This window comes from Callithrix jacchus, chromosome 1 (assembly GCF_049354715.1).
Source record: "Callithrix jacchus isolate 240 chromosome 1, calJac240_pri, whole genome shotgun sequence".
Lineage (NCBI taxonomy): Eukaryota > Metazoa > Chordata > Mammalia > Primates > Cebidae > Callithrix > Callithrix jacchus.
The window spans coordinates 156,623,573-156,695,661 of record NC_133502.1 but is presented as its reverse complement, the minus strand read 5'-3'; the positions used below and the strand labels follow the sequence as shown (position 1 = coordinate 156,695,661).

Here is a 72,089-nt window from a genome sequence, read left to right as displayed (position 1 = left end):
AATTATCTGTCAGAAAGGTCACATTCCACTGTTTCTACAGGATTGGTCCTTGATGTCTTATTTAGTTTAATTGGTGAGGCCATGTTTTCCTGGATGGCATTGATGCTAGTAGATGTTCTTTAATGTCTGGGCATTGAAAGGTTAGATATTTATTGTAGTTTTCACTGCTTGGGCATATTTGTAGCTATTCATTTTGGAAAGGCTTTTCAGACATGTGAAAGGACTTCAATGTTGTAATCCAAGCTATATCTCCTTCAGGGGATACCCCAAGCCCAGAAACACTGTGGTTATTGCAGACTCATAGAGGTACCACCTTGATAGTCTTGGACAAGATCCGGAAGAATTATCTGGATAACCAGACAGAGACTCTTGTTCCCTTCCCTTACTTTCTCCCAATCAAACAGAATCTCTCTTTGTTCTGAGCCACCTAAAGCTGAGGGTAGAGTGACATAAGCATCCCTGTGGCCACAATAACTATGACTGCACTGGGTGAGACCTGAAATCAGCACAGGGCTAGGTCTCACCCAAGACCTGCTGTAACCACTCCCTGGCTACTGCCTGTGTCCACTCAAGGCCCTGGAGCTCTCAGCAGATGGCAAAGCCAGCTAGGCTTGTGTGTTTCCCTTCAGGGTGGTAAGGTCCCGTAAACCCCAGATGGGTCCAGAAGTACCATCTGGGAAGCAGGAACTAGAGTCAAAAATCTTAGAGGTCTACCTGGTGTTGGCACTCAAACCACACAACAGTCCTTCTACTCTTTCCTCCTCTTTCTAAAAGCAGAAGAGTCTTGCCCATAGCCACTGCCACCCAAGGCCATGAGGAGTACTGCCAGACTACTGCTGATGTTCCCTTAAGGCCAAGGTCTCTAAAGCCAGCTTGTCATGAATGCTACCTGGCCTGGGAATTACCCTTTAGGGCAGTGGGCTCATTTCTGGCCCAGAGTTGATCCAGAAATGCTGTCCAAGAGTCAAGTTCTGGAATCAAGGGCCCCAAGAGCCCACTTGGTGCTCCACTCCCCTGTGGCTATGCTGTTACCTCAGGTGCAAGACAAAGTCCCCTTTACTTTTCCTTCTGCTTTTCTCAAGCTGGAATTTTGCCCTATAGCCACCACTGCTGGTTATGTGCTGAGCCTCATCTGAAGCCACCAAGCTTCAGAGGTTCACCCAAGGTTCTTAAGATAGTGTCTGGGTATTGCTGCTGGCTGTCCAGGGCCCAAAGACTCTTCAGCTAGAAGGGGATAAATGCTTCCAGGACTGGGTCCTATTTTCTTCAAGGTGGCAGATTCCCTTCTGGCCCAGGGTGTGTCTAGAAAGGTCATCTGGGAGCTCGGGCCTGGAATGAGGGTCTCACATCTCTAACTGGTGTCCTGTCCTGCTGTGGGTGGGCTGATATCCTAGATGCAAGTCCTCCTCACTCTTTCTTCTTCTCTTTTCAAGTATAAGGAAGGGGTCTCTTTTGGAGACACAAGCTGTGCAGTCTGGGATTTGGTAAGGGATGATATCAACACTCTGTTGGCTGCCCAAGCTGGTGTCTCTGTATGCCCCATGGCCCCAAGTTCATTGTCTCTGGGCCTGGTTCAGTACTAGGACTCACCAAAGAGTTGCAGTCTTTATGGCCTATACTGCCTTTCAAGTTTACTGGGAGACACAGAGCATAGCCCTTGGTGGTGGGGTTTGCAAAAACCCAAGTTCAGATACCTGGGATCAGTAATTGCCCTGTGTCTAGTGCTAGGGCTGGTTTAAATGCTCCCTCCATAGGTGGGTGTCACTGAGTTAGGTCCAGATTTTCTTTCTGCTCTAACAGGACAATACTGAGTTCCGTGCCTCATAATTGCTGTGTTCTCCATCCCCCAGTGTCCAGAGATACTCTCTGCACCAAGCCAAGGCTGCTGGGGATGGAGGAGGGTTTTCTTCATCTTTTTTTTTTTTTTTAAATATCTTCCATGCCTCTCAGTGATATGAAGTTAAGACTGGGTACTGTGAGTGCTCACCTGATTTTTGGTTCTCATGAAGGTATTTTTTCTATGAAGATTATTTTTACTTGGTATCTTTATAGAAGCGATGATTGGTAGAACTTTCTATTCTATTATCTTGCTCCACCCTCTCTAGCTGCTGTATCTTTCTTCCCTTCCTCCATCCCCATTTTGCCTCTTTTCCATAAGCATTAATTGAATAATTATACTATCCCAGACCTTATGTTTATAAAGTTGTGTCTTGGTGCTTTTGACTCTACATAGTGTCAGGAAGGGTAAGAAATGTCTCCGTTCTTACCAAGTCCAGTCCTTTGCACACTGTGCTAAGAATTAACTAAACTGTTGCTACCAGGTTGTCAGAGCCATATTTCTGTATTAGACGGAAGTTGGTCACCTGTGAATTTCCTTATGACTCAGACCTAGGATGCCCATCTTCAATGAGTTTGAAGAGCTCATGTTCTCTACAGGGAATATAAATAGTATAATAGATCCTTAAGCACACCAGTGAAAATTTCTACCCACAGTCCTTTTTGTGATAGGAATGACTACATGGTGAAAACAGAATCTCCTCAGCTGAAATTAATGAATAATGACTCCTGAAATGAGTAATAAATGAATTCTAATGATTCAGTTGCTTAATTCTTTACATACTTTGGAATTAGGATCTACACATGTCTAAATACAACTGTTTAGCATTATGTGCTAAATTTTGTGACCTTGTAGGCTGTAATTTTTACGGGCATTAATTAGTTGGGAAAATTAGAAATAACATTGAAAGCTCATCTCTTCTTGTTCAGTGTGTTGCAGGGACAAAATCATCTGCAGATAACCAGAAATTCCTGTTTTTTTTCTGTTTGTTTTGCCATTATGCTTGATAGCCGTGTCACTTTGGGTAAGTTAGTTATCTCTCTAATATTTATGTTCCTTATTTATAATCTGGAGAAAGCAACCAACTCCATATGGTTGCTATAAAGGAGTCACTGTTTGTAAAACTGTGAAGGCACACCATGTCCATATATGATAGGTCTTCAATCAATAGTTGTTTTCTTCTCTTCTGTTATGTATATTTGACCAAGCACCTTATAAATGTATGTGTAATAAAATTCTGGGGTCATACTTCCTTTAAAGAATCTGTAAGAGAATCCTGTTTCTTCTGTATTATCTGAATTGTGCATTCAGATGGATTTTAACCTCTTACACCCTCAATCCTCAAATTAAGGCCAGTCAATTTAAGGTGGTGTGAGAGCCTTAGAATCAGGGAAGATTTCATAACTAGATTTAACTGCAGCAAAGAATATTTGGTTCCGTAAATAAGAACTGACAGCTAAAGCAAAGATTAATCTTAATGGCACACATTAACAATGTGCAATTTGAGATTGGCAGTGGAGAATTGTCCCTGAGAACTGACATTAGGCAGCATGGGTCTCGACATGAGAATTCCCAGGGGAAAGCATTCATTCAATACACCCTTTCCATCCCAAAGACATTCGCATACCCAGAGACACACATGGTCAGGGAAAGTAGCATGTTTAGATAAAACCATCGTAGGTACAGACTGTTTCCATTTAATATAATAGTCCTTCAGCAGTAACGACTCCTTTAGACTAACTTAGAAGTGACAGGGAAATTGGATGGAACTTCAAGTAGTTGACTCTAGAAAACAATGAAACAGTGACTAGAAGTCTTAAACCCTAAGGTCCACAAGGACTTGGAGGGTTTGTGACCATATAAAAAGTGACAACAGAAGAGAATCTGGTTTGGTTACTGTGGACTTTGAACAGGCTTGTTTTACAGGATTGTCGTCTTGGGTCTGATTCCAGAGTAAAAATGATACCACTATGATCATCAGCTCCTCTTCATGACCATGGGTGGCAAGGAGCCAAAGAGCTGAAAAACCATGAGATGCCCACATGTTGCCTGTTTCAGGGCTGTTACTTTCTGGACAGGGAAGCAAAACAGGTTTTTGTGCCTCAATTGAGTAGATCCAGTAAGTATTATATTTTTCTTGTCTGATAAGCATTATATATAAAAACTAAATAAGTTATTGGAATGTCTTAGAAAAAGGAATATACAAAAATGTAGTTTTTACATTTCAAAGGATAAAATAGTTATAATTTGGTAAAAAGCTTATTTTATTAACTATATTAACAGCTGAAAGGATAAAAGAACAATTTTAATAACTGGGAAAATGCATTTTCTTTTCTAGGAAATCATGTTTGTAGGATCTGAGAATATGCATTTTCCCAGTTATTGAAGTTGCTCTTCTAATTTTTTATTAAATGAGTAGTAGATTTTTATTGTAGAAGAAATTTTATTTTCGAATACCGCATATTCTATATTGGTATGTCTTTACAGAAAATACAAAAATGTATCAGTAGTTATTGAGTAATCAAGTATTTCCCAGAAGGGCATCATCTTGGGAATCGGTATGAGATGGGATAGTTATTGGTGGAGAGAGAGGGTCAGATTTCCTTTGAGGCTGTGACAAGGGTTTGAGAAATCCACATATGTCACAAGAACTGCCTGTAGAGTGAATAAATATTACATATTGTACATATGTAGTGGATATTGGGAGTAGCACATGAAAATTTCTTTCATTGTAAAATGCTTTCCTCACATTTGAGAAGTTTAGGAGCTACCTCTCTATTCTAAATGTTCACATATGATCTGTCTACTGCCTCATCTGATGTAAACTGCTATGGATCAGAAAGAGGTGCTAATGCACGTTCATAGAACTTTTCCCGGGCCAAATACTAAACTCAGGCTCAGAGGTTCTGTAGTATGCTCAAGGCCATGCAGCTAGTTCGAGATAGGCCAGGTTTAATACCCAGATTGGTCTCATTTTAAAGCCCAAAATATTTGTACTCTACCGTGGTACCTTCCCACTGAGCAGATTGACTGTTTTTGCATCATACTTTCATAGATTCTGTTCCTCTGAGGAAGTGGCAAGAATGTGTGTACATGGGGATGTGGAACTATGACTTTTATGTGTTGATTTGAGCCTCAGTATTCAGCCATTTAATGTAATGACAGAGAGAGAATTAAGTAGTGCTCAGTGCAGAGCAGGAAAAGCAAATGACCCTAAGCCCCTAGAAAAGTGGACAGAACCGTGCCTGGGGAGTCAGGAGGCCTAGCTTCTCATTGCAGTCCTGCTGCTAATCTTCTTTGGGTAAGTCCTACCCTACTCTGACCACTGTTTCCTCATTTATAAAATGAAAATGTAACTCAAGCCCCAGAAACACACCAGATACATTTCTGACTTTCTAATCCAACCATGCAAAGCAGTCAAGCTATGGAACAAAATTAGACTTGGTTCAAGTGTTCATTGTTATCTTCACTGGCTGTATTTCTTGAGGAAACAATTTAATCTAATTTTGTTTTTACCAATTCATTCTCTCCCAAAATCATATTGATGAAGAAATCACAACAAACATTCTTCTCTCACGTACTTTGCCAAGAGGCAAGTTCTGCCGTAAACGCTGTTTCTGCGACTCTAACATCATGTTGACTTCATTGTCAGAAAATAACAATGGGAACATTACAAAAACTTTCTTCACGAATGGAAAGTATTGCAAAATAGCCACAGGAGAAATCATGTTAAGTGAAATGGGTCCCAAGGACAGATTGTAAGTTTATATATATCATTCACCATAGAAATCGTCTCAATGAAACTTTCAACCAGAGGTAGTCGATAAATGAAAAGACTGCATTTTATAAGCAAACTACCTCAGAAGTAGCCTATTAGACAAATTCACACAACAATAGCACAGGAGTTACTGGAACCTCTTGTTACCTGAGGGTAGTGCCTGGAAGGGGCTCTTAGCTTGTGGCCCTCAAAGAAGGGATAAAGGTTGAGGGACCTACCCTGGAGCAACCCCTAACTCCTATCCTACCTGAAGGGTCAGGAAAAAGCCCTGGGCTCTTTTAGCAGTGGACTCTTGAGGATCCTACATAGCAATCTTCATTTTGAATTGTAGAGAAAAAAGGGATTGTGGATATTACTCTTGGAATTATCTGAGAATTAAAAGATTGCTTAGCACTAACAGAGAGGAACCTATTCTTTTGAATCAGAGCACTTTATGGCTGGAAAATAACCCTGATATCATGAGGTTTTGCAAACCATAGGAAAGGGATAAAGGCTTTAAGGGGGAGACTTTCTGACTTGTACAACGAGGAAAAAAAAACCAGGGACAGGATGGCTGGGGGGTGGAAGCAGGGCCAAAAAATGATGCATTTCATGTCACTGTAAGTTCTTGGAGAATAAGAAGAAAAATGAAAGTTTCCATTAGGAACTGACAGCAAAGTCTCCGTTAGGAACTGAGAGATCAAGAGGGAGCCAGAGATCATCACCACCAGAGAGCCAATCAGTAGGAGGCCGGGTAACAAAAAAACTGCTCTTTTTAGGAACCCAACATTGCCTTGAGATAGACAAAAAACAGTCAGGAAGGTGGTCTTGATTTGTATCCTCCCCTTATGCATGCATATAAAGAAGACCTTCCATCTTATAAATAAAATCCAAATTTGATGGCGTTCCTAAGCGTTATGAAACAACTGCTCTATGGCACTTTGAAAAGAGAGGGCAATATGGCTTCAAATGACAACATGTGAATGTGCAGCAGTGAGAGGCGGGGCTGCTCTGTCTAACCCTGCAGCACACTGCCTGGTTGTGTCAGGGAGTCTCCCTCCTAGTGCTGGAAAAGCCACCCTCTGTCAGAACCCTCATTTGTCAGATGAGAGGTCGTTGGTGTTATCTAGTCCATTTATGTTCAAGGGGCCCAATGAGGCTGACCTGTAAGGAGGACGGATAGCCCTCCTAAGATCCCTCACACCTTTCCCTGTACTACCTTCTTGGAAGCCTAGCCCTTTAAACTCATTAGATAGTGATTCTTTGGCTACATCTCTGAACTTCTTCGGGTCAGCCTGGCAGCTCTTTATCCCACATGCAATCCAGGAAAATGGCTTTGACTTGTGTATTAGCCTGTTCTCACGCTGCTAATCATGACATACCTGAGACTGGGTAATTTATAAAGGAAAGTGGTTTAATTGACTCACAGCTCCACAGGGCTGGGGAGGCCTCCGGAAGCTTATAATGGGAGGAGAAGCAAACACATCCTTCCTCACATGGTGGCACCAAGGAGAAGTGCAGAGCAAAGACGGGGAAAGCCCCTTATAAAACTGTCAGATCTGTGAGAACTCACTCACTATCATGAGAATAGGATGGAGGTAACTGCCCTCATGATTCAGTTACCTCCCGCTCGTCCCTCCCATGACACGTGGGGATTATGGGAACTACAATTCAAGATGAGATCTGGGTGGGGATACAGCAAAATCATTTCAACTGGTTTCCGGAGAACCAGGTTCTTGTTCAAGTGGCTTTGTTACTGGCCAACATCCACATTGTTATTTATTTTTGTCAACCATTCTTACCTGATAACAGGCCTTGGTGAATCTGCAAGTGACTCAAATAAAATCACATTCCTTTTTGAGAATGTAGGCTTCAGACAAAGACCAAAGTCTTTAGTAAACTCCTTCTGACAGGTCCTATAGAAGCAAGAGTAAGGGGTTCTCCTCTCTCAGGTGATTAGTAGGCTTCATGTCCTTATCCATGCACACAGCACAGTCCACGCAGAGAGGGAGGCTGCTGAAGAAATGGCCTGCCAGTGGAAGTTGTTTGGAGCCCCAACACCAGCATCTGTCTTCTTTCTCAGATAGCAATGTGGAAAATACCATTTGAGTAGTTGGTGAAGATGGCCCTGGTCCCCCTATGACATGTTTCTCTAGATTCCAAGGCAAAGATTTGTGGAGACTGTGTGTCTTTTATGCAAGCCCTATTCATCCAATGGTGATGTTCTAGGGTCTAACCTCCACTTGTATATCAATGTCGAAATCCCCAAAAATGGGAGAGAGCAAAAGTGTCTCAGGGGCTTTAGGACCCTTAGCTGGAGTTATGCCATCTCTGGTAATTGCACATTTTATTGGGAATGCATCTTTCTTCCAGCTACCATTGGCTCATCTAGCATAATATCTAGCTTTTGTCAGATTCAGGACACCATAATTATAAAAGCTCATGAAGTGAACAAATGTGTGAGAAAAAAAAAACCCACATAGTAAGGATACATCATTTTGGTTTTCTAACTGTCACTGGGAAGAGCCTTGCCATGGCTCTCAGTCCATCAGGCAGATGCAGAGCCCCTGGCCCTGGGCCACTGCACGTGAGCACATCACAGCCTAGAGTGATGCATGCAAAGGTGCTCTGGCCCCACACACTCTGCTGATCCCCAGTGGTCAATTTTGGTGGGAAGTAGAGCAGTGATAGCCCTTTCCCCATGTAGTCTTTCTGAACCATAGTCCTATCAAGTATAAACTGAGTACAATAATAGCTTCTGATGAAGCAGGTTCTTGCTGGGGTGTAGTGAGAATCAAATGAGATAACTGGTTTCATTTCCCACCACGGTGTCTAACTAATTCCATTCTTTATCTGCGTGTCTCTATTTTCCATTTCTGAATTAGAACCAGTCCACATTCGCTCTGAAGTCAATCTCGAAAGCCAAAATCCTCTAATCCAGTGGTCTTCAACTATTTTGGCCCCAAGGACGGGTTTGATGGAAGACAATTTTTCCATGGATGAGGTGGTGGGGTGGGAGGATGGTTTCAGGATGATTCAAGCACATTACATTTATTATGCACTTAATTTCTATTATTATTACATTGTAATCTATAATGAAATAATTATACAAGTCATCATAATGTAGAATCAGTGAGAGCCCTGAGCTTATTTTTCTGCGACTAGATGGTCCCATCTGGGGGTGATGAGACAGTGACAGATCATTAGGCATTAGATTCGCATAAGGAGTGTGTGACCTGGATCCCTTGCATGTACAGTTCACAATAGGGTTTACATTCCTATGAGAATCTAAAGCCCTTGCTGATCTGACAGTAGACAGAGCTCAGGTCCTAATGCAAGTGATGGGGAGTGGCTGTAAAGTACAGAGAAAACTTCGCTTGCTCACCCACTACTCACCCCCTGTTGTGTGACCCAGTTCCTAACAGGCTATGGACCAGTACCCATCCCTTTCCTGGGGTTTGGAGATCCCTGCTCTCATCCTCTTCTCTCTTGGAAAAAACAAATAAACTATACATTTTTTTCACCCATGGAACTGGAGCTCTTTATGAAATGATTGGCTGACCACTCAAACCTTATCTCCCACCTCTCTGTCCCCCCAGGATCCCCACTCCTGCCCCTACTCTTTGGGTCTAGCTATACCAGAGCCTCAAATCAATTGCATTCCCTTGGACACCTCTAACCATTGCTCTCAGCACTGTGAGTCACACTGCACTGCAAAGTGCCACGTCTAGTTCCTCTTCTAGGCTCTGTGCTTCTTGAGGGAAAGAATCAGATCACGTCTTGTTCATATTTAATATAGTGCCCAGTGTATAACCAACACACTTTTGATTAATAAAACATCAAAGCAGACACAGAGGTTGGGGGGAGTTATAAGGATGGCCTGAATATTTTAGAGGGATCTTCTTAGTTTCTTTGAAGATTTCCCACCAAATAAATACATATGATTTCATTTTAGAGGGAAGGATAATTGATTTTTCTCTGTGAACAAGGAAGACACTTCCTTCTTCTTCTTCTTCTTTTTTAATAGCTGTGTGGTGAAACATAAATTACACAGGAAACAGAATGAGAAGACATAAACCTGCTTAATCCAATTATACATTTCCATCAACAGATGGGGTCCCAAGAGAAGGGAGGGTGATTCAGGAGACGGACCATTAGGAAACTTTCTTCTTCACTGTTTATTGGAAAGAAAGAAAAATAGAAAAGGAGAGGAGAAGAAGATAGAGAAGCTCTCATGGGAAGTAAGAATAAATGCTTGTTTGTTACACAACACAAAACTAATCCTGAGAAGAGTGTCCTGTCTTTGGAATGTGAAACAGTGGATACATCAATCATTTTTGAAGACAAATGAAAAGCAAAAAACACCCAAACAAAACAAAACAAAAAAAACAAGTGAAAAAAACACAAAACAGGAACCAACCTTTTAAAAGAAAAGGCGATCTAATTTGGCTGGAAAATGTCATGCTTGAAGCCAGATGCAGACAACACAGAATTCATAATTCTGAAGACCAGGTGCCTAAGGAAGAGCACTGGGGTTGGGGCAACAGAGGAAAAGCTGGTGCACTTTCATTTCATAGACTCCACCTGATTTAGGTCTTAATAGAACAATTCCATAAAGCAAAAGTTTGTTACTTACATTTTGCAAATAAAATGAAGTTCGGAATTGAACTATTTCAAGGTTAAGATTTTTCTTCAGCTGGTTAATTGTAGAATGAAGATTTGATCCCATGTCTACACGACCTCTTCCCCATCTCCTTCACTGTACCATGCTCCTTCTTATAATGAAAGGTAGCCCATTAGACTCTATTCCCCTGGCTGCTGGCTCTAGGCTATTTGCTCAGCTGGTCTTGAACTCCAGGGCAGGACCTCACAGTAACCCTTATTGCAATGCTCAGAATCAGTGTGCATTACTTACCCCAGTAGCCATTGGACCTCTCTCTCTCTCTCTCTCTCTTTCATATAGCCTTGTTTCTCCTTCCAGATTCACTCTAATCTAGTGTCCCCAACCACAGAGGCTGGCTCTGTGGTTCTTACCTGTAAGTCAGGCTGATGGAGTCACCACCACCTGGATTCTTGCCCATCACCATGGCAGGAGGCAGAAAGTGTCCAAGAGGGTCTTAAACTAGCAATTACACTCTCAAGCACAGAAGTGACACCACTCACCATTCATTTGCCAGAGCCAGGCACATGGAAACCCAAGCCCTGGAGATATTTGGTAAACAGCATCAATGACTACTACAGCACTTGTTACCTTATATTTAAACATTTTATATATCTATTATGTTTATTGTCTGTCTCTCCATCCAGGTGCTCTCTGCACACAGATGATGTTGTCTGTGTGGTCACCGATGTATCTTCAGTGCCCAGAACAGTGCCTGGCAAGAGCAGACTGTCAACAGATGGTTTAAAGGGTGAGTAAATATTATCAGTTTTGCCCCTTACTTACTGAGGGGTCTTGGGCAAGTTGTTTTTACTTCCTGAGCCTCCAAGTGTCTTTTTAGAAATGCCAAATGTGGGTGAAGGGGAGGAAGGCAGCAAAACACACTGCCATGTGTGTACCTATGCGACTATCTTGCACGTTCTGCACATGTACCCCAAAACCTAAAATGCAATTAAAAAAAAGGAAATGAGGATAAAGAGACGATTTCTCACAGAACTGTGGTTAGAATTAATGAGATAAGCAGCAGAGTGTCTAGCACAAATACTAGCCCTTAATAAGCTCTGAATAAATATTTGTTTCTTTCAACCTCCTGTGGCCAAATTAGCCTCTGACTTTTAATCCAATTCTCAAGCAAATTTATGTTAAAAAAAAGAGCAACTATGTAGTTTGAATACGTTCTGTAATATTTCTCTTTCCTGCACAGTAGAACAATACTGATGATCCTTCCAGAAATTTTTTTTTCTCAGAATTGCTGGAAAACTCTGTAAATGGAGCAAGCTTTAAAACTCAGGGTGGGGACAGGGCTGGGTACAGCCACCAGCCAAGCCTTTCAAACAGCGTAACAAATGATGTGTGGATGCAACTAGGGAAGATGCACACATTCTTCCCAAGTCTTGCTGAATCATGTTTAGCCCCAGGTGTACTTGCCCTGTTAACAACATTTAGACCAATTTATCAGCTATAAACTTTGCACGAGCAAAAAAAAAAAAAAAAAAAAAAAAAAAAATACAGGCATTATAGACAACAGTATGAAGCTTCCTCAGAAGACTGAAAATGGAATTCCCACACAATCCATTAATCTCACTTGTGGTTGTATGTCCAAAGGAATTAAAATCAGTATGCTGAAGAGATACCTGCCCTTCCATGTTAATTGCAGCATTATTCACAATAGCTGAACTATAGAAGCAACCCAGATGTCCATCATCAGATCAGTGGATATATACAATGGGGTATATATTCACAATGGAATACTACTTAGCCTTAAAAAGGTGAGAAATCCTGTCATTTTTGACAACATGGATGAAGCTGGAGATCATTATGCTAACTAAAATAAGCCAGTCATAGAAGGACAAATGCCACATGATCTCACATATATGTGGGATCTAAAAATGTTGAATTCATAGAAGTAGAGAGTAGAATGATGGTTACCAGAGGGTAGGAAGCCGGGTGGATAGGGAAAGGGAGATGTTGATCACAAGGTACAGCATTTCGGTTAGACAGGAGGAATAAACTTTAGTCTATAGCTAATAAAGTCTTGCGTATTTCCAAATCGCAAAAATATTTTAAATGTTTCCAACCTCTCTAATATATATCAAAACATCACACTATAACTCGTACCTAAATACAATTATGATGTATTAATTTAAATGAAACTAAATTAATTTTAATAACCTAATTTTTCTCCTTCCAAACATAAACAAGAAGGATTTGTTGGCAACAAGGGATGTTCAAACCAATTAAGTAAAGGATTTGATCCTCTCTGCCACTTCCTCAGTGGTCTATGTGGTGTGGCCAACTGCACACTCACTTCATGTTTCAAGTTCACAGAAGCCTGAAGAGTTTCTAGGGACAAGTTAGTGTGTGGGGTCTGTGCTTCAGCTAGGGCTGCTGAGCGTAGAGAGCGTGGACAGAGTAAGGAAAAAAAGAGCACATCTTTCATTAATACCGAAACAGAGAGAAAAAAGAAAGCAAGCATGCAAGTCATACAAAACTTTCCACTTTGGGGGATTCTCTTCCTTTTGTATTTTTATGAGGTCATTTGCTTGGAAATGTATTGTTTGAAAAACTAAATGGAGTTATTTTATATGTCCCAGATCAAACTGATTGCAATGAATCAGAGTACCATAAGCCTTGTGTTTATGAAACATATTTCAGGATACAGTGGAAAGAGAATGAAATTTGCACTCAAGAAGTGAGTCCCCACTCACTTAACTGGCTGCTTCACTTTGTGTAAATTGTTAACTCCCTAAACCTCACTTTCTTCATCCTTAATATGGGGATTATAAAACCTGATTTAGGGGGCTGTTGCAAGAATTCCATGAGCTAATGTTTGTGTAATGGTGTTAGCAATTTTAAAGTATGATGATGGTATTTATAATTATTATGGAGAATTATAAACAATTCAAAAAAAGTTTATATTTATCCTAGGAGAAGAGAAAAAGACTTATCATTCTCTTCTCTTATAGTCACTCTTCCCTTTTTTATAGCATTAATTAGTGTGTGTGCATTAATATGCTACTATATATATTATGTACACTATATATTTGTACATATACTAATTATCCATTATATTACATAGATGGAGAGAGAGAGAACATCCCTTGGTTAATATTTCCATTGTCATTTATAATTTCTTTCCTATATTGTTGCAGTAGCTCCTGAACCAGATTGGCTGTCTCTGTGCTCTGTTTCTAATGCCAAATAATCCAAATTAACTGCGTATCTGACCATGCTACTTTACCTCAGGAGCCTCTAAACCAGCCTAAAACTGAAAGTCCTTAATTTAGTCCAGTGAGTCTCAACAGAGGGAGGGGAAGGTGTGATTTTACCCTCACTTCTGCTGGTCATTTTAGAGTATCTGGAGATATTTTAGGGTGTCACAAAAGGGGTGTGTTAGAGGGACTTGCTACTGGCATCCAGTGAATAGAGGCCTGGGGTAAACATTCTACAGTGCACGGTACAGCCTCTCACAGCAATCACCCTGTCCAGCATGTCAATAATGCCGAGGTTGAGAAATCTGCATTTAGCTCATGGGTTCTCCCTAATAGGCCTCTACCTACCAAGCCCCCAATTCATCACTGCCTTCGTACTCTGGCCTCTAGCTTAAGCGAATTACTCTCATATCCCCAGCTCATTCCAATTGTTCCCAGACAGCATGGCATGTTTGGGGCTTTGTGGCTCTTTCCTGTGTTGGACTTGCTTACTTTGCCTTCTTCAGCTGCCAAATTCTGCCTCCCATTATTTTGAGGACCCCCTTTCACCTCCTGCCCTTTAGAAAGCCTTTCACATACTTTAGGCCCCTTCTCTGTGGGACGACAGTCCCCTCAGCCTCCTTCTCTCACTTGACTTATTACAGTATAATAAAATAGAGCTAATTCTGTGTTGATGTCTTTTTGAATTGAACTCTCCCAGACATCTGTGAGTTCAGATGGGGTTGGGACCATTTCTTCTTCATCTTTGCAGCCTCAGAGCTTCAGAGGCCAGCATTGGTTGGACACATCATCTCAGTAAATACGTGTTGACTGAAATGGAGAACAAAGCCAAATCAGTGACTGTCTTCGAGTTGAAGCTGCAAGGTTGTTTTGGAATATTGTAAGGGGAACCAATGAAGCAAAGATTCTGTCCTGGTTCTGCTGTTCACCCTGGACTGTGAAGGATAACCCCGTTTTACTAATGATGGTTAACATTTATTGATTTGATTGTGTCACAAGAACTTGCAAGGGTTTTGTGCTGAATCTTCACGTTACTGAACCTTTACTCTTGTGCATCCTCTCATTATTTCCATTTTATAGATATGGACACTGAGACTTGGAGTTTAAGGAAGGAAGTCACACAACAAATAGTGGAGCCAGGATTCAATCTAGGCATCCAGACTCTACAAACGACCCTCTCAATTGCTGTGCTAGATCAGTCAGCTGTTAGACCGATTGTCCTAATGTATGGTCCGCTGGGAATACAGCTTCACTGGGTTTACATTTCAGATATGAAAAAAATAGAGCTTGCAGGAGACAGTCATTAATAACAGTCCATGTCACAGCCAGACATTAGCCTGTAGTATTTCTATTCAACAATATCACAATGATTCAGTGGTCCTGTCAACTAAGCCTATTATTGGTCAAAATTTGCCCATCAGCTGGGGCAAAGAAGCTTGCCCTTGCAGGTCTTGCATGAGAACAGACATTGCATCTTAGCACCAACCTTGGGGACCTGCTGCAAATAGATCTTTGACAATGACTTCAGCCCTCAGAAATCTTTACCAGATCTGGGACAACTTTGATTCCTGTCTGGTACAAATCCTACATCCTGGGAGGTCTCTGTGCTGAATCTCATTTGCTACAGATCTCTAAAAGCTTCCAGGCTGCTTAACTCTTCCCAAACTTTTTGGTTTCAAAATACATTCCTAGTCAGTGGGTCTGAGTGCATTCTTTGTGCCTAGAGAATGCTGTTTCCTTCCGCATTTGGAGCAGACCAGCACATAGCTCAGACGAAAAAATGTGACACTCCATTTTCAGACTGTGTGGCCTGAGAGCACAATGTGGGCAGACAGGGATTCCCATGGAATTCTGAGAAGAAGGCAGTGCTTTTCCAGGGTGGTCTAGTGGTCTTGGATTGCAGTCGGCTCCATGTGCTCAGATTTTTTGAAAAATCTCACAGAAAGTTTATTACAGAAATTCTTACTTTTGCCTTATTTCCTCTAGGGGTTGTCTTTTCTAAGGCCCATCACCTACCTCACAGGTATGTGGTTGTCATTCATCCAGTGTGTTTCCTGACTTCCTTTAGTTCTTTTCATGTATCTGTTCTATAAGCACTCAGTGAGTGCCCCTTCCATGGCAGGCACTCTAGTCGGTGCTGGAGTACAGGAATCTAAATGCAGGTCCACTCTCAATGTGCTTACAGTCTAGTGGGAAAGAAACAATAAAATCAACTAAAGGTGATTAGTCTTAAAACCGAAGTTTAGCAAGCCAGGGCTACACCCAAGAAGGGCCCCAAATAAGTATTGGAAGTCAGAGATAACTTATCAGATAATGGCTAAACTGATTTAGGAAGAACAGAGACAAGCCAGGCAGAGGGTGTTGAAGGAGATGGGAGACAAGGATTCCAGGCAAGAGAAATAGGATGTACAAAGTCCCTGGGGCAAGGAAGAGTGGAACAGGTTTGGGAAGGGAAGGTAATTCAGTCTGGCTGGAAGGTAGAGGATGCCTACGGTGCTGGTTGTAGAGGTAGTGAGAGAGGAAGTTAGAGAGGGTGCCGTGTGTTGTGTCCTGTGGGACGTGGCAGGCCATGCTAAGCAGTTTGAACTTTAGGAAATATGAGGCAGATTTTAATCAAGAACATGACATGATCGGGTTTGTCTTTTGTTAAGTCCAATTATACAGGGATTCAGCAGAAATGCCTGGAACTTTTGTGACTGAGTTTTTATCAGAACAGAAACTTGTTTCCACCCTTGTCATCAGAGCCTGTGCAGGGAATGTTAGGGCAGATCCTCTGGGCAGGTTGATGATGGAGAGCTGTGGCAGTCTGAAGCAAGGGGTAGGCAGTACTAATCCTGGGAGTAGGTGGAATGCCAGGACCTAGGGAGACAGGAAAAGCAGGAAGGAGCGGGAAGAGGACTGGCTTCCAACAGGCTCCACTCCCTAGGGGCAGCTGCAGTTTCAGACAAGTGCCAGCAGAGCTAAAATTTAAGGATTCAAATCAAGGTTGAAGCCTAAGGCTTTAAGTGGTTACCCACAAGAGGAGAGGGTCAAACATTTACCTGGTAGTAGACACCCAGGAAAGCACTTTGCAAGCAGCTATCTCCCATCTCTGCTATGAAGTAGGCATCATTATTTGCATCTGCCAACTGAGAAGAGAGAGGCTTAGAGAGGTGCAGTAACTCACCCAAGATTGCACAGCTAGTAAGTACAGAGCCAGGATTTTATGTCAGCATTCTCTACTTCAAACCTGTTTTCATCAATTGTTAGAGTGGGCACTCAACATCAAATCAATCCTAATAATCTATCACACTCTGATGCCCCCTTAATTTTTCTTCTTTAAATGAAAAGTGGGTCTTCCTGAAATATTTCCCAACATGAAATCTCCATCCTACAACACTTTGCATCAAGAACTGTGTGGCTCCAGTTCTCCTACCAGAAACATCATCTCACATAGGGGGCTGCTGCCTGTATGGCCATGCTGAAGTTTTCCCCTACTTGTTCCCATCAGCATCCTTTATTGAAGTTACCCAAATGTGCCTCCTTGTTTCTTCACTGACTGACACCCTCCTTTCTTTTGGATCTCAGTGTCCATCTATCAGGTAAGGGAGGCATTGGTCCCACATGATTTTTGGGGTGCAGACCACATTGTCCTAGACTTGAAGTTCTTTTGACTCTACCTCAGTCTTCTCCAAAGGACCACTCCCAGCCAGCTCCTCTGAATGACTTGAGTTCCTGAAGAGAAGTAGCCCCATTTATCTGAAATATGGAGGCAATGTGGTGGTGTGGAATGAGCAGGGGCTTTGAGTCCATCAGACTGAGATCCCCAGCTCTGCCACTTGCTGCCTGTGTGAACTTTGGCAATTCCCTTAAATTTGCTGAGGTTCAGTGTCCTCATTTGTATATAGAGATCATAATGCCTACCTCCCAGGACTGTTTTGAGAGTTACCTGAGTAGATCTTCATGCAATGCCTGGCCAATAATGGAGTAGAAAAAATAATCAGTATAACCATTATTACCGTAGGCAACCCTCCATATCTAGGCAATGAACCAGTCAAAGCATCTTTATAATTTGTGTGCATAGGGAGTGGGGGTTCTTATTCCCCCAAAGTGTGTAGATGAAGCGAGCCAAGTGACACAGTGCAGCTTAGGAATGAAACAAATAATTTTGTGACTTTTTCACAAGAAGAGCTTGTATGTATGCCTACTCACAAGGTGGTGGTAAGGATTAATATTGAGCAAACAATCACAATTGAACCCCCTTGTAAACTATAATATAGTGTGCATGTTCCTCTTTATTTTTATGATCTTTACTTTTTGAATCAAATTGCTTCCAGCATAATTGATATAGAATAGAATACTTAACATTTTAAGTGTACACTTTGATGAATTTTGACAAATGTATATACAAGTGTGACCACCACTTCAATCATGACACACAAGATTTCCATTGCTCCCGAAACTTCCCTCCTGGCCCTTTGTAGTTGATCTCCTCTTCCACCCCCTCTCCCCTGCCATATTCCTTACCTCAGGAAAACACTTATCTGACTTCTGTCATTATAAATTAGTTTTACATGATCAAAGGCTTTATATAAATGAAATCATATTCTTTCTTCTTTCACTCAGCATAGCGTTTAAGATTTGTTAATATACCTATCAGTAGTCTGTTCATTTTTATTACCAAGTTGTATTCCATTGTATGAATTTACCATTGTTCGGTTATCTACTCACAAGTTGGTGAACATTTGGGTTATTTCCAGTATGGGGTGGTTGGGAATAAGGTTGCTTTAAATGTTCATGTAAATGAATATTTTTCTCATGTAAATGAATATGTTTTTATTTATTTTCAATACGATTGAAACTGTTGAATTATGTATTAAGTGTGTGGTTAACCTTAAAAGAAACTACTAGTCTTTTTTCTAAAGTGGTTGTACCATTTTGCAATCCAAGCATCAATGTATGAGTTGCTCCATGTCTTTCTCCACACTTGTTATTATCACCCTTTTAAATTTTAGTCATTTAAGTAGTATGTAATGGGACTCATTTGTGGTTTTAGTTTGTATTTTCCTAATGAATACAGATGTTTGCTCTCTTTTTATGCTCTATGGCCATTAATATAGCTTCTTTTATCAAATGCCTATTTAAATCTTTGGTCCATTTATTCATATTTATTTAAAATTGTATCTTATTATTGAGTTGGAAGACTTCTTTTTATAATCTAGGTTCTTGTCCTTTGTCACATATCTCTATTGTGAATATCTTTTCCCTGTCTGTGGCTGACCTTTTCATTTTCTTAATAATATTTTTTAAGAGCAGAAAGATTTAAGTTTTATGAAGAAATGTATTATTGTTTGTCTTCATGATCCATGCTTATTGTGTTTTGTTTAAGAAATCTTTGCCTATCCAAGGTTTATGAATATTTTCTCCTATGTTTTCTTCTAGAACTTGTGTTGTTTTATCTTTTTTATGTTGGTCTATGGTTTATTTTGAACTAAATTTTGCATATGACAACAGATAGGAGCTAAGATTCTTTCTTTCTTTCTGTTTTTGCACATGGATATTCAGCTGTTTTAGAACCCTACAGGGAAAAGACTCTTACTGAATTATTCTGATGCATTTGTCAAAAATCAATTAGCCATATATGTGTGGGTTTATATCTGGACTCTTTAAACTATGTCTATATCTTTGGCCAATAGAATTATGTATTGACTCTAGAAGTTTCTGGTAAATCTTTATATTAGGTAGGGTAAGTCACCCAATATTTGTTCTTTTTCTGTACTGCTTTTGCTATTCTTGTTTTTTTGCATTATTTTTTAATCATCTTACCTGCTAGAAATTTGGTTGCATTATAGCAATGGATCAATTTGTAAATCAATTAAATTTCCTAATTCATGAACATAGTATCCCTTAACATTTATTTAGACTTTTAAATATTGACAATGTGGAGTTTTATAACATTGAACTTTCTGATGTGTAAACATAATATTTTTATACATTTATTTAGATGTTTAAAATTTTTTCTGGCTGGGTGTGTGGCTTGTGCCTATAATCCAAATGCTTTTTGAGGTCAAGATAGAAGGATAACTTGAGTCAAGAAGTTTGAGACCAGCCTAGGCAACATAGCAAGATCCTCCTGAATTGTCTCCACAATTTCTCTACAGAAATTGTCTCTACAATTTCTTTTTTTAAAATAGCTGGGCATTGTGGCATACCTGTAGCCCTAGCTACTCAGGAAGGTCAAGCAAGAGAATCATCTGAGCCAAGGAGTTTGAGGCTGCAGTGAGCTATGATGGTGCCATCCCTCTGACTCTTAAAAAATAAATAAATAAAAATTAAAGAACTTTTTCTCAGAAAATTTTATAGTTTTTAATGTAGAATGTTTATATATCTTCCATTAATTTATTTCTAATCATACTATATTTTGATGCTATTGCAAATAGTACTTTAAATTTAATTTCCTAATTGTTCGTTGTTACTTTTAAGGATTATGATAGGAGAGCTTGTCTGGTACCAGATATTTTATAATAGCCAGATGCAAGATTTTTTTTTTTAGCAATAACTATGGAAAAATTGAAGCATTTCCTCCTGAATTGATATTTTTCTTCTTTTAAAAATGTTTCCAGGACTCACTATGAAGCATTTTTGGTCTCTGTTGCATTCTAAAGCATTAAGCAGATGAGCAGGTTGCGTGTGTGTGTGTGTGTGTGTGTGTGTGTGTGTGTGTTCGTGGTTGCTGCTTGGATCTCATAAGTTCTCTTCTGAAGAAATTTATCACTGCCAACTTTCTACCTGCCCCCCCGCTACAGATTTTTTTCTTTTTGGCACCAGTAAAATAAGACCAATCTGTGGGCATAGCAGGTATAATGTGCTCTACGTTTGGTTCATTCACAAGCGTGAAAGCATCTCAGCCTTCCTTAGGACCATTTTAGAGACACTGCTGAAATATTAGCTGAATTACTAAGCTTAAATTAGAAAGCACATAGAAGGGCAGATATTGATTTCTTCCACAAAGTTGTTGTATTTGCATTGGAGGGACTCTTGGAAACCGGAAAAAGACATTTTGTAAGTGAAATGAAACATACTAAACTCAGACTAAAAATAATTATGTAAATTCTCAGACAGTAGAGTTACAAAGTTTTAAGGACATATTTTTGTATTCTACTTTCTGCTTTTTTTCCTTTTCTTTTTTTTTCGGAGACATTGTCTTACTCTGTCACCCAGGCTAGAGTGCAATGGTGCAATGTCTTACTGCAACCTCTGCCTCCTGGGCTCAAGCAATTTTCTTGCTTTAGCCTTCCGAGTAGCTGGGATTACAGGCACGCGGCACTGCACCCGGCTAATTTTTGCATTCTTAGTAGAGATGGGGTTTCACTGTGTTGCCCAAGCTGGTCTTGAACTCCTGACCTCAGGTGATCTACCTGCCTCAGCCTCCCAAAGTGCTGGAATTACAGGCATGAGCCACCGCACCCAGCCTACCTTCTGCTTTTTAAAGCATTTTCAGATTCCACATTGGACATATGTACTTGTGTATATATGTTTATTCTGCTTGCTTTGCCTGGAACAACCCTTCCCTCTTTCTCTAAACTTTTAGTCATTTTTCAAAATGAGTTTGATCTGTTCCCAACCTCCCCACCTTCAGCTGTACAACACCCCTCCAGGTGACTTGGCTCACATATCCCTGATGTTCCCTAATTAGGAAGCATCTGATTTAATTTAACAAGTACTACTTATGTCCCAGTTATGCTCAAAATAGGGGCTCAATAAAACGCCTTAGGCATTCTCAAATGCCCTAAGTAGCATTTGTAGATTGTTCTTTCCTTTTTTTCTCTCTAGATGTAAGCCTGTCGGTACTTAGGGTTTATTTGTAGCTTTTTTTTTTTTTTAACTACACTCAAGGAAGGGGAATCAACCTTCAATACATGCAGAAAAAGATAGCAAGATTTACCTGTGCTCACACAGTGATTTCTGAAACAAAACTAACTCAAGGGCAGCACTGGAACAGGATTGGAGGGAACTCTGGGTCAGAGGTCCCAGGGTCCTGGTCTGACTTTGTCAACAAAAAAGCTCAGAGCTTGCCACATAAAAGGTACTAGGATAAGTGACTGAACTTGAAGAAGTCTCTTAACCTTTGTTGACCTCTGTTTTTACATGCTCGACTACACAGAGTTGGAGTTGATGGTCTTTAATTGTTTCAACTCAAAACATCGTATATTTTTTTTACCCTTCAGGACTTAAATCAATACTATAGTAAAAACTGATTATTTAGATTAATTGAGATTGGAGAATGGAATTGACACTCATAGAGTGTCTATCATGTGTTAGATATTTGTTGTATATTGGGAGATGTTTAAGCAGAATAAATCATACTGGTCCTGTCTTCTTGTTCCTATGGGCTCTGTTGGATTGTCACTCATCCTTCTAATCTCTTTAAATCAACTTTCAAGGTGAGCATAGTCTCAGAATCACTCTTCTAGGGTGAGAAAGGGAGAGAAGCAGCTGCTCTATGGAAAGAGGTAATTGCTTTGAAGGGATGCAGCCATTATTCACATTCAAGTGTGTGTTTCTAACATACTTGAAGCTGATCGAAGTAAATATGCCATTTTCTTTGAAGTTGATTGATTTTCTTTATAACCTCATTCACTCTGTGTAAAGACAAACTTTATTACAACTTCTATCACAAACTCCAAATATGTAGGAGGTTTGAATTAATCTTACAGTCCTGGCATAGGTAGTAATGCCAGGACTGTAAGATGTAGACTAAGGAGATTTGATACAACAGACGTTTTCTTGGGTAAGAGAAGCTTTAGATAGGGGTTGCTCCCTGAAATATGATCCTGCTCTATGGCTGCCAAAAAGAAATCTGTGTTGCTATGAGGCCACCATCCTTCCCTTCCATTGCTTGAGAGATTGATTACCTTGTGCTTCTTTCATAGGGAAACTGGTCAGATGTGGTCATAGGAAGCAACAAAAGGCATGAAGCTTATCCCCATCCTTTGGGTGCTGGGTTCTAGGTTCTAGAACCAAGGTTTGGCTCCATGTACTCTTTGAACTGCCTTCAGGGTGAGTTTCCCAGGGCTGCTATAACAAAATATTACAGATGCAGTGGCTTAAACAACAAACATTTGTTTTCAGTTCTAGAGTCTAGAAGCCCATACCTAGCTTAGTAGGCTTGGTGTCTCCTGAGTCCTCTCTCTCTCATTTGCTTGAGATGGCCATTTTCTTGTTCTGTCCACATGTGGCCTTCTCTCTGTGCATGCACATCCCTGGTTTCTTTCCCTCTTCTTACAAAGAGGCCAGACATATTGGATAAGGACCCATCCATATGACCTCACTTAATTTTAACTACCTTTGCAAATACCATATATTTAAAAATGCAGTCACATTCTGAGATCCTGGGGGTTAGGACTTCAACATATGAATTTGATGGCAGGGAGGTGAGAGGACTAAATAAACCCGTAACACCCCTAAGACAACTGGAGCATGTGAGCCTGTCCAATAATGCATCCATTCTCTTCCTGCCTCCTTTAGCAGAAGGAAGTGTCCAGCAGATTACATGTGATTTATGTTAGAGCCAGAGCTCTCTGGTCCTTGACACAAAGAAAGATTCAAGTCTCCTGTGGGAAGAAACATAGGGAAGAGCCACTCTTCTCTTTTTAGACCCTAACATGCCACAGAGGTAACATACAGAGACCTTCCTGAAAGACTCTTTTGGGAAAGAAAAGAAAACCACCTGTGTTCAGTGACTGATCTAGAACCTATTTAGGGGATGCACAACCTGCAAGAAAGAAATTCTATTAAGGAAGGCCACGTAGGCCCATAGCAGGGTGTATTTAATAATTCACACCTATACTGCTATATTTATGAGCAAGGGACTCACTTTGGCACAAGCCAGAGAAGGTACAGTGTGTTGTTTTGTGGCATGTGTGTGCTTAATGTATGCATCAGGGAAATGATCAGGGATGTCCTAGGTCTGCCACTATTAGATAGACATGGCATTAGTTGAGAGACCCACTGCTGCCTGGCAGGCCACATATAGAAAGCTGCAGTTGTCAAACCAGAGGAGTGAGTGTGTGACAAAGCTAATAAGGTCTGTCTTCCCCAAAGCTGAAGCTTTTGTTACGTTGCTCTGCTCTGATGTCTACCTGTCATCAGAGGCAAGAAATTTGATGGATCTGGGAAACTCCCTGCCCTGGCTCTAATAATTAGCTCTGGCTTCATGCAGGGTGGCGCCAAAGGCTGCCCCAATCCTAGAGGGCTAAAGGCCATATGATGATAATACTGTTAGCAAATCACACTGGATTCTGCAACTAACTCACTGTGCCTCTTTGGGAAATGCACTTGGCCCCCTGCTGTCTCAGTTTACAGCTCTGTAAAATGGATGAAAAGATGTCAAAGGTACTCTCTAGCTCTGAAATGCACACTGTTTAAGCAGTAATTATCATAAAGCACCTGCAAACTTTGGAACAAATGGATTCACCTAAGAATTATTCAGGACCCAGAATCATATAACCAATCTCAAATTACTAGATAGGAGCTTGTATTTATAAAGTTCAGTGATTTTTTATAATCTCTTAAGAAAAATTATACCTCAGTCTTTTTTTTTTAACATAATGCTTAATGAAGGCATTTCTTCAAGGACTTAAGATAACATGATCCAAGTATATAGCCTTCATCATCCAACTTAATTCCAGCATTTCTATTACCTAGATACATAGATGAACACATATCCTTCAGGTAATTTTTCACCCATCACTTCTCTCAATGAGACTTTTTTTTTCTGTGATGGAGTCTTGCTGTGTCACCCAGGCTGCAGTGCAGTGGTGTGATCTTAGCACATTGTAACCTCCTCATTCTGGATTCAAGCCATCCTCTTGCCTCAGCCTCCCGAGAAGCTGGGACTACAGGCATGCACCACCATGCCTGGCTAATTTTTGTGTTTTTAGTAGAGACAGGTTTTCACCATAATGGCCAGGCTGGTAACTCCTGACCTCAGGTGTCACCCAGCCTCAACTAGGCTCTTAATAGGAATAAATAACAGACAGTATTGAATTTTCTGGTAAGAGCCTGGGTGTTGTGAGTTGTTTATTGAATGGTCTTCCCCATTGAACAACTTTTTTTTGTTTTGTTTTGTTTTTTTTTTTGAGATGGAGTTTTGCTCTTGTTGCCCAGGCTGGAGTGCAACGGCGTGGTCTCTACTCACCGCAACCTCCGTCTCCTGGGTTCAAGCAAATCTCCTGCCTCAGCCTCCCAAGCAACTGGGATTACAGGTGCCCACCACCACGCCCAGCCAATTTTTGTGTTTTTAGCAGAGACAGCATTTCACCATGTTGGCCAGGCTGGTCTCGAACTCTTGACCTCAGGTGATCCCCCTGCCTTGGTCTCCTGCTGGGATTACAGGCATAAGCCACTGCACCCAGCCTGAACAACTTTTTTAAGAATGATTCTTTCTTTTTATTTCCATAGTGCCTACCACATAGTATTACTCAGTAAATCTTTCTTGAATGAATGGCTGTAAATAATTAGATTCTGATGCGTTTTCGGATTGATGTTTGAAATGGGTTTTATGATATTGTGTCAACTATATGGAAAATAATGGAATTTCATCTAAACCAGGATTTCTTTAAAGTGGCAATACTGACATTTGAGGCCAGATAATTCTTTGTTGTGAGGGACTTTCCTCTGTACTGTAGAATGATTATTAGCACTATCTCTGACCTCTATCCACTGGATGCCAATAGAACCCTCAATTGTAACAAGTAAAAATGTCTCTAGACATTGTCAAAGGTCTCCTGGGGTAGAAGGCAAAATTGCCATTACTTGAGAACCACTGATTTAGACTACAGATCCTCAGGGATAGGAAAGGGAAGGACAGCTTCAGAATTGCACTTTCTGTATTTTTATGGTTCAGTTAAATGGTGAATGTTTAATTAGTTAGACCTCAGTCTTTTATGTCTTTCAGATCATGCTCCAGTGGCATTACAGGTAAATAAATCATTCCTTTAAAAAATGCTAACTTTTTAATAGTGCAAATTAATAGCACTTAGTTTCTAATTAGAGTGCTTACTCATATAATGACACTTGTGAGTTATTTACATAGTAGATATATTTGAGGTTCTAGAAAGACAGATTAAAAGGGTAGAAGACTATAATATGCATGTGTACACAGATATTAATTATTTCTACACCTTTAATGCTGGTCTGAAATACAAAAATAAGGACAAAAACTGATTTACCTTAGAAATTAGATGAAGCGAAGCTTCCTTCCTTCTTTTTATTCTCATGATGAGCTGATGATTTCATCCTAGTATTTCAAATATAGGTCATGAAAATATTTATTTATTCTACCTGGAAGACTCATAAAAACAAGTTAATGCAATTATGTCATGAAAATGCTGTCATCTTATAACTTTGTCACAAATAAAAGAACAATATTAATAATTACAATGTATTAATTTAATTGAGGTGATTGCTTCATGCCATCGAGGGTCTAAATTTTGCCTTCAATCAAGCAAACTGATTTGTCATTGGGGTGAGAATGTCTTTTAAAATAACCTCCCTCGGGATTATTCCTACTATAAGTTTCAAACCCACATTTTCTTTTTTTTTATTATTACTTTTTCTTTTTTTTTTTTCATTTTTATTGCATTTTAAGTTCTGGGGTACATGTGCAGGACATGCAAGATAGTTGCATAGGTACAAACATGGTAGTGTGATTTGCTGTCTTCCTCCCCTTCACCCACATCTGGCATTTCTCCCCTTGATATCCCTCCCCAGCTCCCCCCTGCTGTCCCACCCCTATTCCCCCCAATAGACCCCAGTGTGTTGTGCTCCTCTCCCTGTGTCCATGTGTTCTCACTGTTCATCACCCACCTATGAGTGAGAACATACGGTATTTCATTTTCTGTTCTTGTGTCAGTTTGCTGAGAATGATGTTCTCCAGATTCATCCATGTCCCTACAAAGGACACGAACTCATCATTTTTGATTGCTGCATAATATTCCATGGTGTATTTGTGCCACATTTTCCCAATCCAGTCTATCATCGATGGACATTTGGGTTGGTTCCAGGTCTTTGCTATTGTAAATACTGCTGCAATGAACATTCGTGTGCATGTGTCCTTACAGTAGAACGATTTATAGTCCTTTGGATATATGCCCAGTAATGGGATTGCTGGGTCAATTGGGATTTCTATTTCTAGGTCCTTGAGGAATCGCCACACTGTCTTCCACAATGGTTGAACTAATTTACACTCCCACCAGCAGTGTAAAAGTGTTCCTATATCTCCACATTCTCTCCAGCATCTGTTGTCTCCAGCTTTTTAATGATTGCTATTCTAACTGGTGTGAGATGGTATCTCAATGTAGTTTTGATTTGCATTTCTCTAATGACCAGTGATGATGAGCATTTTTTCATATGTTTGTTGGCCTCATGTATGTCTTCTTTTGTAAAGTGTCTGTTTATATCCTTTGCCCATTTTTGAATGGGCTTGTTTGTTTTTTTCTTGTAACTCTGTTTGAGTTCTTTGTAAATTCTGGATATCAGCCCTTTGTCAGATGGGTAAACTGCTAAAATTTTTTCCCATTCTGTTGGTTGCCAATACACTCTAATGACTGTTTCTTTTTCTGTGCAGAAGCTGTGGAGTTTGATTAGGTCCCATTTGTCTATTTTGGCTTTTGTTGCCAATGCTTTTGGTGTTTTGGTCATGAAGTCCTTGCCTACTCCTATGTCCTGAATGGTTTTGCCTAGATTTTCTTCTAGGGTTTTTATGGTGCCAGGTCTGATGTTTAAGTCTTTAATTTACCTGGAGTTAATATTAGTGTAAGGTATCAGGAAGGGGTCCAGTTTCTGCTTTCTGCACATGGCTAACCAGTTTTCCCAACACCATTTATAAAACAGGGAATCCTTTCCCCATTGCTTGTTTTTGTAAGGTTTATCAAAGATTGTATGGTAGTAGGTATGTTGTGTTGCCTCTGATGCCTCTGTTCTGTTCCATTGGTCTATATCTCTGCTTTGGTACCAGTACCATGCTGTTTTGATTACTGTAGCCTTGTAGTATAGTTTGAAGTCCAGTAGTGTGATGCCTCCTGCTGTGTTCTTTTTGCTTAGAATTGACTTGGCTATGCGGGCTCTCTTTTGGTTCCATATGAAGTTTAAGGTGGTTTTTTCCAGTTCTGTGAAGAAGGTCATTGGTAGCTTGATGGGGATAGCGTTGAGTCTGTAAATAACTTTGGGCAGTATGGCCATTTTCACGATATTGATTCTTCCTAACCATGAACATGGAATGTTTCTCCATCTGTTTGTGTCCTCTCTTATTTCGTTGAGCAGTGGTTTGTAGTTCTCCTTGAAGAAGTCCTTTACATTCCTTGTTAGTTGTATTCCTAGGTATTTTATTCTCTTTGTAGCAATTGTGAATGGCAGTTGGTTCTTGATTCGGCTCTCTTTAAGTCTGTTATTGGTGTATAGGAATGCTTGTGATTTTTGCACATTGATTTTGTATCCTGAGGCTTTGCTGAAGTTGCTTATCAGTTTCGGGAGTTTTTGGGCTGAGACGATGGGGTCTTCTAGATATACAATCATGTCGTCTGCAAATAGAGACAATTTTACTTCCTCCTTTCCTATTTGAATACCCTTTATTTCTTTTTCTTGCCTGATTGCTCTGGGTAGGACTTCCAGTACTATATTGAACAGGAGTGGTGAGAGAGGGCATCCTTGTCTCTCTCAAAGATTTCAAAGGGAATGCTTCCAGGTTTTGCCCATTCAGTATGATATTGGCTGTTGGTTTGTCATAAATAGCTTTTATTATTTTGAGATATGTTCCATCAATACCAAGTTTATTGAGGGTTTTTAGCATAAAGGGCTGTTGTTAAAGGCCTTCTCTGCGTCAATTGAGATAATCAGGTGGTTTTTGTTTTTGGTTCTGTTTATGTGGTGAATTACGTTTATAGACTTGCGTATGTGGAACCAGCCTTGCATCCCCAGGATGAATCCTACTTGATCATGGTGGATAAGCTTTTTGATGTGCTATTGCAATCGGCTTGCCAGTATTTTATTGAAGATTTTTGTGTCTATGTTCATCATGGATATTGGCCTGAAGTTTCCTTTTCTTGTTGAGTCTCTGCCATGTTTTGGTATCAGGATGATGTTGGTCTCATAAAATGATTTGGGAAGGATTCCCTCTTTTTGAATTATTTGGAATAGTTTCAGAAGGAATGGTAACAGTTTCTCTTTGTGTGTCTGGTAGAATTCATCTGTGAACTCATCTGGACCTGGGCTTTTTTTGTGTGGTAGGCTCTTAATTGCTGCCTCAACTTCAGACCTTGTTATTGGTCTATTCATAGTTTTGGCTTCCTCCTGGTTTAGGCTTGGGAGGACACAAGTCTCCAGGAATTTATCCATTTTTTCCAGGTTTACTAGTTTATGTGCATAGAGTTGTTTGTAATATTTTCTGATGATGGTTTGAATTTCTGTGGAATCTGTGGTGATATCCCCTTTATCGTTTTTTATTGCATCTATTTGGTTATTCTCTCTTTTCTTTTTAATCAATCTGGCTAGTGGTCTGTCTATTTTGTTGATCTTTTCAAAAAACCAGCTCTTGGATTTATTGATTTTTTGAAGGGTTTTTCGTGTCTCTATCTCCTTCAGTTCTGCTCTGATCTTAGTTATTTCTTGTCTTCTGCTAGGTTTTGAGATTTTTTGATCTTGTTCCTCTAGCTCTTTCAACTTCTATGATAGGGTGTCAATTTTGGATCTCTTCACTCTTCTCATGTGGGCACTTATTGCTATATATTTTTCTCTAGAGACTGCTTTAAATGTGTCCCAGAGATTCTTGTATGTTGTGTCTTTGTTCTCGTTGGTTTTGAAGAACTTCTTTATTTCTGCCTTCATTTCATTGTTTATCCAGTCAACATTCAAGAGCAAGTTGTTCAGTTTCCATGAAGCTGTATGGTTCTGAGTTAGTTTCTGAATTCTGAGTTCTAACTTGATTGCACTATGGTCTGAGAGACTGTTTGTTCTGATTTCCGTTGTTTTGCATTTGCTGTGGAGTGATTTACTTCCAATTATGTGGTTAATTTTAGAGTAGGTGTGATGTGGTGCTGAGAAGAATGTATATTCTGTGGATTTGTGGTGGAGAGTTCTGTAAATGTCTATCAGGTTTGCTTGTTCCAGGTCTGAGTTCAAGCCCTGGATATCCTTGTTGATTTTCTGTCTGGTTGATCTGTCTAATATTGACAGTGGAGTGTTAAAGTCTCCCACTATAATTGTGTGAGAGTCTAAGTCTCTTTGTAAGTCTTTAAGAACTTGCCTTATGTATCTGGGTGCTCCTGTATTGGGTGCATATATATTTAGAATAGTTAGCTCTTTTTGTTGTATCGATCCTTTGACCATTATGTAATGTCCTTCTTTGTCTCTTTTGATCTTTGTTGCTTTAAAGTCTATTTTATCAGAGATGAGAATTGCAACTCCTGCTTTTTTTTGCTCTCCATTTGCTCGGTAAATCTTCCTCCATCCCTTTATTTTGAGCCTTTGTGTATCTTTGCATGTGACATGGGTTTCCTGGATACAGCACACCGATGGGTTTTGGCTTTTTATTCAATTTGCCAATCTGTGTCTTTTGATTGGTGCATTTAGCCCATTTACATTTAGGGTTAATATTGTTATGTGTGAATTTGATACTGCCATTTTGATGCTAGCTGGCTGTTTTGCCCGTTAGTTGTTGTAGATTCTTCATTATGATGATGCTCTTTAGCATTTAGTGTGATTTTGGAATGGCTGGTACTGGTTGTTCCTTTCTATGTGTAGTGCCTCTTTCAGGAGCTCTTGTAAAGCAGGCCTGGTGGTGACAAAATCTCTGAGTACTTGCTTGTTTGCAAAGGATTTTATTTTTCCTTCACTTATGAAGCTCAGTTTGGCTGGATATGAAATTCTGGGTTGAAAGTTCTTTTCTTTAAGGATGTTGAATATTGGCCCCCACTCTCTTCTGGCTTGTAGGGTTTCTGCCGAGAGATCTGCTGTGAGTATGATGGGCTTCCCTTTGTGGGTGACCCAACCTTTCTCTCTGGCTGCCCTTAGCATTTTCTCCTTCATTTCAACCCTGATGAATCTGATGATTATGTGCCTTGGGGTTGCTCTTCTTGCAAAATATCTTTGTGGTGTTCTCTGTATTTCCTGGACTTGAATATTGGCCTGCCTTGCTAGGTTGGGGCAAACCCACATTTTCAAATGGGTACTTTTCCTTCCATCTCAGCCCAGACCAAAGTCACCTCACGATTTCCTCTTGGCCACTGGGATAGCCACTCCAACTCATAACCTGCCATGCACTTGTAACACCTCCCTTCTCTCTTGCCAAGTCACAGTAACTCTGCTTAAATTTACCCTTCCTTGCTATTTACATGACTGTTTCTTTGTGTTAGGCTCTTAACATTATGCAGTTTAATCTGCCACATCCAGATTGAATTTCCAAAAGAACAAATCTGGTCATCTCACTGTGCTCAAAACCTTCAATAACTCTCCAGGCATGTGGAATAAAACCTATATTACTCCATCTGATAACTCAAGAGCCTCTGTGGTCTCATTCTTCCTAGACTGCCAGTCAGATCCTCCAGTATATTTCCTGGGGATGCTCAAGACATAGCTGCCCTACACTAGTCGCTTTTCTCCATTCTGGATTGTGGTTATGCTTTCTGCCTAGAATGTTCTTCCTTGCATTGCCAATGGAGAATCTTCTGGTTCTACAAACTCCTTCTGAGGGTTGAGTCTGCAAGACAGAGCCTGTGTCTGGTAGTTAAATCCAGGGTATTTACTCTAGGGAACTATTCAAAAGACTGTTGGACAAGATGAAAAGTTCAACAGGAGATGTCAGGCAAGTGAGGGTTTAGCATCAACAGGAAGCTGCCACCATTGCTGGGGCTGGAGGGACAACAAAAGGAAAGTGCTCAGGGACTCCCTGGGTCTGGCACTGTTAAATACATGTGGCCTTAGCAGGGAGATTCATAACAAATGGAGGGGATGTTACTGGCGGAGGTGGGGCTCTCCAGTGGGCATGGCAGCATGATGGAGATTCAGCCATAGCCAGAGAAGCTGCCCGAAGCATAGAGAAAGACAGAAATATGTTAGCCTCCTGCTTACCTCTAATCTCCTGCATGAGTCTCCCATGGGCAAAACCTAGCCTAAGGCCAGGTGTCAAGGAGCCTGGGAAATGCATTTTTCAGGAATCAACCTTGCTATGATATAGGTCAGAGCAGGAGAAGGATGAGGAATGTATCATAAAGCAAAGAGGCAAATAACTAGCATGTACCTCCTTCATGAAATCACCCATTTTCTGTTGGAATTATACTCAGACCCAGTAGCTTTTTCATGCTGTTTGAATATCTATGATAATTTCTAATGTCTTTCCTATATAAGATCTACTTCTTTTGACTATGCTTATTGGTACCACTAGATTGGAAGCTAATTGAAGACAAGGACTCTGTTTTAGTCATCTTTGTAGCCCCAGAACCCAGTACAGTGTTTGAAATATTGTAGTAGCTCAGAAATAGTCCCTGCTACTCCTGAATTAGGGAGGAAAAAGGATTTCCAGTAAGAGAGATCAGAGGATGGTTGATGAAGGGATTTTCCATGGTATAAGGAGACACAGATGAGAAAAAGGAGTCAAAAGATTCATAAGAGCAGAAGAGAAATGAGTTGTAAGAAGATGGTAAGCACTTAAGTCTCATGGCTGTCTCAGCCTGGATGGCATTCACATTGAGAGACTCTGTGAGAAGCTCCAAAATGCCACACGCGTTTATGCTCTCCAATGCTTTTCTTGATTTGTCTAAGGAAGAAAGCACGTACTAACTCTCCTAATATGAAAGGACAGTCCATTGAAGATAAATTAAAAATGAAGAGGGAAGTGTATGTCATTTCTGTGAGCGTTCATAGGTGAGATTCAGTCTTGGGCTTTTTATACCTTTGATAATTTAAGAATAAGCTTCCAAATTCTGAACTGAAGAGAAATTTGGTCCCTTTCCTGAGCCAGCAACTCTTCTGCTTTACAAATACATTTCCTGTTTTTATAAAGTGAAAGGATTGGTGAAAAATAGGCTTTTGTTTAAAGAATATCTTTTTTCTAATTATAGAATCAATACATTTAGTGCATCATGGCTGGAGAATACAGAAAAGGACATAGAACGTAGAAAATCCCAACACTGATGATAATTACTCTAAATAATGAATATATACTTTCAATCTTATTTTTTTCTCTCTCTCAAAATGGAGTCCTACTCTATATACTGTCTTATGTATGCTTTTCACTTAAAAATATACCATACACATTCTTCCACTTCAGTTAACTTAAAGTAACACTTTTTTAAAAGGCTGCCTTATATTCTCTTACAACTTGTAATTCCCAGTGGCTGGGCATTTTGGCTGTCACTCAGTGTGTTTGATACAGTATGCTACACTGTTGTATTGGTTATGTATTGCTGCTATAACAAATTATCACAAACTCAGTGGCTTAAAATAATGCAGATTTATTCTCTTACATTTCCAGAAGTCAGAAATGGAAAATCAGTGTCACTGGCTATGGGCTGGTTCCCTCTGGAGGCTTTAGAGGAATTTGTTTCCTTGTGTTTTCCAGCTTCTACAGGTGACTTGCATTCCTTGGCTTTTGTCTCCTTCCTCCATCTTCAAAGCCCATCATCCAGTTACCATTTCCATTTTCAGATGGCCCCTCTCTGACTCTGGTTTCTTCTGTTTCCCCTTATAAGGACTCTTGTGATTATATCATGTCCACTCAAATAATACAGAATAATCTTTCGTGCTCCAAATCCTTCATCATTGTGCAAAAACTCTTTCTCATACAAAATAACATTTACCAGTTCTGGGACTCAGGCATCTTTGGGAGCCATAATTCAGCCCATCAGACAGCAATGGAAGAAACTTTTCAGGTCTATCCCAGCTCTACAATTTTATGATGAGGTTTTTGGAAGATGACTGTAATTATTTTAGCTTCGGAAACATTTATGGAGGCAGGTGTAACAGTAGACAGAAAACTGAGATTCAGGATACTGGGAGAGCCCTGGATCGGCCACTGACTTGCTGTGCGTATTTTTTTCCTGCTTCAACATTCTCGTCTGTAAGGCCGTGGAGCTGAAGACTCCCTTTAAATAGACATTCCATAATTATCAGAACTGAAGCATTATAAGTGGCATAATGGAAAAACAACAAAGTTATGTTCAGAACATTAATGGAGATGATGTATGTACGGTATTCTAGAGCCAGACACACTGTGAGCATGTTTTAATAATTAAAATCTTGGAGGAAAGCATCCCCTCAAACTTAATGATAAATACTATTTACTAAGCACCTGCTGTGTACACGATGTTTTATATATATGTCTATATATTATCTCACAAAAATCTCATACATTACAGAATACTCTGTATGTTATTCAAACTTAAGTAACTTGTTCAAGGCTTCAGTTATGAGTAACAGAATTGTTGACTTATACCATATCCATCTAGATCTAAGTTCAGGCTCTTTCACTTGGATCTTGCTGCCTGTGCACACACCTTATAGAATCAAATGCAGCAGTGGAGTTAGAACATTTACCAGGCAGTTTTAGAATAATCAGTAACATCATCTCAGTGGGAGTTGGGCATTTTTGATGCAGTTAAATGGGCAATTCTTTATGAACCTGCCCACTGTGGTTTGAATGTACCTCTCAAAATTTTATGTGCTGAAAACAATCCCCAAATTCATATGTTGATGTATTTGGAAGTAGAGCCTTTGGTAAGTAACTAGAATTATATAAAAGCATTACTGTGGGCTTCCATGATGGGACTAGTGGCTTTAAAAAAAAAAAAAGAGAGATGATGAGCAGGTGCACTCTTGCTTGCCCTCCTACCATATGATACCCTCTGCCATGTAATGATGGAGCAAGAAGATACTTATCAGATGCCAGAGCCATGCTCTTGGACTTCCCAGATTCCAGAACGGTGAGCTAAATAAACTTGTTTTCTTTATAAATTATTCGGGCTGTGGTTTTCTGTTATAGCAACAGAAAATGGACTAAGGCATTGCCCAATAGGGTTGTAAGCACACTGTTTCTCTTGAAAGCAACTTTTTCTTCCCTAGACTGTACAGAGGAACAAAGAGAAATTTGTCTGTTCCCTTTGGCTCTTTTTACTGGTGCTCGTGGTCAGGATGTGCACGTGCTGAAGTTACGTGGCCAGCCATTTGCCAAGTTCCCTTGCCTTATGGAAACCAGATGGAAGCTGGAGTCAAAGTTCTCAGCCCCAGAAATAAGCCTGGGCTGCCTCTCTGGATTGATTCTCTGAATTTCAGGAGGCACAATCTTCTCTTCTCCCCTCTCCCCCTGCCCCACTTCTGTTTCTAAAAACCAAGAGTCAATTTCAGAGATACAGTCTTTCCTTGTGCCTTGCCCAGACACTCTTTTTCAAAACTTTACTTTGTAGTTGCAGCTTTGTGTGTAGCAGAAGCTCTATTTGGTTGTCATAAAGTGTAACCAAGAGGAACAATGTCCACGAAACTGTGCTAGCATATGCTTTGAATAGCCTAGATTGATAATGTGAGGTCTTGCATAACTTTGCTAATCTCCACTAGCATTTTGGGAGAATTAAATATACAGTAAAACAATCACTCAAACAAACAAAAGCAAACAACAAACAAACAAATCTGGTAGAGTGGGAGGGGAAATTTTTAACATGTTGGTGACCAGTCAAAGTCAACAGATTGATTTGAAGCCTCATTCTGAAGTTTTCAAGGAATCAGCATTTCAAGTGAAGGAGACATCTTAAAATTCATCTAATAATTAATTTCATCTAGCTCTTCCCTATTTGGAAGAGCCCAAAAGAACCCAGGAGTGATTCAATTGTGAAATATGATTGCCACAAAAGTCCTGCTTCTTACTTATGAATGTGTCTACTGGTATGAAGAATGAGGATAAAAGTAAAACAACTGGTGGAATGTGAGATCTGAAGGATTAAAAATGTCATGGTTAAATAGTTACACTCTAGTTACAGGCTCTGGGGAAGTTCAGTGCTGTGGTAGGGGCATAGGATATGAGTCAGAAACACACTAGACTCTCTCTTATTGGCTGTGTGGCCTTGAGGGCATATTTAACCTCTCTGAGTTTCTGTTTTGGTATCAGAAGCAAGTTAGAATGAGTTTAAAATGTGACAAGAATATGGTGTATGCTTACCAAATGGTAAGCATCCATGTAGGTTGTATGCATTCCATGAATTCTTGGCCTGTGTGTCTACCCAACCCTTAAGGTAAGTTTGCCACAGAAAAATATAGAGGGGAATTTCTCTTTGGAGCCACCCCCTATTTTTCACTTACAGTCCTTGCCCTTTTTCAGAAAGTCATGGTCTTCTTTGGAGGAGTCATGGGATAGTGGAAATTGGAGCCATGTTTCTTGAGCTCAATCCACCTAAAAGATACCAGGCCCATTAAAGAGGCTAAATAAATATTTGTTGAATAAATGAAAAAGGAATGGGCTGCGCTTTCTTACACCTTTCTACCTGGAAACTTTTTAGTGCATTCTTCAAACCCCCACTTGCCTTACTTCTGTTGGCAATTTCCTTCAAAACATTGTACAGATCTGTTATTATAACCTGAGTCTCAGCTTAAGCACCCCAGAGATGGGTTATGAGCTTCTCAAAGGCAGCACTGTGACTCTGCGTTCCCCAAGTGTAGCATAGTTTTTGGATATTGATTGCTAAAGGAACAAATTTACACTTTCAGAGGCTGCAGTGGGCGGATTGCTTGAGCCCAGGAGTCCGAGACCAGCCTGGGCAACATGACGAAACCCTGTGTCTTCAAAAAATACAAAAGCTAGCCAGGCATGGTGGCATGTGTCTATAGTCCCAGATACTCAGAGGCTGAGGTGGGAGGATTGTTTGATCCCAGAAGGTCAAGGCTGCAGTGAGCCTAGATCACGCCACTGCAGTCCAGCCTAGGCAACAGAGCAAGACCCGTCTCAAAAAAAAAAAAAAAAAAAAAAACATAAAAAGTAAATAAATTTAAAGGTGAATGAAAAAATTCTAAAGATGGCACCCCAACTTGTTTTCCTCCCCCAGTTTATGCTATTTTGTGGTTTCCACACTCAGGTTCTTTACAGATAATTAGCCACATCTTGCTTATTCCTGCCCACTGTACAATCACAGTAATTTACTGCCAGTTCTTTGCTTATCTTGTCAGGAAGGTGACCCAGAATATTTTCTGAGTAGAAGCAGAAAGTCATTGCCAAGGTGCGTGTCAGAGTTCGCAGTATCCAAGACACATTGATCTATTAAGTAAACATAATTTTGGCTGATTGCTTTTAAGACATCAGCACACTGAGAAATTTTGTGTTGCTCAGTGAATTCAGAGCATGATACTCTTCAAACCTAACCCATCTTTTCTGTCCCAAAGATTCTTTTCTCCTCATTTCCTTATTTCTTTTCGTGGAAATGTTCTCTCAGTCAACTAAAAAGCCTGTTTCTTCTCTTTCTTCCTCAACACATTCAATCACTTATCAGACCCTATTATTTCTATTTGTTAGCTGATCTGGATGTGCGATCTTATCCCAGTACTTGTTAGCTGTTAGGTTCCTGGTAAGTCACTTGTGTTCTTGAGCCCCAGGTTTCTTCATAAATTAAATGGAATAGTCTGTCTCCCGTGACTGTTGCCAGGATGAGATCTGATAATGAAAGAGAAAGACCTTTGGAGTTACAAAACACTGGCACCATTAGTTGCTGCTTACTTCTAGGACTTGACCTTCTAGGGTGATCAACCAACTGAGTTCGCCTCAGACTGTCCTGATTTTAGCACCAAAAGTTTCACATCCTGGGTTTCACACCCCAAAGTTCCATGCAAGCCAGGACAGTTGGTCTCCTTTCCCTTTATTTCCTTTTCTTTTTTGCCTCAGTATTTCCTTTTCTTTTTTGGCTTTTTTGTTCAGTTCTTTCCCATTGTGCACACAAGCTTTTCCAAGACCCCTCCTGTCTGTCCTCATTCAATCCCATCCACCTGTTACCACCGGCATGATTTCTCTAAAGCATAGTGCATGTAGAGAATTGCTTCTGCACACTAAAACAGAGTGGACTTTGATGGGAAGAGAGAAGAAAGGAGACAATATGGACACCATTGGAGCTGCCATGGGGCAGGAAGAGTGGTGGATGTTCTCCCTGGCAGCTGGTGTGGGGGCCCAGCGTTGCTGCATCTGAGCTGCCAGGTTCCTGCCTAGACATTTGGTGTGAGGCTGGCCAAAGCATTCTGACCTCATACTCATATCCTGCCCTGCATGGTCCCAATCTTTGTGGGACATTGCCGGAAACAGAGGCTTTAAGGTCATTCTGATCTGGAGTCCTAGTAGGGATGGTCACATAATTTGCAGAGCCCATGGAAAGTGAAAATGCAAGACCCAAGCTGGGGAAGTCAATCTCCCTTTCCCACAGGATTGCCATCCCAAGTGTGAATGGGTATCCTCTAAAGGCCAGCAACCTCTGTACAGTGACATTCTCCCTACCCCCATAGGAGTGGGTAGCAATTCTCCACCAAGTCACCCGCCAGAGGTGTTGTGATGCTACTAGTTCATGGCAAGGACAGTCGTTGTCTTGACCCATTCAGAGAAGCTGTAGGGCAAGTGCCAGGTACATTCCCCATTCCACGCCTGCAGGCCATTGCTGGCCTGGAAGGTAAGGGCAGAAGGCAGACCTTTTTGTGCAACAAGACCCAGTTGCTGCCCCAGCAGTTGTGGGATATGGAGAGGAGCTGGGAGCCAGAGTCAGGGGGGCAGGAGGCCAAGAATGCATTCAAGGCAGATGGAGATGTTGTGGGAAGTGAGAAGGCACAGGAGCTGGAGGTTCCAGCACCAGGAACATGCTCTATTGTCCTATCAAACTTCACTTGTGAAACTCAAATTCAAAGATAAAATTATTAAGTAGTTCAAGATGGGGCCCTTCTGAGCATGGACTGCATGCCCATGAAGCTAGTTTTGGCTCCAGGTTGAGCTCATCTGTATATTGCTGCTTCAGCATTTGGTACCTGTTTAGTGTACTCTGTGTGCTCTTCTGCTATCTGGTTTCTTGTCTGTCCCTCCTTTTGGACTGAAAGTAATGTGTGTTTAGTGACTGTACTTAGCCATCCTTGGCTTCTCCACAGATCCTCACAGGGAGGAGGTACTCAATAGGAGCCATATGTTGGTTGAATGCATGCTTGAAAATGAATGAAGGTGGGCTCCACCTAACATGACTGTTAACTTTGCAACCAATGTCATCTCTACTTTTTATTGCAGTCACTTCCTGGGAAGACTTGGATTTTCTGCTAACAGATCTGGCTGTGAATACTAACTTCTCAAAGTGAAAGTAGTCTCATATTTTAAAATGTGTTTTTTAATATCAAGAAAACAGATATTAAACTGGCGGCCAGGTACCCCCAAATCAAGGCTGTTGCTCTTCTGTTTTGACCCAAATATGCTCCAACATGGATTAACAAGAGCTTGTAATCCTTTGGTTTTGGTTCTGAGGCATTGTGCAGTCATTATTTATGTGTTGCTGAACCAGGATGGAAGAGGTTTTTTTTCTTTTTAATAATAATAATTTAGGTATTCAGGTTGATGGTCTTACAAAGGAGTGCTCCTGAAAAGCTCTTTAGCTTATAGATTTTAGGAGGAATTTGTGGGGCAGAGGAAGGCCTTGTTTGATACTAGAAATTAGAATTCTTTTTATGGGCTTCTGTCACTTGTTGCTCAGGCATCCTCACCCGCTGGGTCATAATCCTGACATCCTTGGTCTAAAAACTGAAGGTGCTGTAAAAGTAGTGTTTCACCAAATATGTATTTGAAATTGCAGGTCATTTTATTTTTTAGGATGTAAGAATTTCTTTTTCTCTCCCCCCTTCCCCATCCTGAGAAAGTGTCTATGGTCTAGGGGCCTGGTTGCTTCCAAAATAAGACTTTGAACTTAATGCAATATATTTATCTATCCAGCAAATTCTCCCCCTCTGTTAAGTTGCATGAAAGTTGGTTTCTGCCACCTGGAAATCAGAGAACCTTGTGGGCCTGTCTATCACCACTCTGGCTACTTTGTTCTAAACTTGTATTTTAGTCCATGGGTCACTTCCCCCTTTAAATTGAGTTTCTCATAATCAGAGACCTGTTTTCTTTCATATCTCCTGCACTTAGCTGATATCTGGCACAATGATTACACGAATGGATAAGTTGATAGAAGATAGTCGCCTATCAGCTTAAGCTGTTCATTTAGGAGACCTTCTTGTTAGAACAGTATGTAGTCTCCACTCATTTTGAGATGTACAAGTATACAGTAGTCCCCTCTCTATTTATGGGATATGTTCCAAGAGCCTCAGTGAATGCCTGAGCCTGTGGATAGTACCGAACCTTATACTGTATTGTTCTTTCTATAACTACATACCTATGATAACATGTAACTTATAAATTAGGCAAAGTAAGAGATTAATAAGAAAATAATGATGTAATAGAAGTTATCTAAATATGGTTTCTCTGTCTCTCAAAATGTCTTAATGTACTGTACTCACCTATTTTTGGTGGACTGTGGGTAACTGAAACCAAAGCAAAGCCACAGATGAGAGGAGACTACTATGGTTTATTTTAGATATATCTGAAGTCAATAATTATATACGTGTGTGTGTTTATATTATACACATACACATACACATTTAGGATGCTCGAAACCATCATGGCAATAAAAAAGGGGAATCAATTTTTTGCTGCATAGTGGATGTGATAGATAAATTTAGTAAACTGGGTTGCATATCTAGAAGGACTGGTTCTAGAAAGGTTATGAGAACTGAGAAACTGGTCTGGGGCTAGATCAAAGAAGAATGACTTTAGGTCTACCTTGAGAAGACTGTATTTCCCAGAGGTGGTGCCAGAAGGACTCCTGAATCCTCCACTCTTTGTGTGTCATATTGATAAGTCCTCAAATTCCCAAGGGGGCTTTATGCAGAGAGAACTCTTCTGTGCATGTGGTTTCCTTGGGAGAGATGAAGAGTAACTGAGAGCTGATTACCATGCCCAGGCACAGTCACAGGAACCTGCCAAACTCAGTAACTAAAGAGGCCTTGACATGTTTCCATTTCTGATTCTGCCCTTATAAAATGTGTTGCTAATTAAAATAACTGCCAGCTCAGACTCCTGCAGGGAAACCCATCCACGTGCTCAGAGACTGTTGTTTTCCATGTTTCCAGCTCTGGCTAAATAAATAAAGCCTATAAAACCAGCAGCAGAACTCAACTATCTGGGGCAGCTTGAGAAGGACCCTTCACCATGTGTAAGTAATCAGGCAGTGTATTAACTCGAACCTCCCTGCACTAGAGGAGAAAAGGGTTAAAAAGCAGATTATGCTACTTTCACACAGTGCTGTGGGCATGTTTGATTTGGCAAGTGGATAAAGAAGCATAAAAACACGCCCTGACAAAGTCAAGTATTAAATCAAATTCAGTATACTTACCAAATTGAATTTGGAGTGTGTGTCTTTCTGTTTATCTGAACGATTGTTAGTGCAATTGCTTAAAAAATTGTATCTGGTCATATTATTCTTTGCTGTTCCCCATTCCTTGGTTTCCCATTCCTTCACATGAAGTGTAAGCAACTTCGCATGGCTAGAAGATGCTCTGTGACCCAGACTTCATTTAGTCCTCTAGCTTCTGGTTTCATTGCTAGTTCTTTGGCCACACCAAACTCCTTACAGTGCCCTGAAAGTGCCGTATTCTGTCTTCCTCCCATGCCTTTGTACATGCTTTTCCATCTGGTTTGAATGTGCATCATACATATCTTTATTTCCATGGCCAACTCATGAACAACTCTACAACTCATGTCAGGAATCCTCTCATTTAGGGAGTCCTCTCTGACATCCTTTCTTCCTCAGCTCCACCACCTCAATCTGGAGAGCTACAACTTTTGAGCTACCCTGGCTTTTATACTTGCACTTACCAAATGCAACTGACATGAATGAAGACATAATCTGCCCCATACCAATGTTTGGAACCCATCTGAGGGCATCCAACACCCTGATATTGAACACACCTGGCTGACAAAAGAAGCCTTGAAGGCTGAAAGTGTATGGAAAACCGAGGTTCACAAATACTAACCAGTCTTAGAAATGATGTATTAATTAGATACATGAAGTGAGAAATTTACTCATTCATTCACTTATACTTTTAATAAATTTTTGCTAAGCATATACTTTGTTCTAGGCCTATAAAAAGTGCTGGGATTGCAGACATGAGTATGACCTAGGTAGATCCTTATAGTTTGGTTAGAGAGACATACATATATACAAGCAATTATTTTTACTCACAAACTTGATTAGACCTACAAAGTAAAAGCAAGACATTGAACAAGGGTCTTTACTAGGGAGCTCTAACCCATTCTTAGAGTCAGGGAAAGTACCCTTAAAATACTGCTATAATTCCAGCACTTTAGGAGGCTGAGGCAGGCAGATCACAAGGTCAGGAGTTCAAGACCAGGCTGGCAACATGGTGAAACCCATCTCTATGACAGATTCAAACGATTATCTGGGCATGGTAGCATGTGCCTGTAATCTCAGCTACTCCAGAGGCTGAGGCAGGAGAATCACTTGAACCTGGGAGGCAGAGGTTACAGTGAGCTGAGATCACACCACTGCACTACAACTGAGCAACAGTGTAAGACTGTCTCAAAAAACAAACAAAAAAAAAAAACAAAAAAGCAACTGTTATTGGAGGTGAAATAGTATGGATATCTGTGTTACAAAGCAGAGCATGAGCATACCAGGAAAGATGCCAGGATACCAGGAAAGGGAACAGCATGTAAAAAGCCTAAGAAGCAGGAAAAACAGGAACATATTCAAGTAATCAGAGAAAACCATAGGATTTGGAGCAAAACAACAAAAATATATAAAGGGAAAGATAAGCCTGGAGAAGTGGATGGAAGGGGGATTATGCAGAGCCTCATAAGACAAGGTAAAGCTCTTGCATTTTATCCTAAGCGTGATTGGAAACCACTGGAAGGATGTAGGCCTAATTTCAAATCCAACTTGCTGTGTTAAAAATTATTTGGCAGCAGTGTGGAGAGTGGATTGGAAAGGGGCCCAAGTGGACAGATGAGGATGCTAACACAGTATCGTTTTGGGAGGGACAGGGTGCCTTGGTCTAAAGCAGTGAGAGAAACTTCAGAAGATAGAGTCAAGAGGTGTTGAGGAACTAGGATCAGTGATCCATAGGACTGATTGGTCGCTGGATAGAAGTAGAATATGGTATCAATACTTAACACAAATAGCTTCATTCATTTGACAAATAGCTAGCAACTGCTGATTATGTGACAGGTGAGTAATGGGACGATGCCTTACGCAAGCCCCTCAACCATTGTAGTGCAAATCTGTAAGAAAGAATACAAAAGTTTATTTTAGTTCTGACACCTAATTGACTGTAATATAAGATTTTAAAAAGTCTTCCACCAAAGTTTTCTTGGGTCAAATGTTGAACTGCTCACAACCCCACAGCCTCATTTCCATTATTGAGGGCAGTTCTTTTTCCATGTTTGTGCCTGTGGTTTTACTTGCATGCTTCATTATTTAGTTCTACTTTGTCCACCTAGATGGTTTGAGGTCCATCAGCCCTCACTCCCTGACTTGCATGGATATGTAACACTTAAATTCTGCTTCAGTGTCTTATTAACTGTATGACTTTAGGTATGCAGCTAACCTCCATAACTTCAGGATTTTCCTCTCTAAATGGGCCCAATGTGATAGACGTTAGTATCGCTAATATCATTTATGGGCAATCAAATGTACGAAGAAACAAAGATTCCCCTATGATATTATCTTGCCAAAACCTTTTAAGTAGCATATAACCTAACCTTTAGATCTAACTTCCAGCTTGCTGGAAGCAAAAGGAATAGACATCACAAGGGAATACCACCACAAGGGAACAAAATCTAAAAATGGTCATTCTACATGACAACTGGCTTGACCTCTTCAATTGTCCTAGGAGGTTGGGGCTGCTCTGGATTAAAGAAGAGCTAAGAGAGAAGAGGCATAACAGGTGCATTCCATATGTGGTCCTTGATTGGTCTAAGTTTGAAGATAAAACTGGGAAAATTTGGGATGCAAATGTGAAGGTGTGAATACAAAAATTATAGTAGATGACATTAGGTTAGTACTCTTGGTTTTGTTGTTAATTTTATTGGACATTATTATTTGAAGAAAAAAAATATTACCATTTAGAAATGCATAACAAGTTATTTAAGGAACAAATATCCTGACACCTCTGTTTTACTTTGAAAGCTTTTTTGTGTGTGTATGTGCATGTGCATGTGATTATACCTATGAATTAAAATATGAAGCATTATTAACATTTATTTCAAGCTAGGTAAATATACATGCAGGGGTTCATTACACTAGTCCCTCTACTTTTCTGTATTTAGTAATAAAAAGTGAAATAGATAAAACTATATCCATATTATAGTGTTGTGAGAGTAAGGGACATGTACCAAAAGACCTAATTTGTATGAAATATCATTAAATAAATGAGTATTCTCTTTCATAATAATTTTCTTTTAGTGATTGCATCAAAACTTCATTCAAGTCTAGAATCTCATTGCATTCTATCAACAAAAGTTGGCCAGAAATCTTTGGAGCCCTTTGGAGGGTAACATGGATGAGTTGGCTGCCTGGCGAGAAATAAAAGTAAAATTCTAAGCCCTCCAGTCAACTGAATGGACCCTCTCTTGGCCAAGGGGACCCAAGAGTAACCTTGAAGCTGAGTTCTTGGCCATGAAAAGATAAGAGATCAGACATACCTCCTTAGACTTCCTGTCACCATTAACCTTTTTTCTCTAAGGGCTAAACAGAAACCAGCCTTTTTTTTTTTTTTTTGTGAGACAGAGTCTTGTGCTGTCACCCAGGCTGGAGTACAGTGGCATGATGTCCACTCACTGCAACCTCTGCCTCTCAGGTTCAAGCGACTCTCCTGCCTCAGTCTCCTGAATAGGTGGGGTTACAGGTGCCTGCCACCACACCCGGCTGACTTTTTGTATTTTTAGTAGAGAAGGGGTTTCACTATGTTGGCCAGGCTGGTCTTGAATTTCTGACCTAATGGTCCACCCGTCTCAGCTTCCTCAAGTGCTGGGAAAAGATTTAACCACTGTTAGCAACCAACTATCTGAGAGGGCCTTGCCTTTTGGCCTGATAAGAGACCACTAACCATGGAGTTGTACTACAGAGAATGCACAGTAAGCATTTTCATATCCTCTGCTTCACCTTTTGCCTTCAGAAGGCAGAAAATTCCACCCTCAAATAATGCTAATATGGCCGGTTTTTATACATGGGAGGGAGCTATGAAAGGGCATGAAGCTCAATTGCACATGTGTGTGTTTCTCCTTTTATAAATATTCATGACTCCTCTTATAGCTTTTTAAATATGTATCTTCAGCCACTCTGCTCAGCATAAATTCCTGTTTCCTTTGCCCTTACCTCCAAGTGTCTGTTCTTGGCTTCTGACAAGAGGCTATGCTTCCCAGCCTACCAGAAGGGCTACCCTGCAGGCTACAGCCCTTTATGAGAAACAAAACTCTTCTTCATAAGATGAACCTTGTCATTCTTCAGTTGACACTGGCATCATGTTTGCTGGAATAAACATTTAAAATGTCTGGCTCATTCACTACTGTGGACAGAAAGTCTGCAATCCTTTTAGCATTTGTAAATCAAAATTTATAATATACACATGTTCAGAAGTGCAGCGTGTTCAAAAGCAGAAAGATCTTTGCAGAATTGGTCACATGGTCTGCACACAAGGAGTGATACTGGCCCAAACATGGTTTCAAACCTCACATTTATAAAGGGATCTTACTGGGTTCCTAACACAAGCAATTTTTCTGACATTCTTTGTTTCCCTGAGGTCTTCCCCATATATTAAAGAAGAATAAAGCACCTCCAACACCTAGGGTAAGTGGAAGAAGCACTACATTGAGGACAATGTTAGGAGACATTAGCATGCCGTGTACTGCAGATGCATTGTATACATACACATTCCTGTTTGATCTTACTGCCTTAGCAACTACGGGTGGTACCTTCTTTCACCCTCAAATGTATCCTAGTTCAATGATTAAACTACTTGGTCCTTCTAAACATACAGTATGTTTCTCTCCTGGATACTTGAACTGGCCCTTTTTTCATCCTTAGGCAATCCCTGTCCTGCCACCCACCTCTCCAAGCCCCCTTGCAGTGATGCAGCTGTATCAATCCACTTGCAGGTGCATCTGTGTGCCATACTTGTTCTCTCCTCTGTGGTTGTACACTTGCTGACAACCCTACCTTTCCCACCCTTCTTTATTTGCCTGGCTAACTCTTGCTAGTTCTCAAAGGCTTGGGCTTTAAGTCATAGTCATCTGCTCTGGGAAAATGTTTAGATTCCTCAAAGGAGGGCTGGGTCTTTCTCTGTTGTGTTTCTACCAGGGCCAGGACAAAGGTGAGGCAAGTGAGGCATCTAGGGTGCAAAATTTAAGGAAACTCTCATTCTCAGGGTGATGCAGGTGCCAACTCTGCAAGTCCCATGACGCTAAGAGTGCAGGTTGTCTTCAGTTTTGCATCCTAATCACCTAATTTACCCTATCTTGGCACTGGTTTCAACAACATCTCATATCCCTCTATCATGTTTATGCTGTAGAATTTATTTGTTGATCTGTCTCTCTCATGGAAATGTAAAGTTTTGTTGCTGAGGAACCACAGGTTATTTATGACTACAACCCTACTGTGTCTGGCACACAGGAAATGTTTATAAATGATGGTAAAAAGAGAAGTCAAATGATATCGGAAATACATATGGTATTAGAAACTTGGTAAACTATCAGGGACTAAATGGCAGCTGCTGGAAAGCTAGGAGAGGATCTAGAAATAGAAAAAAAAATGGATAAAATATAAAATTCATCATATGAAATATTTCTAGTAATAAAACTACCTGCCCACTATGGATGCCTGAAAAAAGTGACCTAAGTCCAAGGTCTAAAACATCAGCAAAGATTTGGGTAGGGTGAAACCAGATTGTCCACCAAACCATTAAATCCAGGTTTCTTCCAAACAGGGAATCTTCTCTGGCCCTGTCCATCCTTCTCTATATCCATTTACATGATACGTTCATGCTTACAGTTCAGAAGGAATGGCATGGGCTGGACATTGGTAAACCTCTTTAATATGCCCATCCTCATGCTAGGCTGCTCACAAAGACTGTAACATTTAATCATCACAACAGTACAATGAAGCAAAAGCTCATGTCCCTGATCGATGGATGGGAAAAGCCAGAGATGCTGTGTAACTTGTCTGAGGCCATATAAGCTATGAGACAGATGAAGAAAAACACCTCCAATGTTCAGGGCAATTAAAATAAATTTAATTATGTTTCTCATCGCACAAATTCTTACAGACTAGAAACAAAAATCTATTCATGAAGCACTTATATTTATGCACGCAAAAATCTGATCACCTACTGTGAGTGGAAAGCCCTAAAAGTTTGTGCAGGAAAACTGTGTTGGGATGGACTTGAGGGAGAGAGAGGATAGATACTGAATAATTCATAGATAGCTTTAGAAGAGAAAACGTATTCTCTCATAAAATGTTCTTCTGGGGAGAATGCATGAAAATTGCAGTTACTATGTTTGCCTGAGTGCCAAAAGCCACAAGACCAAAGAACCCCAGCAGCAACAATGGCATCTCCTGAAATGTTCGAGAGAGAAACACCTCCTGCATGCTGTGCCTGTAAATAACATATGGTAGGTCTTTGTATGTGGATTAAGGCAGATACTTTTCAGGATAGGTAGGTGGCAATTGTTTGGTGCACTTTCTGGGGGGTGGGGGAGACAAACGTTTTAGGATAAGGAGCTAAAATCTCAACTTTGTTTTTGCATGTGTAAACAGAGTCTTGGCCTTCACCTAACAGACTCACTGAGGTATGACTTCAGGCCTCACGGTTGGCCCTTTGATTTATGTGTTTCATGGACAAACTGCTATTGTGTAGGAGCCCTCCGAAAGCTTCAAAAAGGTAATTAAGGCTGAAACATTTCTCAGTTCATTTACAAAGTACTCACTCATCATTCCCAAAAGCCAGCATCGCAGGGGCTCAAGTGATTTCAGTCAAGTTTCTCCCAACCACAGCCCCACTTTCTGTGACAGAGTTACAAATGCTTTTAGTTCCATTTTGCATACATTCTAGAGAACTTGGCAGGGTTCATAAGGCATGTTTTCATATTCTTTGGATTTCATCTTTGTAGCGTGGCCTCACAGAAAAACATCGCATTCCAAGTGCGACTGGGAAATTTCATTCACCATAGTGGTTGCCAATAACATGTGGGGAGTTTATGGGCCCTGCAGCAAGCTAGCAGCTCCAAACAAAATGTGTTCACTGTAATTTCAGCTGATTCATTTCCATAAGGTACAAGACAATGCTATTTACTAGATATCTTAAGACCAATTTAAGTCTCTAAACTATGACGGAATTAAATATACACTAATTTTTAGCTCAATACTATATTATTGGAGTCTTAGCAGGGAACAAAATGGTACACTCGAAAGGATTTAGCTGAATATAGTTTCATAAAGACAGTATCTATAGACACATAAGCAATGTTAAAAGAATCAACAAGGAATTGTTAGACATCCAGGAATTGTCAATAGCAGGAAGGTTTTATTGTCTCAGGCAGAAAAGCCAGAAATAGAACTTGAATGCTGGAGCTTTGGAACAAGCGTGGCTTAGTAGACCTAGAGTGGCAGAAACACAGCCACAGCTCAATGCAACAAGGCTGGGAATATACAGAAGAATAAATACCTGAATCTCTCTTTCCTTTTTGCTTTCTGATCACTTGCTGGCACTTCTCATTGGCCAAACCCAACCAAAAGCCAGAGGACAAGGGAGATTTGTGATACTCATTATACAGGCCAGTCTCCTGGGGATCCATGGCAGATAGAAGAGAAGGTAAGAGACTTGTCTTGAGGAAAAGAGAGTGGTCTGACAAATGGAAAATAATCAGATGGCCTAAACCGACTGATTTCAGATTTACTCCAAGACACAGAGTGGCTATGTTCACAGCATGAACATAGGTTTTGATGTCAGAAAGATCTAGATTCAAATTCCACCTACTAGTGGTGAGGTGCTGGTATCTTTTTAGAGAAAACCTGTTGAACAGCTTCAGCAGAAATCCAACTTATGTCTCTGAGTTTCAGTTTCCTCACCCAGTTAACTAGAAATAATAACGACCTACCTAATTGAGTTATTAGGAATATTAGATCAGTTAACCAAGGAAGAAGCCTGACAAAATGCTTGACTACTTGACACATGAAATGTGTGTGATATTTGTTACTTTCCTTCCCCGTTAGCTCTTTCCATCTGGTACTCCCATAGGATAAGCTGCCTGCCATGTTGAGGCAAGAGAACCAGTCTGACCATTTTTGTTTTTTATTATGGGGTTTCTGTGGGGAATCCCCTGGTGACTCACAGCTACAGTGATGGGTGGGACTCTCTCATTCCTGGAATCTTGTTTACTGGGGCCCCCTGTCAGAAGAGAACCAACTCTTCTGCTGGTGTCACTCCACTAAAGAAAACCTATTAGGATATCTTCAGGAGAACAGTTTTCTCTCTCTCCAGAGACACTGGTTCTTAAGTATCTGTTCTCTTGCTGTACAAGTCTTCACCATTTCTTTAGCAAGTTTCATTCCTTCTTAATAAGCTGATGCTCAAAAAACTTGCCCTTCCTCCTTGGGTGTATTAGCTGTTGAAAACGTATGTCAGCATATTCTGGTTTGCTTTTGCAAAAACTTGGCCAATTCAGTTGCTGATAGGCCATCTGCTTTCTACCTGAAGCCACCAGGATTTTATTTGTTCTTGTCTGCTAGTTTTGGAACAGGTGTGATTTTTGACTGGACCCTTGGAAATGGTACTGGTGATTGAAAAATAAAAAGCCACATTAGTCATTTATTTAACTACTCTGATTCAAACTAGCATCTATCTGCTAAGCCTATCCTTAATTCTCACCACCATCCTGTTAGATAGTGTCTTATTTTGAGTTGCGGAAATTGAGGCTCAGATAGATGGGACAACATGTCTAGGTACTAAGAGGCAGAACCGGGTTAAAGACCATAGGTCTACATGAATCAAAACATAGGACTTCCTTTATCTTTGAGATGGTTGATGAGTCATGAGAGTCAACTGAAAACTTTTCACCCAGCCATGATCATTTACAAATAAAAATCACAAGCCTGTGAGTTTTCCTCAATGACAAGGGATAAGTCTTATTCATCTCTCTCTTCCCACTGCTGACCACTGCTCCTGTCATAACACAGATGACTGATTAATGTTTGTTGAATAAAAAGATTGACCAAATGAATCATTGATACAAAGATATATTTGTCTCCACACATAATGCATATTTATATTTTATTTGACAGTGTTTGCAAATTGCATAATATTACCCTTCAGTGCAACTTGTAGAATGAAAATGTTTCCATATGCTAGATGTTTCCCTTCATTTGACTGAAGGGTAAAAAAGACTAAGAAAAACATCACACAGTGGCTAAGTATCCATGAAAATACAAGTTATAGCATGTACTGTTCACAAATGGTATATTTTGAAAGGGAGATTTTGCAAAAGTTATTAAAGTAGACATTAAATTTGGGTTAATACAGGTTGGAAAAATATTCTTGCTCAGCTAAATATAGCTTCATATGAATACACTATGTTGTAGGAGGTAGAACGGTGAGAAGAACATGGGCTCTAGAGCAGCTTCCTATATTCACATCTAGGCACTTTTACTTCAGAGCCATGTGACTTGGGCGACTTACTCAATCCTATCCAGATACTAGTTTAATTCCTGTGTAAAATGGAGCTAAGAACACTGTTTCCTGCATGAGATGGTTGAGAGGATTAAATAAGTTGATACAGATGGAATGATTAAAATAGTGCCTGGTAAATGGCAAGGCTTACAGATATTATCCATAAGCCTGCTGGAGTCTACTTCAGAAAAGCCAGATCTGTTCTGTATTCTCCATCCCCATGAAACCTGCCTTATTTCAGGAGCTTATCAAATCTTGTCTGACTTACTTTACCCTCCAGCTCACCCTTCACATGGTTACTGGAGTGAATTCTTGAAGATTCATATTAAACCCTCTGTTTTCTTGAAGCTCTCCCATTGTTCTCTCTCAACTTGATGAGTAAGTACAGTGCTTACAGCATGATGTTCAAGATCCTTTATCAACCCATTCCCCGTTCCTCCTGTGGCCTCATCTCTCATCATGTCCACATGCATGCTACACTATAATAAGTACCAACAGATGCCCAATGTAGAAAAAATAATATTGGCTTGTTGAATAAAAAAATACTTGAAATAACAGGAGTGAGTAGCTAATTTGCTCTTGGGCTCATGAAGGCCACAGCAAAGAAATATTTAAGTCGTGCCTTAAAGAATGAGTTGATATTTGTCAAGCAAGTTCAGCTAGAAGGTGATCAAGTGTTATCACCTGTATTGAGGGAAAGATTTATACCCTGGCACAGAAAACAGCTGTATTCATGGGATGAGAACCTGTGTAATGATGATGGGGATGACCTAGAGGGAATGCTTAAATGCTGCAGTGAGGAAGAGGGAATTGGGTCTTTAAATCTAGCATGAATGCCTGGTTGGATAGTTTTGTTAATGGAGATGAAGGATATGCAGGAGAAAGGATAGTGTGTGTGTGTGTGTGTGTCTGTGTGTGAGCACGCACACATGTGCACACTCTGAATGGGAACAAATTCAGTGTCTGTTTTGTACACATACATACAAAAATCACCAGGGAATATTTAGTACTAAGCTTCCAATCTTTTCCCCAATCCTAACCCCCAGACCTGCTTCTGTCACACTTCCCCTTCTCAGCACGTGGTTTAAGTGTCCGCCATGATTCCTCTCCCTTGTATCCCACAACTGATCCTTCAGAAAATTCAGCTGCCATTTTCTTCAAAATATATTCAATATCTGATCATTTCTCACCATCTGAATGGCTACCACACTCATCAGAGCCACCATCGTCTTTTGTAGGATTATTGAAGTAGCCCCTAAGTTGCCCCTCTGGTTTCCATCTTGCCCTCCTTCAGCTTGTTCTCAACAGAGTAGGCAGGATGGTCCTTTTAAAGAGAAGTCAGAACCTGACTCCTCTGTCCAAAGCTTCCCAAGGCCATCCCATCTTGCTCAGAGTAAAATCCCCAAGTAAGTGCTAGTCTGCATGGCCCACCCCTCCCAACCCTGCAGCCCTGCCCCATTGCTGATGGGGCTTCCTCTTCTCCTGCTCTGGCCTTCTCTGTACCACTCTGCCATCTTGGATTTCTTAGTGTTCCTCAGACATGCCCAGCACGCTCGTCGTAGGAGCCTTCCAGCGACTATCCCCCAACCCTGAATGGCTTTTTCTCAAGTGCCCACCTAAGCAGCTCTTTCTCCTCCTTCAGGTTTTCAGTGCAACCTTACCTCCCCAGTGAGGTCTGCCATGGCCCCCTTCCCTAAGAGGCAGGCTCCCTTCTCCCTAAGATCTCACAATCCCTCCTTTCTGTTGTTTTTCCTTTAGCACATATCACCATCAATTATACTCTATGTTTTACCTTCAAATTTTATCAGTTGTTTGTATTTCCCCCACTGTCTTCCATCTGTAATATATGTTCCACAAAGGCACTGATTCTTGCATTGTTTTCCACTGTAGTCCTTGTACCTGACAGTGTCTGACCACAAGTTATAATACTTAATAGGTATTTGCTAAATTAAAGAATAAATCCAAGTGGTAAGTACAGCAATGTGTTGCTACAAGAATCTGGTATTTGGAAGGCAGAACTGAGTTAGAGATAGATTTGGGAATCCTTAGCAATGAAATGACACTGCATGGGAGTAGCTGGCAGGCCAAGAAAAGGATATTTAGTGAGTTAAAAAAAAAACAACAACAACATAGAACTGAAAAAAATAATAAAGACTGTGCAGATGAAGCAGCAGAGTTGACAGCCACAGCTTCAGGGTTATGGGCTTGTGTTAAAATCTTTGCTTCTCCATTTACTAGCTGCATGACCCTGGGAAAGTGACTGGATCATTCTTGGCTTGCCTATTCTTAAGGGTAATTAGAAAATAAGATTCCCACTCCAGAGGGCTGTTAGGAGGAATAAGCTATATACTGTATAGAAACCAGTTAGCGGAAGGTAAGAAAGAGCATATGTTCTTGTTGTTGATACTAACACCACCACATTCTCAAAATCCAGGAAAGAATCCTGAAAAGAAGAAAAAGAAAGCATATGTAATGGAAGCCAAATAAGGAGAGGCTTTCAAGAAAGAGAGGCAGTAAACTGTGGCCGTTGCTCTGTGGCTGAGGCACAGTATGCTAGGGGATCCATAAGGCCCCAGGATAGAGCTATTTGTGAGAACGGTTTCACTTGAACTAAAAATTTACAATCCCATATTTTTAAATAAGCTAATGTTTTGTGGAAAATAACAATAATTGTCCTAGAAAAAAAATCAAATGAAAACAAAACAAAACAACATTAGGCCCTCAATTGTGTCCAGCTGACAAATGTAGGAACATGGTGACCCAAAAACTTGCTTCTCTCTGGTCTTAGGAGATTTACTTGCTCACTAGTCAGAACTAGTTTGCTAGTTTATGAGGTTAAGCTATTGTGCAATAGTGTTCAGCTGGCTGTGTGGGTGTTTATTTACAGATGGTTGCCATCTTGATTTATTGTCTGTCAAATTATAACTATTAAGGATGGAGTTAATTGTCATTTCAACCACTTGATAATTACCCACTGTGCTTTCATGTGACAAATCTGTCCTTTAGATCAAAACTGGAAGGTTCATAAGTTATTTCACTTCCACGTTCATCTCCATTCATGTCTTGTTCAAAATAAAAGAATAGTAGACATTATTGAAACCTTTAAGTGTAATTTGTGAGCCTTCAAGTAGAATTGCTGATTGTTGTAAATATTTTTAAGCAGTAGGACTGGTATAACAAGAATCCAGTGATGTGAGTTACAATAATTGAGATTAAAATTATGAGTCATGTTCTTTTGAAGAGTGGTCTAATAAAAAATTTAACAATGCCCCTAGTATATTCCATCACGCATCATATAGAATGATGGTTTATTGGCCTCATCATTTGTTTGCACCATTGTTTACCAAAGCCAATTTATCCTCATGCCCTTCTGAACTCTGAGAACAGAATTCAGCAGAGACAGTACGGTTACCCTAGTCTTATAAGGCCTTTATCACTTCCACCTAAGGCTATGAATGAGAGTCTCTGCTTGGTTCATTAGGGAGAATCTGATAGTACCAATGGGAATAAAGAGAAGGAGAAGTTTACATGCTATAGAAGCTGCATTCCTCCTCCAACTTTTGGCATCTAGTCCCTTCTTGTACTTTTCCTTTTTCAGCTTTTCTGAATGTGTGCATTTTCAGGAGGGCATACATAATTTGTTAAATTAGTCAGCCGAGGGTCAGTTGATAGCTCCCTACCAAAGCACTACTCTGGGATGCTACCATGATCTGATCATCTTTTTTTTGTCTCGGGAAACCCATCAAGCAAGCATCATGTGTCCAGGCTTACCTAGCTTTTAGAGGAGGAGCATAGAGGGAAGAAGCCTATGTCTCTTGCTCCTCAATATTTCCATGCAGAATCACCTTGTATTTGACAAGAGCCAAATCAGAGTCTTTGGCAGCCATAAAGTCTCACCTTGGCACCTGCTCTGCAGTAAGACAGCCTGTGCTGATTCCCTCCCTCCCGCCCTCCCTCTCTTCCTTCCTTCCTTCCTTCCTTTCTTCCTGACAGGCAATCTTAGGCAAAAACAGGGGGCTGTTAGCTTCTATAAAGAAAATGTGAAAAATCTGTTTACATGTCAATAAAATTCTTCTAATAGAAGATCATCATCTCATCATCAATGCAAGATTACAACTGAGATAGATATTTCTACAAAACTCTTCTTTTAATGTCAACATGAGAATTATTGGCTTCCTTGGCCCAACATGGAGACTAGGTTCACCAAGGGGAATTTTCGTTCTTGGTTGAAAGTATACAAGAATTATACTTTCTGAAATAAAGCTCTGCATGAAACTTTATTCTACTTCTAGTCTGTTCTATTTGGTTATCATCAGGAACTTTTCAAGGCAAAGTTGACAACTAAGTTCTAGAGTGGTTTGAAAATTGTACTCATATAGTGGATGACTCTTGGAGGCCATTCCATTCTCTAGGAAGCATTAATTACTGTCATGATGATTTATATGAATGCATCCATTATCTTCTTATCAGAAAAGTACTGCTCAGTATTCGCTTCAAAGTCCTGTGAGAGAAGTTGCTGTCTTTGTACCTCCTACAGAAAACAGTTGAATGGGAAGAGTTTAAATGACAGGTGTTGGGACAATGCTGTGCTGGTCAGATTCAGATTCTCCCTTGGTCTTTTGATAATGTATCCTAAAGATGAGCACAAATCTTCTTCTTTATCCTGCTTGTTGTTATGTCAACACAGAAATTCAAAGGGAAAAGGGAGTGAATGAAATGGCATGTTTAAATTTCTCAGTAGAAGATAAAGTACATCTATCACATTTCCTTTCCTTAAAATGATGTGTCCTAAAAGCCTGAGGAAGCAGCATTACTAAGCCTGGTGGGAACATTTTAATTATTATCCTGGTCAAAGTAGGGTGGGAAGGATGATGACTTGAGAGTCTGCAGACCTGGGGTCCAGTCTTTGTCTGGTATTAACTGGCCTGAGCACCTTGGACAACTCACTTCTTTTCTCTAGTCTCAATTTCCCTTCTTGAAATGATGAGAGTATCAATAGCATTTCTCACAAATCTGAATTATCCCAGACATTGAATGCTGCCAGAGAATGGGTGAATCACTTGGCAAACTTCTAAGTCCCGGCTGAGTATCTGCCAAGAAGCTTCCTCTTATTACCACTATCAAAACATACTCTTAGGGCCATGCAATTATTGGTACCTATCAAATTAATAAATTCACTCCTGGGAGTTTATTGTAAAGCAATATACTCCTTAGGAAGAGGGAAAGAGCTACATTTTTTAAAATGTGTGCTCATGCTCATTGTGTAATTCAAAATTTGATGTAAGCTCAATGGCCAACAGTAGCAGAATGGACCAGACAGTTGATGGGCTGTTTCAGTCATGAGAACTACAAGGAGAAATGTTTTTGAAATGCAAGAAAGCCAAAAGAGTTTGCTCTGTGGATCGCAAATATGTATGTGAGCAAGATCAATGTAAGAGGAGCAGATGTCTTTGGTCTACCTTCTATGGCCGGAGCACTATGCTAGGCATTTGATGATATTAATTGTCTCGCTTACTTTTCAGAACAGCCAAGCAGATACGTGCTATCATTACCAATCTGCAGATTAGGAACCCAAGGCTGAGTTAAAGTCACTTGCCAGATTACTACCACTGTTAATGGGCTACTGCTCAAGATTCAAATGCAGGTACAGTTGATCTTTGTTGTTATAGTAGTTATAATCTATAAAGTCACATTCTTTTTGAATAATGAATTAGTGAATACTGAAAAATTGCCCTTAGGGGAAATACGGAGTTATGTTCCTGAAAGTTTCTGTTCACTCAGAGAACATCAAACAATAGGAATATCAAACCAATCAATATATTAATATAATCTTGTTTTCTGTGTGCTCCTGTTTAAGGACACCTTATTTAGTATATACTGTTGATCAGACTCATGGCCAATAGCACTATAAGCTCAAGTCTGAATGAAATTTATCTAACACGTGTATTTTCTCTGTAAGGCACATCACAACCTTCTTGCACTTCGGAATGCTAGATAGCACTTCAGTTCTATGCTTGGCAGTCATTTTAAACAATGATATCACCAACAAAAAATGGGAAAACCATGGCACCAAACAGACTGTAAAGAGGGCACATGTTTACATCATGAAAGCTGAAACCAGAAGGCAGTGACTTCTTATTCAGCCTCAGCTGAAAACAGGTGCTTTGGGGCAACTCAAACTTTTCACTGCTCTGCACATGTTTATGAATAACTTTGAAACTGCCATATTGATTTTAGGGTTACAAATAAATGTAGCAAGTAAACAAATTCACAAATGCAGAATCCAAGAATAAGGAGAACTGACTGTACATTCATTCTATGGGCAGATATTCATTGTGTGCCTATTATGTGCCAGACGCTGTTCTAGACATTGGAAATTCAGCAGTGAACAAAACAAAGCCTCTGTGCTCCTGGACCTGACATTCTGGGGAAAGGGTAAATGCACGTAGTAAAGTACATCATGGTCAAGATGGTGATAATCGATGGAGTAGGGAGGTTTTAGTGGAGGGGTTACTGTTCATATTGGATAGTTAGGGGGAAGCTTGCGAGGTAACATCCGAACACTCAAAGGAATCAATTCATATGGACATGTGTGGAAAGAGCAATTTGGGAAGTAGGAACATGCAGTGTAGATGCTGAGCATAGAAGCCAGGATGCTGGAAGTGGGGGTGGCAGAGAGGAGATGAGATAAAAAGTGGATTGGCAAATGATGTAGGATTCTCTGACTTCAAAACCTGGGCTCTTGAAAGGAACATGGCGTAAAGATGCAGTATTAGCACTGGGGTGCTTTCTAAGTTGTCATAGGTTGGCAAAAGGAAAACACTGTGTGCTTTTCCTCTTGGGAAATGTTCAGGTAAGATGCAAAGAGAGCATTTTTGCAAAGGGGTGGAGGCTTTGCCAAGGCCTCCAGACCTCGACTTCATCTGAAGCTTCAGCGTAGGGCACCTGAGGGTGCCTCTTTTAGGGAAGTAACTTAAAATCAGCCTGGGATTGGAGGAGATTCTCTGGGAGATAACCTGGCCGAGAGCAACACTGAGGACAATTTCATCAGCATTGACAGTGCGTCTGAAAAGAGGCTGGTCACAACAAACAAACCATCCCCAGGACGACAGGAGGCGTGAAGGCAGAGAGCAAGTCTGCACAGTAAGATTAGCATGTGCAAAAACACTGCTCAACCAGCCCAGCTCTGCTCACTGCACTTGTCAGAATATGATTGCCACAGCTCATGTTGGAGTCAGTTGCAAAACTCATCTGCAGTTAGACATCCTAAGGCTCAACCCATACCACTGAGTGATATGGAAACTGAGGCCCAGCAAGGGAAAGTAATGGACATCCCCTCAAACATCAAGGAAGGGACTGACCAGAATGGAAATGTAGCTCTGGCAAAACTATCATTCTAGACAGTTATTCCTAGAATTTAAAAGAAGAAGAAATTGGACAGAATTCCCAAGTTTGCAGAAAAGCCACTGACTGAGCTGCTGTGTTTGTGCCCATGCAAGCAGCTGCTGCCACCTCTACAATTCAGTTTAGTAACTTTACTTTTTGTTTTTGGCAACCTGGCCATTCAACATCTGGCTATCTGGCTCTTGGAGTGCCCCATGGAAATTTGTGTGGCCTTAATGTGAACCACTCCCGAGAGAAATGTTCTGTCAGCAGAGGTGGTCACACTAGTTGGAAGAGTGAAAAGAAATTAAACTCCTGTCCCCTGTTCTTTAGATTTGATTTAACAGAGGCAGTGGTTCCTACTTTCACAGCTTTTTGTAGGAAGGCCTGTCATTTGTGGGGCTCTCTGGCTTCAGGCTTCTGCCTATCCTCTGTGAGACACTGAATCCCAAAAGAGGTGGAAAGTGGTTGGTCAGGGACAGTGGTGTGCTGTTAAACCTGCTCTCTGGGGGATGCTGAAGGAAAGCCTTTGTTTCCTGCATTTGACAATATCTGTAGTGTAAATATTTTTCCCATAGTGGATTTCAGGCTACCAGGGATTCATAACCAGCTCACGAAATTCCTGAAAATTTAACAATCCACTCTCATGCACCTGCTCCAGCCATTTCCAGCCCACCTCTGTAGCTCTCTAAAGAGCAGGACCTCGTGGATGAGACTAGAGAGGAGAGATGTAGCTGATTCTGTTTAATTCTGTGAGGTCAAACCATACCTGGGAGGGTGTGTCTGGTTTCAAAGCCTAGATTGTAAGAGGAACCCATTGAAAATTGTTCGATTTGAGTAAGAAGCAATTTCATCTGAAAAACCTGCCGGGAGATCTATTGCAGGAATGAGAATTCAGGGGAAGAAAAACACAGGGTATCCTGGCCATTGTTTCCAAATCTCTGTGGGGCTGTAAGGTACTTTTCCTGAGTCGTGGAATCTGAACGAATGGGATGGGTTGGCGTCTAGAACCGGGAGGCTGATTTCAGCTCAACTGAGGAATTTTCTGATAAAGCCACCCAGAGAAAGGCAGAGCTGCCTGGGACCATGAGGGACGCCATCACCGAAGGAACAGCATAAAGAACATAGGGCACCCACTAGGTGGGGCTGTGGCTGTGGGGACTCCAGGCGCCCCTTCTAGTTCCTGGGGTCTGATCCTGCAGTGGACTCTTCTCCCTTTTCCTTTGTAGCCAGTTTTACCCTCTCACTTTCCACTCCCCTTTTCTCTTTCTCCTCTCTCCTGGGCTCTTTTTCTTAGCTGCCTTAAGCCTCTTTACCGGGTTGACCTTCCGCCTGGGACATGGACCTCTAGAGCTTTCGGCACAGAGTACACCCAGCCCCTTTGCCTTCTTAGGACCCACTTACACCCGCAGGGGAGAAAGCAGGGTCCTTCCTTGTCTTTTTATTTCGTGCTTTCTCTTCTCTCTTCCAGCATTCTCAGCTCCACATTTGTGACTGAAGAAGGGCAAATAAACAAATTGAAACTGAAACTGAGCATTGGCCATAAAGTGAGGACATCTGGGAGGCTTGTAAGGAAATTTACATGCTTGCCTGGTTTCAGGTTGCATATTTTGTGTTGCCTGGTAACAAGCCCAGGGTTCTCTTTCATGCTTTATTCTCCCCCTATCCCCTGTTTATAGTGTAATTACCACTGTGACATCATAATCCCTCATTGAACAGCTGTCAGGGGGGCCCAACTGCTGAGTAAACAGGGCTTTATAATCTCTCCTCCCATAGGCTCGTTTACTAAATAGATCAATATTTGGTTTGTAGGCACAGAGATTAGGAGGTGGAAATGTCTTTTGAAAAAGCCCAGTGTCTTCCCAGGGCCCCAAGTGCACCTGAGAATGCTGGAAAGAAAAGCCAAGTTCACGGACAAAAAAATCACCCAAGCTGCTTTCACCTGCCTGCAATTTCCCAAGAAGCCAGTTTGTCTTTAAGAAGTGAGACCCATTTGAGAATGAGTAATGTCTTAGGCTCTTTAGTCTAATGCTTAGGGAATTCCACTTTCTCCTGGCCTCCCCCAGAGCTCCCCTTTCTCTGTCCCCAACTCTGTTTTATTTAATCTTTCCAAATGGATATTGTAGCCTCAGGGACTAAAAGAATGATACATGGATAAACAGGAACTAAAAACTCCTAAGCTTTTCCCCTAGCTGCCATCTTCCCTACCACGCATGAGGATTAGAAGCTCCACAAAAAAAGCAGTCTCTGAAGTTTCTTTTTCAAATAGAGATTTCTGGGTGATCGTTTGAAGAAAGGATAATTTAGATCATGCCTCTCCTGGGTCAGGAAAGTGACTGAAACACGTAACAGCAGAGAACCTGGAGTGTTGGTTTGAGTGTCAGGAGATGTGAGTTCTAACCCCATTGCTGCCTGTGACTTGCCCTGTGACCGGGGACAAGTTCTTTGCAGATACAACAGGATATATGGGCTACGAGGATCTCTGAGGCTTCTCCTAGGTAGGCAAAGTGGAGTGCAGATTTATCTGGGCTCAAAAATTTGTCCTGACACTAATTAACAGCAAAGTCCTCAAACCACAGGCAACTCCTAAGAGCTGCACTTGCTTCACTGTAAAAAAAAGAAAAAGTAGAGTTAATAAATCACTGTCAAGACTAAATGAGATAATGGATATGACACACCTCTCTAGGGGTGTGATACTCGGTGTCTTTTTAAAGTGAATATTGCATAATTCCTATAAAAACCAAAACAATGGCTTGGAGGTAAAAAATTAGAAGAAAAAGAATAGTAACAATCAACACCAATGCAACCCATTCACAAGATACAAAGTGCCTTTTACATGTATGATCTTAGGGAATCTGGACAACAACCTTGAAGAAGAGAAAGGCACCATATTTATTGATCTCTTTGAGTGGGTCATTCCTTGTCCTACTTTTTCACAATCATCTTAGTGGGTTATTTTTTTCCATTTCAAAGGCCAGGGTCCAAGTTTACCCAATTGGTGAGTGTTAGAGCCAGCTTGGGTGATTCTGGTTCAGAACCTCTAAATCCCATGACACAGAAGTGGCAGGATCAGCATGGAAAGCAAGGCAACAAAATGATGTGGTGCTAAAAGCTAATGACCTAGGTGAAGGAAAGAAATATTTACACAACATCATATGCTTCTTTCACAGTCGTCATGCAGCATGGAAGTACTCTGCTGATTCAGTCATTTCACAGCGTAATTAGAGTCTGTCTCTGAAAAATAAAGTACTGCAATTGGCTGCTGTCTCTAGGACTTTGCGACTTCCTTTGGACAGGTGGTTTCAAAAAGCGTACACCTTTAAAAGTGTCCCCTGAACACCTCATGCACCCAGAATGGAGGAGATAGTAGACTACGGCAGATGGTAGGGGAGAGGTTGGCTTCAGACACCCTACAGAAACCCAGTTTCCTGATTTTTCTGTGTAAGGAATAGCACTGGCATCTGAAAATTCCACTGTTCTCTTTGGCTGGTGGCCTTTCTCTTTGAAAGACTGCATGGTTTCAGTTCAGTTTCGTATAGATCTGTGTGTAGATCTGTACAGCGATAACATTCCTTTATGCTAAGCTGGTCCAAGATAACTAACCTGTTTCCAAGATCTAATTTTGTACGTGGGAATCTTGCCTTGCCCTGATTTCCAGACCCATAGGCAGGCTTGGCAGGCTGTAGCTGGGGAAGGCACCATGTTTACTCTGGTGCCCTGAGCAAGGCATCCTGATTCACTGTGGGGCAGAAGCACCTGTTCTGCCACAGGAGGCACTGTCTTTTGCTGGCAGAGCTCAGTTTCCTGTAGGGGAAGCTTCTTAGGATTTAAAGCCTCATGACTATTTCAAAAGCCATGTTTATTTGCCAATCAAGAACATAAATGAAGTATACACTGAATTATATGCTGTTTTTCTTTAAAGCCACAGTCCTCTGGGGACTACCCATAAATTAGTAGTTCTCAAACTGTAGTGTGCATCAGAACCACCTGGAGGGCCTGTCAGAACACAGGTTTCTCTGCATCCTGAGAGTTTCTGAGTTCATAATTCTGGAGTGGAGCCTGAGAATGTGCATTTCTGATAGGCTCCTGAGTAATGCTAATGCTGCTGGTCAGGTGATCACACTTAGAGAAACGTTTGCCCAAACCGTCCACCACAGGTTGAGTTTGCAGAGCTGCTGGTGGCTGATTTCATTTGGAACTTTCCACATTTTTTTGTGTGTGGTTGGCCATTAGTTTGATCCCTTTTTCCATCACAGAGTTTTAGGAATGCCTTTCTCCTCACACGCAAGAATACAAATGAAGTTGCATTCTTGGTATTATTGGTATTATCTTGGTATTATAATATGCATTCTTATATATAATGATATTATATATCATATCATTATATAATGGTATTATGTATATAATGGCATTATAGCATGCATTCTTGATATTATTGGTATTATCTTGGTATTATAATGGTATTATTTTCCATACCCTCTTGCATTCTACATAATTTCAGTTTGTAGTTTGGAAAAACCCCTAATCTGTTTTCCCCCTGACACCTCTGTATCTTTGGACTTGCTGTTTGTTCTGTGGGCTGGAAGGCCTCCCTGGCTTTGCCTGGTAAATTCTGAATTGTTGTCAGAATGGAACTCATGCCACGGCCCCAGTAGAGTCATCCCTGAACAGCCTACCCAAGCAGAGATCATTTTTTTCCCTTTCTTTAACCTTGCAGCTGCTAGTCCAGTCTTTCATTCTAGCCCTCAGCACGTTGTAATGTCAGGATCCATATGCAGGCTTCTCCTGCCCACTAAACAAGGAGATACTGGAAGGCAGAGAACAGGAATGACTCAACTTGAGGTTCCCTCAGTATCAAGCACAGTGGATCCTAACCTTGGCTACACTTTAGAATCACCTGTGGAACTTGTCAAAAAGTTCCAACACCTAGGTCTTTCTCCAGACCAATTAAATCAGAATCTCTGGGGAACAGAGCTGCAATTAGGGCCTCCATTCTCTGGGTTTCCTAAGGAGAATGGAGAATGTTTTTAGCATGCTGCAGCTCCATTCTGACCATGTGCCTGTGTAGTTCTGTGTGTTCTCTGTGAAACAGCATAGACTTTATGGGTACCATTTTGTAAGTGAAGAAAATGCTCTGAGAGCAGATCATTGATTGACTCAGCAAATCATTGGTTTACTGGTTTATTAATTCATTCCCTATTCATTTATTCATTTGACAAGGATTTTGGTAGTATCTACTATGTGCCTAGACAAACTAGTAAACAATAACAGACATTGCTCCTGCTCTCATGAAAGTTTCAGCCTGGTGAGTGAAATAGACTGTGATCACCCAAGTAAATGTAAAGTCACACTGCAAATAAACACCATGAAGTTTTACTCGAGGGAGAGAACCACAACTGCTTTTGGAGTTTGTAACAGGGGAGGACTTGACCAAGTCGTGGAGGCCAATAATGGTCAAGGTCTGTTGACTAGAGCGTGGCAGGACGAGACATTCATTGAGCCAAGAGGGAAAGTCAGAATGTGACTGAGGTCAGAGGGAGCTGTGGAAACCAGCAGAGTCCAGGCTCCTTCAGCCAGGTGTACCCCATGGTTCCTGGCTTCCATCCTTAGCCTTTCTCTTCCCCACTGTCTTGGGGCAGCAAGCAGAGCTTTAGGGAAGTGTAATTGGTGTGCAGAAGAGTGTGAGTGCATGCACATCGATGTGCATGCATGTACATACAAGCACACACATGCATAAACATATTCACATACATACATACATATACGCACACACCCACACCACTCCTTTGCTCAGATCAGGGTTGGGCTGTCTGCCTGGGGCTATGCTTAAATGTTGATGCCCAAGGACTCCTTTCTCCAGGAAACTTAGAACAAGTTTTAAACCACATTATCTCACTACTGTTGACTGCAGAGTCCTCTGACAAATGGTGTCTTTTCATCCCAGCAGCCTGGGGGAGGTACAGGGAACCCAGACAACCAGCAGACAGGATCTGAGGGTCATGCTGCCCAGAAGCATGGGGTACACCCTTACCCAATCTCAAGCTGTTCCTTTTTGTTGTTAGAATAGACCAGAGAAAGGACTGAGATGCCCTGTCACTTGGCTCCAGACCTTTTGGTTGTTCATGCCATATCAATTTTTCTTTTTTCAAAATGATTGCTTTTAAATGCTAGGAGAAAGCCTTTTGCCCTATATAGTAGAACTTGGCTTTAAGCATTGCTGCGAATAAGAGCCTGTGGATGTCCAAAGGGAAAACTTCATGCTAATCAAGCTAAAAGACAATCTCGTAAGTTTTCTTGACCCCTCCTCTCATCTCACTTTTTATTTTTTAATAAGAAACCCCCGATAAAACCATCAGATCTCATGAGACTTTTAATACCATACCACAGGAGCAGTATGGTGGGAACCACCCATGATTCAAATTATCTCCCACTGGGTCCCTCCCATAACACATGGGAATTCTGGGAGTACAAAATGAGATTTGGGTGGGGACACAGCCAAACCATATCATTCTACCCATGACCCCTTCTCTCATCTCACATTTCCTAATACCATTTTTCCATTGATAATACTGTTACTCAGACTCCTGTTTGACGCCAGTGTTTCCTTCCTAATGGATTCAGAACTTAAATGAGAGAGGGCATGATTAATTGATCCCGTCTCAACCAACATGTACAGGTAGAACTGTAGTTTAGTTTTGAAGAAATATTTTATTTTATGATTGTGAGATACAGATTGAAATGGATCATGCAGAAGATGAAATCTTCTTTTGAGAATAACAAAATGAAATAACAAAAACAGAAATGAATGTTTACGTAATATTCTAAATGTTGGACTGAGGGTAGGCTCTCCCAAGATCCCTTAAGGTTCTGTTGTTTGACAGATAATTAAACTCAAAGAAAGGTCCAGTGGAGAAATCTGTGTATGTATCTTGCTCCCAGGAAGGCTATGGGTTACTCATGTGATCATGGAGACTAGAATGGCCATGCAAGTCCAGGTTGGAGAAACCCTGAGAGATAAAGCATTACAAAGAAACGTGGACAGCTATGATATATCAAAAACAAAAAATGTTTTTAATAAAGCAATATGGAGGAACTTTCATAGGCTGTGAAGGAACAAGACTCTGAAACCACACTATGCTGCCTGGTAGTGAATGAAAAGCAAGAAGCCTGGGGCTGGGCAGAACAAGGGAGGGAAGATTGCTAGTAGACAGAGTAAGCAAGCCACATCAAGTAAGGCCTTGTAGGCTGCGGGAAGACTTGGGAAGCAACAAAATCAATTCATTTAATTGCCATTTCTTACATAAACCTAGCTACAAGATTGTTCAACAGACTTTTACAGTGCAATTTCTTTTACAAATCTAATATAAAATACATTTTAAGCATGATTCATTGGGCTGGCTTACCCCATTCTCGATTTAATCAAAACAGATATTCCAAAGGTGTCTGCCATCTGAAGCACAAGGAAGTTATCTTTTTTAAGACTGAATCTTGCTCTGTCACCAGGCTGAAGTGCAATGGTCTGATCTTGGTTCACTGCAACCTTCACTTCTTGGGTTAAAGCAATCCTCCTGCCTCAGCCTCATGAATAGCTGAGACTACAGGCATGCGCCACCATGCCTGGCTATTTTTTGTATTGTAGAGATGGGGTTTCACCATGTTGGCCAGGCTGGTCTTGAACTCCTGAACTCAGGTGATCCACCCACCTTGGCCTCTCAAAGTTCTGGGATTACAGGAGTCGGCCACCATGCCCAGCCAGGAAAGTTATCTTTTAAGAGGAAATTTGAAGTTGGAAAAATATGCAACCTAAAATTTCAGGTGAAATTTGGAAAACCACTTTGACACAGGCTAAAAATCAGAACTATCTTCATCTGGCCATGTTAGTATGGTTCCTTTTCCAGTACCACTCAGAAAAACTGATAGTATTTTTACAAATATTCCTGCCTTGAGGCTGGTTGCAACACCCCAAACCTGAAGGAAAGACAAGAAACAGAGGACTATAGTTCTAGCAAAACCTACTTCCTCTTGTTCTGGAGCATTCACCGCTAGGCTTTCCTGGTGTGAACATAGGGAACATGCATAGGTCCCCATGGAGGTGGCTCTGAGGCCACCTGTGGAGATGGAGAACCTTGACCTGCAGTGAAGGGTGTAGGCATCTAAGTCTGCCATCACCATAGGGGAACTATGCATTATTCCCCAGCCCTGATAGTCACTCTGCTCCTTGACTATCCTGGGTCCCTGGACACCAAAAGAGCCTTCCCTCTGTACTGTTGCTGAGCCAGTCCTATGAGATCTATTTAAGCAAGGGCTTAGCAGAATAGGAATCAATGGAAGGGGACCCCGGGAGGAAAATCCCTATTAACTTCCTACTGTCCTCACTCACCATAGAAGCTCTAATGCGGGCTGGGCGCGGTGGCTCAAGCCTGTAATCCCAGCACTTTGGGAGGCCGAGGCGGGTGGATCACGAGGTTAAGAGATCGAGACCGTCCTGGTCAACATGGTGAAAGCCCGTCTCTACTAAAAAAAAATACAAAAAATTGGCTGGGCATGGTGTTATGTGCCTGTAATCCCAGCTACTCAGGAGGCTGAGGCAGGAGAATTGCCTTAACCCAGAAGGCAGAGGGTGCGGTGAGCCGAGATCGCGCCATTGCACTCCAGCCTGGGTAACAAGAGCAAAACTCTGTCTCAAAAAAAAAAAAAAAAAAAAAGAAGCTCTAATGCAATGCTTATTTCCCAAATCTCAAGGAATGGTGAAAGGAGTTAGACCACCAAATTCCCATCCAGCCTCAATGTCTGTATCTTCCTGATTTTGGAAAATAGTGAGTTGGGGATCTAGAAGTTTCCTGTAATTGTGCTTTTCTTCTATCTATTACTGGGGCTGTAGAGGTTGGGGCTCAGTAAATGAGAGTAGGCAGGGCTCTCGGGTCAAAGAGTGAGTTCAGCCCTTTCGTGGAAGGCTCTAGCATTAGCACTCCCTCTCCTGTAGCACCTGTCCAGGAGGCAACTGGAGCCATTCTCCACAACTGCAGCAAATGTCTTCCCCACACACTATGAACCCAGCCAGGTCTCTAAATCTTCAGAGTGTCAATCTTTCCTCCTGTTAGGGGACACCTCTCTTCTCTCCCTGGACCGTGAGTCCTACTGGCCTCTGACTACCTACTTTCATCTCCGCAGTCTACTTTCATTTTCTTTTTGCTGGAAGTGGTTCCCATATTTCATTAATATTCCGATTAAGCCCTACCGGTTTCTCACAGCGTGGCCTACCCTACCACTCCAATTGAGGAAAGTGAGGCCAGGAACAGGAAGTGCTCGTTTTAAGTCCCCAATCTACTTTTCTTTTATTCAGGGGCTGTTTTTCAAAAGAATGTTCCTAACCAAAAGTTGTCTACAGTCATTTTTCCCATAAACACTTTGGGGGACTTGTGATGCAGTGGCTTACTCTAATTTGCTCACAGCTAAAACATCCAAACCAAATGATTTCCCTTACCTGAAAGTTACCCCCGTCAAGGGGCTTCTATGCTTCTTCCCATTTTCCTCCTACAGAAAGAAACACTTGAGCAACCACTGCGGAGGGGCATACTTAGACTTCCAAAAGCAGTTCTGAAAAATGCTCCAATGCAAAGGCAGCTTTTGGAAATGATCTTGCCATGTTATCTTAAGTCTGAATTTACATTAAACTTTTAAAGAATAATTCTGGTCATACAATCTTGGTAAGAATTTTAAATGGCTTGTGACTAATTTTCCTTTCTTTTTCTTTTTTTGAGATGGCGTTTTGCTCTTGTTGCCCAGGCTGGAGTGCAATGGTGCAATCTTGTCGAATTGCAATCTCAGCCTCCTGGGTTCAAGTGATTCTCCTGCCTTAGCCTCCCGAGTAGCTGGGATTACAGGTGCATGCCACCTCACCTGGCTAATTTTGTATTTTTAGTAGAGATGGGGTTTCTCCATGTTGGTCAGGCTGGTCTTGAACTCCCGACCTCAGGTGATCTGCCCACCTCAGCCTCCCAAAGTGCTGGGATTACGGGCATGAGGCACTGCACCCTGCCTAATTTTCTTAAAATTAGATAAATACGACATGCACACATACCCCACAGCACGGATGTGTGCACACACACACATACACATGCACACACGTGCGTCTCTTAGTCCACATGCTACATTCCATTTTATTTTTTAGTGCATGATCTTGTAATCAAGCACATTTTCTTTGAAGAGACAATTATAGTTATAGATTGTTAGCGGGAAGCTCAAAGAATGTTCCCTAGTATTAATCAAAGACTATTTGCATTACCACTTAGAAATCTTGCTGAAGTTTCAAAATAATAAAGTGAGAATGCTTATAAAAATGTCAAGAACACTTCTCTGCTTAAAGCTGTAATTATTTAAAGAATTGGTATATGACTGCAAGAGTTCAGGACAGATCTCTTCTCCTTGCATTCTCTTCCATGTACAATTTGTAGAATCTTGGAGTGCCTGAGCCACAACTCACTTTTCAAAATCATTTCATCTAACTCCCTTGCTATACAAATAGGGCAACCAACTATCCAAGAAGCAGTGACTTGACCAGGGTCACATGAGAGCTGGGGATAGAGTTGGACCAAGGTCTCCTGGACTCCTGAATCTCAGTCCAGATTATCCGGTGTCTCATGCTGTTCTTATCTAACCTGAAATGAGAGGCAATTTTTAAAAAACATGCTTTCTTGGTCTAATAAATCCCTAAATAGGGAAAGATCAGGCAAAATGGATGAGCAGAAACAGAAAAAGCCAAGCATATGTAAAGGTAAGGATACTTTAGCCTGTTGAAGGAATAGGTGATATTCACAGGAGTGGAAGGCAGAACCCATGCTTTATCTATTTTGGTAAATGTGGTATTCAAATTAGTTCCTAGATAAAGACACTAACATTTTATGAGCCCCTATTATGCAACTGACACTGTGGCATCACAATGATTCTGTAGTGTAAGTTACGATATTTCCCAGAATCCTCAATCCCCTGGCATTGCTCTATTTTTTCTATTTTTCCATCTATCACTATCTAGCCAAACTGTCTAATTTACTTGTAGTACTTCTTATTTTTGCTTATTTCCCTTGCTACTCAGATCTCCACCCAACAGAATTTAAGCTCTACCAAGAAAGGAATTGTTTTGTTTACTGATGTAACCAAGTGTCTAGGATTTTTTCTTGGCCCATAGTAGGTATTCATTCAATATTTGCTGAATAAATGGATAGATGAGTGCTCCTGGACTTGTTTTATGGTTGGGGACATCTGCAGAAGGTACCTGCTGTATCTTGTTCCTGACCGCGTACTTCTCAGACGCTTGACTGATACCATCCAGCACTGACATCTTATTATAATGTCTAAGGAATGGAAATACATTGCAAGTACCCTGAAATACGGTAGTAGCAGCAGAAATTCCAAAAAAGGAATAAAATAGAGAATTTGAGATTCATTTCAGGGAACTTGAACTATATCACATAATGGTAGGATAGTATTCTGCGGTATAACACTGCTGGACTAGACCTCAGAAGACCTAAGTCTAAGTCCTGCAAACCCCTATCCACATCTGCACATTCATTTATTAATTTATTTATCATCTGTCCATCCATCCATCCATCCATCCATCCATCCATCCATCCACTTATCCAGTCATCCATCTAGCAGATATTTCTTAAAAAGTTTCTATGCCTCCAGCATTAGTTTAGGAGTTGGAAATATAACAGTGAACATGACAGCAAGGGTCCAGCTTTACTGGAGGTTATAATCTTTCTTTCTTTCTTTTTTTTCTTTTTGGAGACAGGGTCTTGCTTTATCTTCCAGGCTGGAGTGTAGTGCTTGAGGTTATAATCTAACACATGTGCTAGAAAGGGGCCTGAAAAAAATCATTTGAATTCACGATACGTAGTCTGAAGAAAACAAAGCAGGGAAATGAAAAAGAGATCATTAAATTGCATGATTTCAAAGTCTACTTCTCAGCTCTGATATTCGTAGACTCTGTGATGTCAGTTCCTTATTTTAAAAAACACTCCACAGTTTAGCCACCCAAATAATACCAAATGAAGTTCAGAAAATCCTATATCTAAAAGCCCTCCCTGTACATGTTATAAAGTACCATCCTTTAACTAGCATTTGATAATTATGCTTTGACATTTTAAAAATCTTAGTTTCATTTAATTTAGGCAGTAATTACCATGTCATTGTTTACATGTAAAATAACGTAAAATGCTTCCTGTTGTATTGATTCAGCAAACATGATTGAGCACCTACTATGAGGTTGGTATTACGTTAGGCACCGAATTTACCCGGAGGAATGGTACAGTCTCATTCCTCTTGAGAGACTTACCATCTCCTGGGACTTGTGAACAAATAGTGACAGGACGCCAAGCCAGTGGTAAGATCTTTTAAGGCGATGCTGGCATGCAGTGCTGAGGAAGCACAGAGGAGAAAGTGACTGACACTGGGGTGGTAGGGGAAGGTCAGGGAAACTCTTAAAGAGAAGTTGACTTTTAAGCTGGGTCTTAAGAATAAGAAGCCCTTGCATGTACTTACCATTCGTTTATATTTGAACTAAGTCAAGCTGAGGCAATGTGATAATTAATCACTCCATGAAGGCTCTTGATAGGGGAAATAGTTTGGCCCAGTTTGAAAAGCACAGCATGGTCATTTCGGCATGAACAAGCCACAACATGAGAATGAAACTTCAGCAGTTCCAATGATAAACAAGGAGTGTGTGTAACTGCAGCTTTTTAAATAGAGAGGAAATAAAGGCAGTAAGATAAAATTGAATCTCATAACAATCTTTGGGAAAAACTTGCAAAGACCATAAACATTTACCAAATGCCTTGTAATGCCCTACTTTATTACCATTGAGAAAATTAAAGCCTCTGCCAGAAGTGACCTGCTGAGATCTTAGCTCCATAGGCCCAGGTAACAACCTCATTGTCATTCTAGTGAATGAGTCAGAGTCCATCATCAGTGGGTCCCGCCTACCCTGTGTGTCTGTAATGGCAAGAGGAGGGGAGCTGGCTAAGAGGCCTTGGGCAGACACAAAGTATTCCTTCTACTCTAAAATCCTAGCTCAGACTCAGCATCATAAAATTATAATTCTTGGGTGCACTGGTATGGACATTAGGCCATTCAGTCCTCACAATGTGCTGTGAAGTAGGATCATCTTTTCTTCCCTTTATGGGCAAGGGAGCAAAGGGAAGGACAGGTAAAATAGCTTGTCTCATTTGTAGAGCTGGACAGTTGTAGAGCTAGGTTCTAAATAAAGTTTTCTGAATATCAAAAAAGAGATTAGTTGGGAATTTCAGAAATGATACAAAAATGAGGAATTATTGATATCTGTTTGCAACAACGTGGCAGAGCATTTATGCAGAGAAACATTCCCAGTGCAGGGAATGATAGATCAGGTAGCTGTGTCAAAGCATGACTGAGCACATGGCAAAGTACGAAAAACACTGAACGAAGAAGAAAACACAAGAAAGTGTGATTCCAGAAGTATAAACAAGTACAGATCGCCCGATGAAGTCTGAAGATCTTAGATTCTTAGTTTTAATGGGTCAGGAAGGCAGAGCACAGGAGACAAAGTTTAGGGCTTGAGCACAGTGGGATGTGACAACAAGAATTATTGCAAAGAAAAAAAAAGAGAGAGAGAGAATTCCCCAAGATTCCTAAAATAAAAGTTGTTCCACAGAGGGACTGTTTTAGCTTGATTCTTGGTGAAGTGGCCAGGCAGGTGTGAAAGGGAAAGGAATGTGTCTCCTTCAAGAATTTCTAACCACAAGCCTACCCATATTCATATTCACTCTACCTCTTTGGGCCAAAAGTCCCAAAGTAAATAATTTTGTTTAATGCGCCCCTGCTCAGTATTTTCCAATGTATGTTTAATTGGGGTTCTACAGTGAGAAAATAGAAGGGAAGCAAAATTTGAAGTGATAATAGCTGAGAACTTTGCAAAATTGGTGAAAAACACAAGTCTCAGGAGATTCAATAAATCTCAAGGAAGATTAATAAAAAAAATCCACATCTGAAATTTCAGAGTAACAAAGATGAAGAAAATATCTTAAAAAGAAATAGGAAAAAAAAAAAAAGATTATCAACCAAGAACTGACAGCTTGGCAACTGACTTCTTAACAGTCTCTTTCTGCTGAAGGTCAATGTTAATTACTCCTACAAATGTGGTGACTTCTTTCTTCATCTACTCTTCTCTTGGTATGGGAACCCGGAAGTGGCCAGTTGCAGCCAGAGCCTAAAAGTTCAATGAAACAGACTCTCATTGTGTTTTCTGGTGGGAGTATTTACTCTCTGTGAAACAGCAGGATTTTCTAGATCTGTAGAGCCTAAGACTTCAGGAATGAGAAGCATAAGTCCCTCCGCTGGGTCACTGGGGATCATGATAATTGAATTCACTCTGCTTCCACTCGTTGGCTCCTAGACCCATGTATTCTA

At 40.8% G+C, this 72,089-nt stretch overlaps 1 long non-coding RNA gene across 2 annotated transcripts; it reads right to left on the bottom strand.

Moving 5' to 3' along the window:
• Nucleotides 1-12,473: 12,473 nt before the first annotated feature.
• On the bottom strand, nucleotides 12,474-59,303 carry LOC118143707 (uncharacterized). 2 transcript variants are annotated; one of them, XR_004728071.3, is made up of 9 exons: nucleotides 59,052-59,303; nucleotides 44,921-45,073; nucleotides 40,306-40,441; nucleotides 37,022-37,128; nucleotides 35,787-35,877; nucleotides 25,679-25,746; nucleotides 16,508-16,594; nucleotides 15,483-15,652; nucleotides 12,474-14,276 (listed from the first exon to the last, which is right to left on the bottom strand). It is a non-coding gene; the product is annotated as an uncharacterized LOC118143707 (long non-coding RNA). The 2 variants fall into 2 exon arrangements; XR_004728070.3 differs by lacking the exon at nucleotides 44,921-45,073.
• Between the last annotated feature and the right edge of the window lie 12,786 nt (nucleotides 59,304-72,089).